At 35.3% G+C, this 72,089-nt stretch overlaps 1 protein-coding gene and 1 non-coding gene across 3 annotated transcripts; both read right to left on the bottom strand.

Annotated features, from left to right (window-relative positions):
- Positions 1-13,631: 13,631 nt before the first annotated feature.
- Positions 13,632-53,418, bottom strand: LOC148941577 (AP-3 complex subunit beta-2-like). Of its 2 annotated transcripts, none has more exons than XM_089104610.1 (3): positions 53,303-53,418; positions 29,714-29,852; positions 13,632-13,927 (listed from the first exon to the last, which is right to left on the bottom strand). In XM_089104610.1, exons 2-3 carry the CDS (start codon positions 29,836-29,838, stop codon positions 13,777-13,779), a joined length of 276 nt encoding a protein of 91 aa, XP_088960736.1. In that variant the 5' UTR covers positions 29,839-29,852; positions 53,303-53,418; the 3' UTR covers positions 13,632-13,776. The 2 variants fall into 2 exon arrangements, with proteins under 2 accessions (XP_088960736.1, XP_088960737.1); XM_089104611.1 differs by lacking the exon at positions 53,303-53,418 and adding an exon at positions 49,577-49,666.
- LOC148941578 (small nucleolar RNA U3) lies at positions 41,936-42,138 on the bottom strand. The gene has a single exon (XR_016143326.1). It is a non-coding gene; the product is annotated as a small nucleolar RNA U3 (small nucleolar RNA).
- Positions 53,419-72,089: the final 18,671 nt, after the last annotated feature.

Raw genomic sequence — 72,089 nt, 5'->3', positions numbered from 1 at the left:
GATATAATTTCAAAAAAGGCTCATTCAAATGGAAATTCAAAGGGCTAGTGCCCTTTTTAATAGTCGAAAGTGATTGGAGGGCAACTAGCCCCCCCCCATGCCCCTCATTCCCCCAAACACATCCAATCAAAATTTTTAGATAGTCATTTTGTTCAGAGTAGTTAATTTCCAAATAGAAAGTATTTTCTATTTGGAAGGGTTTTAAGTTATGCCCTGGGGGCATATAAGGTTTTTATAGAAGGCGTTGTCGTAGAAACTTTAAAACAGGCTCATTCAATTGGAAATTCGAAGGGCTAGTACCCTTTTAAATAGTCGAAAGTGACTGGAAGGCAACTAGCCCCCCTCCCCCTCCCACGCCCATCATTCCCTAAACACATCCAATCAAACTTTTGAGATAGCCATTTTTTTCAGCGTAGTTGATTTCCTGATAGAAAATATGTTTTTGAGGAGGAAACTCCCCCAAAACCCTCAGGGCAAGGGTTTTAAGTTATGCCCTAGGAGCATATAAGGTTTTTATAGAAGGCGTTGTCGTATAAACTTCAAAAAGGCTCAATCGATTGGAAATTTGTCGAACCGTGGCTCATCTCAATGTTTGACAGTGGCTCGAAGTCGAATAGCCCCCCCCCCACCCAAATCATTCCCTAAAGTACCTCCCATACAGATTGTGTGAACACTAGTTTGGTCAGCATAGGTGTTTTTCAGATATAAAATATATTTTTGAGGAGCACACTCCTCTACAACCCTCAGGGAAAGGGTTTTAAGTTATGCCCTGAGGGTATATAAGGACGATGTTCGCAGAATGTACTATTTATTATTTTTTTTCCCTTAGAGCTGGGCACTTCATATGGAAGGGGTCGTCGTAGGAACTTCAAAAGGGGCTCATTCGTTTGGAAATTGAGAGTTCTAGTGCCCTTTTCCATTGTTAAAACTTATTGCATTGCAACTAGCCCCCCTCCCCACGCCAATAATTCCCCCTCACAAACCTACTCAAAATTTTGAGACTGGCCTTTTGTTGAGAGTGTTTGAGTTCCACGCAGAAAAAATGTTTGTGCGAGTGGCAAGCACCCCCAGTATATATGACACGAGGGTCAAGTTGTACACCGTGGGCATCTATGATTTTTATAGAAGGCGTTGTCGTAAAAACTTCAAAATCAAAACAGGGTCATTCGATTGGAAATTCGAAGGGCTAGTACCCTTTTTAATAGTCAAAAGTGATTGGATTGCAACTAACCCCCCCCCCTACACCCATCATTTTCCCAAACACATCCAATCAAAATTTTGAGATAGCCATTTTGTTCAGCGTAGTTGATTTCCAGATAGAAAATATGTTTTTGAGGAGTACACTCCCCTACAACCCTCGGAGCAAGGGTTTTAAGTTATGCCCTGAGGGCATATAAGTACGATGTTGGCACAATGTCAATGCATTTTTGAGGAAGAAACTCCCCCACAACTCTCAGGGCAAGGGTTTTAAGTTATGCCCTGGAGGCATTTAAGGTTTTTATAGAAGGCGTTATAGTAGAATTTCAAAAAAGGCTCATTCAAGTGGAAATTCAAAGGGCCAGTGCCCTTTTTTGTAGTCGAAAGTGATTGGTGGGCAACTAGCCCCCCCTCCATGCCCATCGTTCCCCCAAACACATCCAATAAAAATTTTGAAATAGCCATTTTGTTCAGCGTAGTTAATTTCCAAGTAGAAAATATTTTTTGGAGGAGGATACTTCCCAACAACCCTCGGGGCAAGGGTTTTAAGTTATGCCCTGAGTGCATTTAAAAACGATGTTGGCACAATGTACTATTTAATTTTTTTTTTTCCTTTAAAGCTGGGCACTTCATATGGAAGGCGCCGTCGTAGAAACTTCAAAAGTGGCTCATTCGATTGGAAATTGAGAGTTCTAGTGCCCTTTTTAAGTGTCAAAAGTGATTGGAGGGCAACTAGCCCTCCCCCCATGACCATCATTCCCCCAAAAACATCCAATCAAAATTTTGAGATAGCCATTTTGTTCAGCGTAGTTGATTTCCAGATAGAAAATATATTTTTCAGAAGGACACTCCCCCACAACCCTCAGGGCAAGGGTTTTAAGTTATGCCCTGGAAGCATATAACGTTTTTATAGAAGACTTTGTCGTAGAAACTTCAAAATCAAAACCGGCTCATTCGATTGGAAATTCGAAGGGCTAGTACCCTTTTTAATAGTCGAAAGTGATTGGAGGGCAGATAGCCCCCACCACGCCCATCATTCCCCTAAACACATCCAATCAAAATTTTGAGATAGCCATTTTGTTCAGCGTAGTTGATTTCCTGATAGAAAATATATTTTTCAGGAGGACACTCCCCCACAACCCTCAAGGCCAGGGTTTTAAGTTATGCCCCTGGGGGCATATAAGGTTTTTATATAAGATGTTATCGTAGAATTTTCAAAAAAGGCTCAGTCGATTGGAAATTCAAAGGGCTAGTGCCCTTTTCATTAGTCGAAAGTGATTGGAGGGCAACTAGCCCCCCCATGCCCATCATTTGCTCAAACACATCCAATCAAAATTTTGAGATAGCCATTTTGTTCAGCGTGTTGATTTTCAGATAGAAAATATGCTTTTGAGGAAACTCACCCACAGCCCTCAGGGCAAGGGTTTTATGTTATGCCCTGGAGGCATATAAGGTTTTAAAAGATGGCGTTGTCGTAGAAACTTCAAAAAAGCTCATTCGATTGGAAATTCAAAGGACTAATGTCCTTTTTAATAATCGAGAGTTATTGGAGGGCAACTAGCCCCCCTCCCCATGCCCATCGTTCCCCCAAACACATCCAATAAAAATTTTGAGATAGCCATTTTGTTCAGCGTAGTTGATTTCAAGATGGAAAAGGTATTTTTGAGGAAGACACTCCCCCACAACCCTCAGGGCAAGGATTATAAGTTATGCCCTGGGGGCATATAAGATTTTTATTGAAATCTTTGTCGTAGAAACTTGAAGAAGGGCTCATTCGATTTGAAATTCAAAGGGATAGTACACTTTTTAATAGTCGAAAGTGATTTGAGGGCAACTGACCCCCCTGTCACGCCCATCTTTTCCCCAAACATATCCAATCAAAATTTTTAGATTGTCATTTTATTCAACGTAGTGGACGTTTTTGGAAATTAGGTCTTTAAAAATGACAACCCCTCCCTCCACATCCCTCAGGGCAAGGGTTGTAATTTATGCCCTGGGACATATAAAGTTTTTATTGAAAGCGTTGTCGTAGAAACTTCAAAAGGCCTCATTTAATTAGAAATTGAAAGGGCTAGTGCCTTTTTTAATTGTTGAAAGTGATTGGAAAGCGACTAACACCCCTCTCACGCCCATCATTTTCTAAAACACATCCAATCAAAATTTTGAGATATCCATTTTGTTCAACGTAGTTGAACATTCTGGAAATTAGGTCTTTTAGGATGATAACCCCCTCAGAGCCCTCAGTGCAATGGTTGTAAGTTATTTCCTGGGGGCATATAAGGTTTGTATAGAAAGTTGTCGTATAAATCATAGGCAGCACGATCGCGCTGCTCAAGTAAAGAACGGGGACACTCGAGAACGAGACAAGAAACGGGGACTAAGTAAAGAGTGTGGGGAGGAGACTCCCCCACAACCCTCAGGGCCAGGGTTTTAAGTTATGCCCTGGGAGCATATAAGAACGATGTTGGCACAATGTATTATTTATTTATTTTTTGCCTTTAGAGCAGGGCACTTCGTATCGAAGAAGTTGTCGTAGAAACTTCGAAAAGCGCTCATTCAATTGGAAATTGGAGTCGCTTGTGCCCTTTTTAATTTTAGAAATTTTTTTGTATGCCCCTAACACCCCTCTCACGCCCACCAAGTCCCCAAACACATCCAATCAAAATTTTGAGATAGCCATGTTGTTTAACGTAGTTGAAAGTTCTTGAAATTCGTTCTTCGATGATGACAACCACCCTAACAGACCTTAGGGTAAGGGTTGTTATTTATGCCCTGGGGGCATATAAGGTGTTTATAGAAAGCGTTTTCGTTTCCAAAAGGGCTCATTCGATTGGAAATCAAAAGGCCTAGTGCCCTTTTTAATAGTCGAAAGTGATGGGAAGGCTTGACATTTTTATAGTAAAAATCGAAGTGGGTATAATGTATTATTTTTTGTTGTTGTTGTTGTTTATACCAGGGCACTTTGTATCGAAGGAGTTGTCGTGGGAACTTCGAAAAGGGCTCATTCGTTTGAAAATAGAAAGGGTTGATGCCCTTTTTAATAGTCGAAAGTGATTTGAATTTGGAAATTAACACGAGCAGAAATTAACATAAGTTGGGCGCAAAACCCCTATGCCTTCCCAAGGCCAGAACGAAATTTGCACTTTACTGAAAAAAATATAAATGTTTTTACTTTTATAACTTTTATAAATCAAATAATTTTAACATTTCGATTGCTAAATATCAGAATATGTATATTAAACTGACAATGCACATTCATTTGTATTTTTTCAGTAAAGTGCAAATTTTGTTCTGGCCTTGGGAAGGCATAGGGGTTTTGCGCCCAACTTATGTTAATTTCTGCTCATTTTGAGTTTGACTCGGTTATTTATTGTAATTTCTGTTCGTTTTGGGTTTCATTTATTTATCGATGTTGATTTGTGGTAGTTTCACGCTTGGTAGATAATTTGATTTGATTTTTGCTAATTTTTTGTTTAATGGAGTTCTTTACTTTTTATTGAAAAACTTATTTTGTAGAAAAAGTTTTTTAAATCCATTTTCGTAAGCAGACATTCCACTTCCGGCGTCCAAAGGTCGACAAAATCCGTTGATTTTGAATTCATAGTTATCAAGTACTTTGCAGGTTGCATCAAGACATGGCTAATTGTAGACAAAGAAAAGCCAAGACAGATAGTCCAAGTAATTGAGAGGCAAATGTTTAAATGGCTGAGGCACGGGTAAATGGCGGGAATATGATTAGAGATCTAGGTACCATTTTGCATGCCTGTATAGGAATCTCCATGTTATTTGCATGCCTGTATAGGAATCTCCATGTTATTTGTCGAGACAATGGATTTGCTGGCCTTATGTTCCTTGGTGTCTTTCCAGAGCATGTACTTATGGATTTGGGTGGATTATGTTCCCTCCCATGCTATTATAAGGACTTATGTTCCCTTCCATGCTATTCTATAGCGCTATGTTCCTTCCATTGTTATTCTATGGGACCTCTACACGTGATTAGAAACGTTATGAAACTACATGCTATTTGCTTATGCCCCCTTGGTACCATTCCAAACGAGTGGGGATTCCCCGCCGGTTCCTAAACATTGCAAAAAAGATAGCAGTATGAACGGTACATAAAAGGGGACAAGAAAACCCATGCATTTAGACACGTGCATTTTAAAAGTTGGCTCGTCACAAAGTGGTCAAACATGTTATGAAACTAAAGTCATGGTTTTATTGTGCAAGAAATTCCACATTTTTTTTAAAGGTGATATGGTATAAAGCAGTCAATTATGTTTTGGGGAGTATGCCCGAAATTATGTAACTCAACCATAGTGTTTTTCGAGGCAACATCCGTTTTTATTCGTCCTTGAAATTCCGTATAAAATGTTCATGCATTAGAATTTAATTTTCATTATGTTTTAACATTTCGTATAATACACTGAAAACTTTGAAACAATGGATATTTGATTTGTCAATGTGAGTATAGTTTACTGAATTTCTTAATTTATTTCCAGATAAAAAATTGTTTCACCAGTAAATTCAAATTTCAGGGGCATAGGCCCCCCTCCCCTCCAACAATACAAATCTGAAAATATTATGAGTATACTCGCTAGAAAACGCATTTTACGCTTTTTTCCCATTATGTAAATAAAATCTCTCCTGTACTGCTTTGTTTACAAGTTAATTTAGACGAGGTTACGTGCGCACACGTAACCTCGTCTAAATTAAACTTAAAAAATGAAATAAAGCTATGTCAACTTTGCATATTTTATTCAACATATCCGACAATTGATGCAGAAAAAGCATAGAGTTTGTTACTTACTCACTTACAATTTTTTTCATAATTTCTTGAATTAAATTTCTGTATTGTGTATCCAAATGGGGAATTCAAGAAAGAGTTTGTTACTTACTTACAATTTTTCCATAATTTCTTGAATAAAGTATCTGTATTGTGTATTCAAGGGGTGACTTCAAGAAAGAGTGTGTTACTTACTTATAAATATTGTCATGTTTTCTTGAATGAAATTCCTTCTTTGTGCATCCAAGAGGTGAATTAAAGAAAGGGTTTGTTACTTACTTACTTTCTTACTTACCTACTTACAATTTTTTCATAATGACATAATGACATATCCAACAACGGATATTAATAAAGAATTTATTCATTCTGATGCCTAGATTTGGTCAATGTCACCTCATGTGTCAGACAATAGATATATGCAAATTCCTTTTCTCAAATCTCCGATGTTTTAATATACATTCTAAACTGTTGATATGCTAGCTTACTCTAAAAATAATGAAAACATAACAATGTAATGCATAATATATTTTTAATGAAATAGTACAGTGTAAAATATTAATAAGAAATTTTATTATGACACATAGTCTTACACACGTTGACTCTTAAAGATTCAGAAACGATGGTCCCATGATACAGAATAGTTTTTACCATGTCTAATGCATTTATTGCGATCAGGCGTGTCCTTAGGTATCCAGTGCGCGAAGAACCTGACCTCGTCTTCAGGACGATGATAACCCTCTTCAAATTTAGGACACTTAAATTCTTCTAGATTGAAAAGTTGAATCCTGGGGTCACACTTTTGAATCAAAAGTTTATCTGTAGGTACATTACCCTTCACATAGAGTGCTTCAACCCCGAAAAAGCTGCAAATTTCACTGACTTCCTCCTGGACATTTCTCAGTTCCTGACCACTATTGTTAAGTGGTGTAATCACTCTATCGTTGAATCCCAGTCTGTTTATACGATGTAATGTAGTACTCCACAAGCTTTTTTCATACTCATACATGTTATAATTCACTATCCAATGATAACAGTCGATTTCTTCGAGTTCCATTGACAATAATAAAAATGCACATTCAAATATAACACCACAAGATGATTTTTTCAAACCGATAAATTCTGTGTCATAGAGTCCTATCATCTTGGAAGCTATTAATATAGTTGTTAAGAGAGAAATACATCATCAAACTTTTATACCTCCGCTCATGGTCGAATGGAGTTATGGCTAGGGGGATGACTCCTAAAAGTATCTGAATTCATTTTGGGAGGAGCTAAACCCTTAGAAGTCATTGTGGGAGGAGTCATAGAACTCTCGGTATCTCTTGCATGCAAAAGAAGTCTGAAATTACATTTTTTTCTGTATTGTGTATCAAGAGGTGAATTCAGAAAGATTTTTGTCATTTCAAGATATGTACAAAAGAAAAAGAAAAAAAATAAATAAAGTTGAATAATTTCGAAGTTTAAAAAAAATAGTTTGTTTTATGAAAAAAAAAATTATTGAATTAGAACCATCAGTCCTCATGCTTATGAGTATCCAAAACTGGACTTAAGTTTCATATTTGAACTAGAGAACTGTATTTTCCATAATTTTCTTACAAGAAACTAGAGTTTACGGTCATAAAACCCTTATTAGCTCAGATTTTAAGGAAATAGTTTTATTTTTCGATCCAAAAATAGACTTAAGTTTCACATTTGAACCAGAGAATTGTATTTTCCATAATTTTCTTACAAAAAACTAGAGTTTACGGTCAAAAACCCTTAATAGCTCAGATTTTACGAAAATAGTGTGTCTGATAATAGATGTACGCAAATTCCTTTTCTTACATCTCTGATGTTTTAATGGACATTCTAAATACTTGATATGCTAGCTTACTCTAGAAAATAATGAACACATAACAATGTAATATTTTTAATGAAATAATGCTATGTAGAATATTAATACAAAAATATATTATGATACATTATTAATATCAATGATTAACTTTGGACATTTTGAATCTGTTCCATAAAATAGTTCACCATGTTCTCTCTTGATATTGTAGTTATTGTCTTCTATTAGTTCGTGATCAGTAGAATAATCATTATTCCATTTTGAATCATACACAATTTTTACTGGTGTCTCATGAACAGGCTCAATATGCTTTTCGTCTTTGGTATTATTTGATTCATTGACTGTTTGATCAATGCCAGTAACGTTTGCTGGTGCTTTGTTTTTCATCGTTTCTTCTTTATATTCCGTAGTGATATTTTTTGACAATGCCATTTTTATTTTTCTGGCAATTTCACTGTCTATTAACACATTATGTTTACACAGGTAACAGTTTCGGCACGTAAACAAGATATGGTTTACGATATTAGTAGCAGAGTAAGCCTTTCTTTTATTAGCCTTCCGTTGAATGCTAATACCCGAAAGCGGATGATTGGGTCTATCCGTAGGTAATGTGTTACCTGCAGCAGTAGCAAGGAGTTGTCCTTTATCATCAACAATTATTTTTATGTTAGCATTCTCTTTGAGTGCAATCATCTCTGGAGATCTTAATCTCGCATAACCACCATCATAAGAGTTGAATTTTTTCGGTATTCCAAAGAAATTTAATTCCTTACTGTCATGACAATGAATGCATACATTTCCAATAGTGCTACCACTTGTACTTCTTTCATAGTTTAAATACTTCTCCTTGCTGGCATTCATTGCTACAATAACCTTGTTATGTGAACACACTCTATTAAAATGTTCCATGTCCACTTTTTTTTTAAAGATATGACTTATGTATTTATCTTTCCACTGCGTAAAAACGACTGATTTAATACATGCAAATGACTAGATAGTGTCGATAACTGGTCATACAATATCAGTAGGATAGCCACATTGTGCCGCTGACCAATCATAAAACCCCATTGCTTGTACCGTAAGCATATTTTGACACTCAAACATAAGTACAAAAAGAAAAAAAAAGTTGAAAATGTTAATGAATCATAAATCTTTTGGAAACAGCCTCTATTTTCTGTCCGTTTTTTAAGTTTTGATGTTGCTCCTTACTTTCAGTTGAAGAAAGTTTTTTTTATAATTTAATTTGTGCTCGCGGGGGGACTGGGGCACGGTTGAAGTTTTTTTCACGTAAACATACTCTCCACCTCGTCTATGGAAAATGCCCCCCTACAGACAATCCCATTCCTGTCGACTTTTGGAGGGTGTTTCTTCATTTTTCGATAATCAGACAATATTCTCAAAATCATAGCTTTTGACTGGCACCACTAAAGTTAATGAATCTTAAATCTTTTGGAAACAGCCTCTATTTTTTGTCTGTTTTTAAGTTTTGATGTTGCTTCTTACTTTCAGTTAAATAAACTTTTTTTATAATTTAATTTATTATCGCGGGGGGCTTGGCACGGTTGAAGCTTTTTTCTCGTAGAAATAACTCCCACCTCTTCCATGGAGAATTCCCCCCCTCAAGACAATCCCATTCCTGTCGACTTTTGGAGGGTGTTTCTTCATTTTCCGATAATCAGGCAATTTTCTCAAACTCATAGCTTTTGACTGGCAACATTAAAGTTAATGGATTCTAAATCTTTTGGAAACAGACTCTATTTTTTGTCCGTTTTTCAGTTTTGATGTTGCTCCTTACTTTCAGTTGAAGAAATTTTTTTATAATTTAATTTCTGATCGCGGGGGGCTGGGCCCGGTTGAAGTTGTTTTCACGTAAAAATACTCTTCACCTCTTCCATGGAAATTTTTTTCCCTCAAGACTATCCCATTCCTGTCGACTTTTGGAGGGTGTTTCTTCATTTTTCGATAATCAGGCAATTTTCTCAAACTCATAGCTTTTGACTCGCAACACTAAAGTTAATGAATCCTAAATCTTTTGGAAACAGCCTCTATTTTCTGTCCGTTTTTAAGTTTTCATGTTGCTCCTTACTTTCAGTTGAAGGACTTTTTTTATAATTTAATTTCTGATCACAGGGGGCTGGGCACGGTTGAAGTTTTTTTCACGTAAAAATACTCTTCACCTCTTCCATGGAAAATTCCCCCCTCAAGACAATCCAATTCCTGTCGACTTTTGGAGGGTGTTTCTTCATTTTTCGATAATCAGGCAATTTTCTCAAACTCATAGCTTTTGACTGGCAACACTAAAGCTAATGAATCCTAAATCTTTTGGAAACAGCCTCTATTAAAAACTTTACCAGGATGGCTCTAGTTACGCATTAATCTCTAAGATAACACTAGCTTGCGATGCCCGTTTTTCCAAAAGGGAGCATTTCTCTAATTACAAAGAAAGATGCCTTTTAGTTACATCGGAAAAGATTTTTGAAATAAATAAGTATTTCTATCGTTTTTTTAATGGGCACCAAGTAAAGAAAAACCACACGGAATCAGGCAACAGAGTCTCTCACCCCGTAAAAATGACTCAAACCCCCGTGCAACTGAACCCCCTTTAACTGAACCCTCGTGCAACTCAACCCCCCTGTGCAACTCAACCACATTTAACTAAAACCCGTGTAACTGAACCCGCATGTAACTGAACCCCCGTGCAACTGAATCCCTCGTGCAACTCAACCCCCGTGCAACTCAACCCCCCATGCAACTCAACCACATTTAACTAAATCTCCATGCAACTGAACTCCCCATGTAACCGAAACCCCGTACAACTGAACCCCCGTTCTACTGAACCCTCGCGCTACTGAGCCCTCGTGCAACTCGACCCCATTTAACTAAACCCCCGTGTAACTGTACCCCCTTTAACTGAACCCTCGTGCAACTCAACCCTCCATGCAACTCAACTCCCGTGCAACTCAACCCCAGCCTGAGCGTGCGCATATTTCCTTTTGGTGAATTGACTTTCCCTTTAAGCACTTTCTGAAAGTTCCAACTTAATACACAAATCCCTTTTTGAGATATGCCATTTTGAAAATCTGCATGCACACAGTGTATTTTGATTTAGTTCAAGTCAACCATACGGGTTTTTCGCTAGCAAGTCGGCCCACAGTACAGCACTATAATTACTCTAAGAAATCCTTCTCCCATCATCCCATCCCTCCGAAAATATTTTATTCAGAGATTTCATGTTAAAAAATTATCCAATCACTAATTACCCCTTTTTTTTGCAAATCACCAATCAAGTTATCGTATATTGAGCAACCTCTGATTGGCTCCTAAAATAATTTGGCCAAAAAAGGAACTCCTGTCAACGAGTCTTGCATCGCGCATTTCCATGCTTTGTTATCTAAACCCCGATAAGACGCATGCCAATGTTATTTTGAAACCATCCCCTCTTGGTAACAGGATTATAAACACGAATAGTTTTATTCAAACCGGAAAAAGACGGCACATTTTAGATGCAAGATGGGAAAAGGATATTTTTGAACGAAAAGAACTATTTCTAGTGAATTAAAACTTGTAAACAAAGCAGTGGAGGAGAGATTTTATTTACATACTGGAAAAAAAAGCGTAGAATGCGTTTTCTAACGATTATACTCATAATATTTTAAGGTTTGTATTGTTGGAGGGGAGGGGGGCATATGCCCCTGAAATTTGAATTTACTGGTAAAACAATTTTTTATCTGGAAATAAATTAAGAAATTCAGTAAACTATACTCCCATTGACAAATGAAATATCCATTGTTTCAAAGTTTTCAGTGTTCTATACGAAATGTTAAAACATAATGAAAATTAAATTCTAATGCAATGAACATTTTATATGGAATTTCAAGGACGAATAAAAACGGATGTTGCCTCGAAAAACACTATGGTTGAGTTACATAATTTCGTGCATACTCCCCAAAACATGTCTGACTACTTTATACCATACCAGCTTTAAAAAAAATATGGAATTTCTTGCACAATAAAACCATGACTTTAGTTTCATAACATGCATGACCACTTTGTGACGAGCCAACTTTTAAAATGCACGTGTCTAGATGCATGGGTTTTCTTGTCTCATTTCTTGTACTGTTCATACTGCTATCTTTTTTGCAATGTTTAGGAACAGGCGGGGAATCCCCGCTCGTTTGGAATGGTACCAACGGGCCATAAGCATATAGCACGTAGTTTCATAACGTGTTTAATCGCGTGTAGAGGTCCCATAGAATAACAATGGAAGGAACATAGCGCTATAGAATAGCATGGAAGGGAACATAAGTCTTCATAATAGCATGGGAGGGAACATAATCCACCCAAATCCATAAGTACATGCTCTGAAAAGACACCAAGGAACATAAGGCCAGCAAATCCATCGTCTCGACAAATAACATGGAGATTCCTATACAGGCATGCAAATAACATGGAGATTCCTATACAGGCATGCAAAATGGTACCTAGATCTCTACTAGTATGCATGACTTGAAGTTATCATAAGTTGAAGTTTGAATTGTAGTTATCAAGTATTTTGCAGGTTGCATAGGTTGCGTCAAAACATTGCTAATTGTAGACAGAGAAAAGCCAAGACAGATAGTCCAAGTAATTGAGAGGCAAATGTATTAAATGGCTGAGGCACGGGTAAATGTTTAAAGCACGGTTAAAGAATAGCCTATATTAAATACTTAACCTTACCTAGGTACCTTCCCCCCAGTGATGCCAAACGTGGTACAATTGAAGCATTTTGGTACATTTCCCCTCTACTGGTACAATATAGTACATCCAACAAAATATGGTACATTTTACAAAATCATGGTACAATGTGGTACAATTCGGTATTTTTGTACCTATGTTTGTATTCTTTCATCTACAAATATTTTATTTCACCCTGATCTGTTCGGGATAGTCAAGATAATATACAGACAAGCAGTCACTTATTTTCCTTTTTTCGTAAACAGACACCACAAACGTTTTGTGTTTGAAAAAGTTTGCCAAAGTTTGCCAAGTTTATAAATGTTCGTAAATGGCCGAAAAACAACGACTTTTCTTGGCCTGTAGTAATATGTTTCTGTTGTAATCTATGTTACTCTGATAAATTTCTTCAAGTACTGTCAAGGGTAATGTACTGTATTAGGAGAGAAAGAAAAACAAAAGAATGGAGAAAGTGAATGAAATGTCTTATTCAAGATTTTCATAGATAGTACTTTACGTCACCGACGGTCCACGTGTTACGCAAAGCGTTACATACGGGAAAAAATTTGGGATATGGTACATTTTTTTGTCTTTGGTACATTTTTCATATAATTTGTGGTACATTTTGTTTTGAGGTGTTGGTAACACTGAAACTGTGTCCAAATTTTGTCTATAATATGTCCATCTTGAGATTCAGAAACTAATTTTTTTTTACGACTTGAAAACCTCTTTCAAAGTGGTCAGTTAACATCGAATATAATGAAAACGAAAAAGATTCATATAGTTCATCCATACAGATATGAACTAGTTCGAAAGCACAAAAGTCATAAAAACATGTAAACAGTAAAAAATTACTTGTGGGAGCTTTAGGCTCATCTTCCTACGAAACGAGATACATAAAAAAGCACTCTTTTATGCATCTTCTTACAAGATGCATAAAAAAGTAAATTTTAATGGACAAACTCCTTAGTTCTGTTGAACAATGCCAAAGTATTGGACAGATATTTTTTAACAATATCGAAGGCATTGAGTTTGGTTATCAAACACCTAAATATTTAATCCCTTTAGACTACTCAGTATTTATAAAAAGTAACGCATTATCACAATAGTTTGTTCAAAGTAAAAATATTAAAAGTAAGAACAAGCCCCAATGAGGTAAAAACATCTCATCTGGCAGAACTGTTACAATGAGAAACGTATTACTTAAAAATACCAAATACCGATATAAATGATGCAGTAATAACAACGAAATTTAGAGTTTGTCTAGAGCTTCTTTGACCTGATTGGCTAGCATTTGACCTATTATAATTTTTTCACAATTCACTATCACTGTTACTTTTGGAGCTTCAGCTTTTAGTGTTATCAAGACTAGAGTTTGCGAAGATAGTGTTTGACCCCCAAACCTGAAAATGAAAAAAAAGATTTATCAACACACTAGTAATACAGTCTATCAAAAATATATGCGTAGTAGTATAGGTAAGAGACTTTCTTACACCCTTATCCGATTTAGAACAGCTACAAAGGCCACTATTATAGCCTAGCATGTATAACTACCTCGAGTATATTGGCAGCATAAAAACCCTTATTCTTATTAATATTCAAAGTATTCCTTATTCCTAGGAAAATTACTACGAAGCCTAGGGTTCCCAGGTCCAGGTTAAACTAATCGATTCTAAGGCAAAATACCTCTCGTAATGTCTTAAAAACCTTACATGTATAAGGTGTAAGACAGGAGGGGCCAAAAGGGAAAATTGCCAATCAGAGAAATATAAAATGTTAATTGGATGAAGCATTGAATGGAATCTTTGATATCTAGTTAACCCAAAATTGCTGACACGCTGAAAAAGCGGCATGCTATTTTTACAAAAATATCTGCCAGTGATATTACTCACTGCAAAATGTCAATCAGGATCTGCCTTAATGGCACAATTTTCACCAGCTAAAATTTTAACAAATTAAAACTATTTTTTAATTTAACATTACAGGCCATTGTCCATATCCAGGCAATTGCTCGATAGTCTTAGAAATTATCGATCTTTCGAAACACAAATATTGCCCTTTGTATAAATCTAGGCAGGTTTACAGTTTTTTCTGCGAGAGCCTCAGTTTCTTCACATAAAAATATTTTTGGTATCTTCCTATATTTTCCATGAAAAAACATGAAATTGTGCGATATTTCAAGAAACGTCAACAAGCTGTTATATATTTTAAAGAACAAGGGAAATGTGTAAAATCAAAGTCACATACAAGGAAAGAGGGTATTTATTAGATATGAAATGGGCGTCCCATATCACCTATCATTACTTCTCAATTTTAGTTATATTGCCTTCCTACTGTTACTATTGAAATAGATAGAGGACAGTGACACACACCCCCCCCCCACATTTACACTCACACTAAAAGTATATACCAAGGTACTACTTTGCGTGCGCCCCCCTACAAACAGGTTCTTCTAGTAGTCCTATTCTACAGGTCATCACACTCTTTGCCAGGGGAATGACGCAATTTGTACAAACAGGTCTATAGGTCTTTACACTCTGGGAATGACGCAATTAATTAAACCTGTATTATAAAACCAGCGTGTCTTGTTTCGAGTTTTAACGGACAAGTTTTTTTTATAACTTGATAGGTGATTTGAATAAAAGGAATTCAAATATTTTGTCTAGCAGGTGATAACTTAATTTACTTAGAAAATGAACGAGAGAGAAAAAAGGGTAATTAGCGATTGAATATTTTAACAAGAAATGACTGAAAAGTGTTTTGGAGGAGATGGAATGAATGTGTATTGTATAATACACAAGTGATGATTTGCACAGTGTTGTCAATTTTAAATAGTTTAGAAATAAAAAATTAACAAGAAATGGCTGAAAAGTGTATTGAGGGAGTTGAGTTGCACGAGGGTTGACTTGCCCGAGGGCTCAGTTACATACGGATTCTGTTACACGGGGATTAGTTACATGGGGTCAAGTTGCATGGGGGGTTCAGTAGCACGAGGGGTTCAGTTGCATGGAGGAGTTCAGAAGCTTGGGATTCAGTTAAATGGGGTCGGTGGTCGTTATAATACACAAGTTCTATTTGAACATTGTTTTGAGTTGTATAATACAAAAGGGATGATTTGCACCGTGTTTTCAATTTTAAATAGTTTAGAAATAAAAAATTAACAAGAAATGGCTGAAAAGTGTTTTGAGGGAGTTGAGTTGCACGAGGGTTGACTTGCACGAGGGCTCAGTTACATACGGATTCAGTTACACGGGGATTAGTTACAAGGGGATTCAGTTGCACGGGGGCTATCCCTTTTTTTCGAAAATCGGGCCCCCTGATTTCAAAATCCCTTTTTCTTCTGAGGATTGGAGCATTTGTGTCAACAATACAAAGAATAAGCTCAGATACTTAATAGATTTGACGTTTACAAGAGACATTGCTAGAAAGTATTCAATAGCTTAATTGAAAAGTAACTATAGAATGACAGTGTGACTTGACCTAGCTTTACCTCGCCGATGGGATCTGTATAATACATAAGTAACGTTTGAAAAATATTGTCAATTTAAAAAGAAATGGCTGAAAAGTGTTTTGAGGGGGATGGGTTGCATAGAGGGGTGACTTGCACGAGGGTTCAGTTAAAGGGGATACAGTTGCACGGGGGTTTCGATTATACACGGGTTCAGTTACAAGGGGATTCAGTTGCACGGGGGGTATCCCTTTTTTCGAAAATCGGGCTCCCTGTTTTCAAAATCCCTTTTTCTTCTGAGGCTTGGAGCATTTGGTGGCTAGATATTAAACGTAATGAAATTTAGCACGGAGGTTCAGTTGTACAGGGTTTCAGTTATACAGGAGTTCAGTTACATGGGGGTTCTTTGTGTTAAATTAGTACTTTTTGTATCTTTTAAAAGAACTTTACGGGGATTGAGAGACTCAGATGCTTAATTCCGTATGATTTTTATTTACTTGATGGTAATTAAAAACTAAATTTTTTTGTTAAATAAGTAGTATTTGTATATTTTAAAAGATCTTTATGGGGATTGAGAGACTCAGTTGCATAATTCCGTGTGATTTTTATTTACTTTTTTTTAAATAAAAACTAAATTTTTGTGTTAATTAAGTATTTTTTGTATCTTTTAAAAAATCTTTACGGTGATTTAGAGACTCAGTTGAATAATTCCTTGTGATTTTTATTTACTTTATTGTCATTAAAAACGAAATTTTTTTTTTAAATAAGTAGTTTTTGTATCTTTTAAAATAGCTTTCCGGGGATTGAGAGAGTCAGTTGCATAAGTAATTGTGATTTTTCGTTAATTGATTTTCATTAACAAAGAAATTATAGTGTTATATAATTAGTTGTTGTATATTTTAATAGATATTTAAGGTGATTGAGAGACTCAGTAGCCTAATTCAGGGTGATTTTTATTTTCTTGATGCTCATTAAAATATACATTTTTGTTTTAAATAAGTAGTTTTTTTATCTTTTAAAAGAGCTTTACGGGGATTGAGAGACTCAGTTGCCTAATTCGGTTGTATTTTATTTAATTGATTGTCATTAAAAACAAAATTTTTGTTTTAAATAAGTAGTTTTTTTATCTCTTAAAAGAGCTTTACAGGGTTTGAGAGACTCAGTAGCCTAAGTCCATGTTATTTTTCTTTACTTGTTGGTCATTAAAAATGAAATTATTGTGTTAAATAATTAGTTTTTGTATCTTTTAAAAGAGCTTTACGGGGATTGAGAGACTCATTTGCCTAATTCCGTGTGATTTTTCTTTACTTGATGGTCATTAAAAACGAAATTTTTGTGTTAAATAAGTAGTTTTTGTATCTTTTAAAAGAGTTTTACGGGGATTGAGAGACTCAACTGCCTAAGTACGTGTGATTTTTCTTTACTTTGTAGTAATTAAAAAAGAAATGTTTTTTTTTAATTAGTAGTTTTTTGTATGTTTTACAAGAGCTTTACGGGGATTGAGAGACTCAGTTGCCTAACTCAGTGTGATTTTTCTTTAATTGTTCGTCAATAAAAAAACGAAATTTTTGTTTTCTATAATTATTTTTTGTATATTTTAAAAGAGCTTTACGGGGATTGAGAGACTCAGTTGCCAAATTCCGTGTGATTTTTCTTTACTTGGAGGTCATTAAAAACGAAATTTTAGTGTTAAATAAGTAGTTTTTTTATCTTTTATAATAGCTTTAAGGGAATTGAGAGACTCAGTTGCCTAATTCCTTGTGATTTTTATTTACTTGTTTGTCAATAAAAACGAACTTGTTTTGTTAAATAAGTAGTTAGTGTATCTTTTAAAAGATCTTTAAGGGGATTGAGAGACTCAGTTGCCTAATTCCATGTGATTTTTATTTACTTGTTTGTCATTAAAAAAGAAATTTATGTGTTAAATAAGTAGATTTTCTATATTTTAAAATAGCTTTACGGGGGATGAGAGACTCAGTTGCCTAATTCCGTGTGATCTTTCTTTACTTTCTAGTCATTAAAAATGAAATTTTTGTTTTACATAAGTAATATTCTTATCTTTTAAAAGAGCTTTACGTGGATTGAGAGACCCAGTTGCCGGATTCCGTATGATTTTTCTGCTTTTCAGTAAAGACATTCGATATCCTAAAATTGTTTAATTCAAACTTTTTTAAAACTTCGAAATTTTTCAACTTTATTTATTTTTTTTCTTTTTGCACATAACTTAAAATGTCAAAATATGCTTACAGTTCTAACAATTGCGCTCTTTGATTGGTCGGAGACACGATGTGACTTTCCCACTGGTATTCTATGATCGGTTATTGACACTACCTAATCTATTGCATGTATTAAATCAGTATTTTTTAAGCAGTGGAAAAATAAACAAATAAGTCATATCTATAAAAAAAAAGTGAAGATGGAGTATTTTAATAAAGTATGTTTACATAACAAGGTTATTTTAGAATTGAATGCTGACAAAGAGAAGTCTTTAAACTTTGAAACGAGTACAGGTGGTAGCACTATTGGAAATGTCTGCATGCATTGTCATGACAGTAAGGAATTAAATTTCTTTGGAATACCGAAAAAATGCAACTCTTATGTTGGTGGTTATGCGAGATTGAGATCTCCAGAGAAGATTGCACTCAAAGAGACTGCCAACATAAAAATAATCATTGATGATAGAGTACGACTCCTTGCTACTGTTGCAGGTAACACATTACCTACTGATACATCCAATCGTCACCTTTCGGGTATTAGCATTCAATGGAAGATCAATAAAAGAAAGGAATACTCTTCTACTAATATCGTAAACCATATCTTGTCTACGTGCCGAAACTGTTACCTGTGTAAAAATAAGGTGATAATAGACAGTGAAATTGCCAGAAAAATAAAAAGGGCATTTTCAGAAAATATCACGATGGAATATAAAGATGAATCGATGAAAAACAAAGCACCAGCAAACGTTACTGCCAGTGATCAAACAGTCATTGAACCAAATAATACCAAAGAAAAAAAGCATATTGAGCCTGTTGATGAGACACCAGTAAAAATTGTCTATGACTCAAAATGGAATAATGATTATTCAACTGATTACGAACTAATAGAAGACAATAGCTATAATATCAAGAGAGAACATGGTGAACTATTTTACGGAGCAGATTCAAAATGTCCAAAGTTAATCATTGATATTAATAATGTATCATGAAATATTTTTGTATTAATATTCTACATAGCATTATTTCATTAAAAATATATTATGCATTACATTGTTATGTGTTGGTTATTTTTAGAGTCAGCTAGCATATCAAACGTTTAGAATGTCTAATAAAACGTCGGAGATGTAAGAAAAGGAATTTGTATAAATATATTGTCAGACACATGAGAACAAATTCTTTCTTGAATTCGCCTCCTGGATAAATAAAAAAAAAGAAATTTCATTCAAGAAATTATGACGAAACTCTAAGTAAGCAACAAACTCTTTCTTGAAATTACCTCATGGATACACAATGCAGAAATTTCATTTAAGAAATTATCAAAAATTGTAAGTAAGTAGCAAATTCTTTCAAAAATATGTTAATACGTTTAAGCAATAAATATCTTTAAGCCTAACCCGTCTTTATTCTTTAGAATAGTTTTATTCATTTCATTAAATTAAGAAGAAATTGTAAGTAAGTAACAATAGCTTTCTTGAATTCGCTTCCTGGACACAATACAGATATTTAATTCAAGAAATCATAATAAAATCGACAGTCAGTAATAAAGTCTTTATTGTTTTCACCTATTTGATACACAATACTGAAATTTCATTCAAGAAAGTATGATGGAATTGTAAATAGGTAAAAAACTAATGTTACCTAATGGACACACAATGCAAATATTTAATTTAATGAATTATAAAAAATTTTAAGTAAGTAGCAAATTCTCTTGGATACAAAATATGGAAATTTCATTCAAGAAATTATGAAAATATTTGTAAGTAAGTAACAAACTCTTTATTGATTTCACCTCCAGGATATACAGTACAGATACTTCATTCAAGAAATTATGAAAAAATCGCAAGTAAGTAATTTTTTTTTCTCTTTATCACAAACAATTTTCACTTAGCTAAATGATGTAGAAATTTAATTCAATAAATTATTGAAAAAATTCTCAGTAAGTAACAATTTCTTTCTTGAAGTCAACTCTTGGATATGTAATACGGAAATTTCATTCAAGAAATTATGAAAAAATTTTTAACTAAGTACCAAATTCTTTCTTGAATTTACCTGTTGGACAAACAAAAAAAGACGTTTCGTTCAAAAAATTATGACAAAATTATAAGTAAGTAACAAGCTCTTTATTGTTTTCACAAGTTAGATATAAAACGTAGAAATAAAATTCCAAGAAATTATGAAAAAATTCTCAGTCTAAGTAGTAAATTCTTTCTTGAATTCACCTGTTGGATAAACAAAAAAAAAAACATTTCTTTCAAGAAATTATGAGAAAATTCTAAGTAAGTAACAAACTTTATTGTTTTCACGAGTTAGATATAAGACTTAGAAATTAAATTCAATAAATTGTGAAAAATTCTCAGTATAAGTAGCAAATTACTTCTTGAATTCACCTGTTTGATAAACAAAAAAGACATTTTGTTCAAGAAATTATGACAAAATTCTTAGTAAGTAAAAAACTTTATTGTTTTCACAAGTTAGATATACGATGTAGAAATTAAATTCATGAAATTATTAAAAAATTCTCACTAAGTAAGGATTTTTTTCTTGAAGTCAACTCTTGGATACACAACACGGAAATTTCATTCAAGAAATTATGAAAATATTTGTATGTAAGTAACAAACTCTTTATTAATTTCACCTCTTTAAGCTACAGTACAGATACTTCATTCAAGAAATTATGAAAAAATAGCAAGTAAGTACCTTTTTGTCTCTTTATCACAAACAATTTTCACTTAGCTCCGAGATATAGACATTTAATTCAAGAAATTATGAAAAAATTATCAGTAAGTAAACATTTCTTTCTTGAAGTCAACTCATGGATACACACAATAAGGAAATTTCATTCAAGAAATTACAAAAAATATTTGTAAGTAAGTAAAAAGTTCGTTAATGAATTCACCTCTTGAATACAAAGTACAGATACTTCATTCAAGAGACGTGATTAAAAATGTATTGAAACTGCATGCTATTTGTATGTCTTTCCTTGGCACCTTTCCAAACGAACGGGGATTCCCCCCTGGTTCCTACACATTGCAAAAAAGTGAGTAGTACGAAAACTCCCCGTTTTCAACCAGACTGGTTTTTTAGGGCCCAATCAGGAGAGATCTGCACAGTCAACATAGCTTTATTTCATTTTTTGTAAGGTTCATGAAGACGAGGTTACGGGCGCGCCCGTAACTGCGTCTAAATGAACCTTAAAAAAAAAGAAAAAAAGCTCTGTAGACTTTGAATATCTCTCCTGATTGGTCCCTAAAAAATCAGTCTGGTTGAAAACATAGAATTTTAGTACTGCTCACTTTTTGCAATGTGTAGGAACCAGTGGGGAATCCCCGATCGTTTGGAAAGGTGCCAAGGAAAGGCATACAAATAGCATGCAGTTTCAAAACGTGTTTAATCACGTTTCTTGAATAAAGTATCTGCACTGTATATTCAAGAGTTGAAATCAATAAATAGCTTGTTACTTACTTACAAATATTTTTTGTTATTTCTTGAATAAAATTTCCATATTGTTTGTATCCATGAGTTGACTTCAATAAATAAATTTTTAATTACTGTCAATTTTTTAATAATTTCTTTTATTTAATTTATATATCTCTTATCTAATTAAAAATTGTTTTTGATAAAGAGAAAAAAAAAGATACTTAATAGAGTTTTTTTAAAAATTTATTGAATTAATTATCTGTAATGTATATTAAAGAGGTAAAACTAATAATGAGGTTTTTACTTACATACAAATATTTTCATAATTTCTCGAATGAAATTTATGTATTGTGTATCCAAGAGTTGACTTCAAGAAAGAAATGCTTACTCAATGAGAATTTTTTCATAATTTCATGAATTTATATTCTACATCGTATATATAACTTGAGAAAACAATAAAGTTTTTTACTTACTAAGAATTTTGTCATAATTTATTGAACGAAATGTATTTTTTTTTTATACAACAGGTGAATTCAAGAAGTAATTTGCTACTTAGACTGATAATTTTTCATAATTTCTTGAATTTAATTTCTACGTCGTATATCTAACTAGTGAAAACAATAAAGTTTTTTACTTACTTATAATTTTATCATAATTTATTGAACGAAATTTTTTTTTTTGTTTATCCAACAGGTGAATTCAAGAAAGAATTTGCTACTTAGACTGAGAATTTTTTCATAATTTCTTGAATTTAATTTCCATGTCGTATATCTAACTTTTGAGAAAAATAAAGAGTTTGTTACTTACTTAGAATTTTGTCATAATTTCTTGAACGAAATGTATTTTTTGTTTGTCCAACATGTAAATTCAAGAAAGAATTTGGTACTTAGTTACAATTTTTTTCATAATTTCTTGTATTAAATTTCCGTAGTGCGTATAAAAGGTTTGACTACAATAAAGAAATAGTTGATTAAAGTGAATTTTTCAATAATGCCATTAACTTTTAGTATCCGTCATTTTGCTAGTTTTAAAGTGTTCGTGATAAAGAGAAAAAAAAAGTTACTTTATTGCAATTTTTTATCAGATAATTGTATTTATCATAATCCCTCCCTATAATATGGTTGAAATCAATAGAGTTTGTTACTTACTTACAAATATTTTCATAATTTCTTGAATTAAATTTCCATATTGTTTATCCAAGATAATTTGCTAATTACTAAATATTTTTGATAATTCCTTAAATGAAATATCTGCATTGTGTATCCATGAGGTAACATTAGTGTTTTACCTATTTACAATTCCATCATAATTTCTTGAATGAAATTTCAGTATTGTGTATCCAATAGGTGAAAACAATAAAGACCTCATTACTTACTTGTGATTTTATTATTGGGTATTTAATTAAATATCTGTATTGTGTCCAGGAAGCAAATTCAAGACAGCTATTGTTACTTAATTACAATTTCTTCATAATTTAATGAAATGCATAAAACTATTCTGAAGAATAAAGACATGTTAAGCTTAAAGATATTTATCGCTTAAACGTTTTAACATATTTTTGAAAGAATTTGCTACTTACTTACAATTTTTGATAATTTCTTAAATGAAATTTCTGCATTGTGTATCCATGAGGTAACTTCAGGAAAGAGTTTGTTGCTTACTTAGAGTTTCGTCATAACTTCTTGAATGAAATGTCTTTTTTTTTTATTTATCCAGGAGGCGAATTCAAGAAAGAATTTTTTCTCATGTGTCTGACAATAGATTTATACAAATTCCTTTTCTTACATCTCCGACAATTTATTAGACATTCTAAACGTTTCATATGCTAGCTTACTCTAAAAATAATGAACACATAACAATGTAATGCATAATATATTTTTAATGAAATAATGCTATGTAGAATATTAATACAAAAATATATTATGATACATTATTAATATCAATGATTAACTTTGGACATTTTGAATCTGCTCCATAAAATAGTTCACCATGTTCTCTCTTGATATTATAGCTAATGTCTTCTCTTAGTTCGTAATCAGTAGAATAATTATTATTCAATTTTGAGTCATAGACAAGTATTACTGGTGTCTCATCAACAGGCTCAATAAGCTTTCTGTCTTTGTTATTATTTTGTTCAATGACTGTTTGATCAATGTCAGTAACGTTTGATGCTGCTTTGTTTTTCATCGATTCATCTTTATAGTCCATCGTGATATTTTCTGACAATGCCCCTTTTTATTTTTCTGGCAGTTTAACTGTCTATTATCACCTTATTTTTACACAGGTAACAGTTTCGGCACGTAGACAAGATATGGTTTACGATATTAGTAGAAGAGTATGCCTTTCTTTTATTGATCTTCCATTGAATGCTAATACCCGAAAGGTGACGATTGGATGTATCAGTAGGTAATGTGTTACCTGCAACAGTAGCAAGGAGTCGTCCTCTATCATCAACGATTATTTTTATGTTGGCATTCTCTTTGAGTGCAATCATCTCTGGAGATCTCAATCTCGCATAACCACCAACATAAGAGTTGCATTTTTTCGGTATTCCAAAGAAATTTAATTCCTTACTGTCATGACAATGCATGTATACATTTCCAATAGTGCTACCACTTGTACTTGTTTCAAATTTTAAATACTTCTCTTTGTCAGCATTCAATGCTACAAAAACCTTGTTATGTAAACATACTTTATTAAAATTCCCCATCTTCACTTTTTTTTTATAGATATGACTTATGTGTTTATCGTTCCACTGCGTAAAAAATACTGATTTAATACATGCAATAGATTAGGTAGTGTCAATAACCGTTCATATAATACCAGTGGGAAAGTCACATCGCGTCTCCGACCAATCACAGACCTAACTTGTTAGAAGTGTAATTATATTTTTACATTTTAAGTTATGTACAAAAAGAAAAAAAAATAAATATATTTGAAAAATTTCGAAGTTTTAAAAAAGTTTGAATTAAACACTTTTAGGATATCGAATGTCTTTACTGAAAAGAAGAAAAATCACACGGAATCCGGCAACTGAGTCTCTCAATCCCCGTAAAGCTCTTTTAAAAGATACAAAAACTACATATTTAACAAAAAAATTTCATTTTTAATGACCACCAAGTAAAGAAAAATCGCACGGAATTAGGCAACTGAGTCTCTCAATCCCCCGTAAAGCTCTTTTAAAAGATACAAAAACTACTTATTTAACACAAAAATTTCGTTTTTAATGACCAAAAAGAAAAGAAAAATCACCTGGAATTAGGCAACTGACTCTATCAATCTCCGAAAATAACTTTTAAAAGATAAAAAAAATACTTAATTAACACAAAACTTTCGTTTTTAATGACCACCAAGTAAAGAAAAATCACACAGAATTAGGCAACTGAGTCTCTCAATCCCCGTTAAGCTCTTTTAAAAGATAAAAAAACTACTTATTTAACGCAATAATTTCTTTTTTAATTACACTCAATTAAATAAAAATCACACGCAATTATGCATCTGAGTCTCTCAATCACCGTAAAGCTCTTTTAAAATATAAAAAAAATAATTATTTAAAACAAAAATTTATATTTTTTAATGACAACCAATTAACTAAAAATCACACGTAGTTAGGCAACTGAGTCTCTCAATCCCCGTAAAGCTCTTTTAAAAGATACAAAAAGCTACTTATTTAACACAAAAATTTCGTTTTTAATGACCAAAAAGTAAAGAAAAATCACACGGAATTAGGAAGTTGAGTCTCTCAATCCCCGTAAAACTCTTTTAAAAGACACAAAAACTACTTATTTAACACAAAAATTTCGTTTTTAATGACCATCAAGTAAGGAAAAATCACAAGGAATTAGGCAACTGAGTCTCTCAATCCCCGTAAAGCTCTTTTAAAAGATACAAAAACTAATTATTTAACACAAAAATTTCTTTTTTAATGACCATCAATTAAAGAAAAAACACATAGAATTAGTCGACTGAGTCTCTAAAACCCTGTAAAGCTCTTTTAAGAGATAAAAAAACTACTTATTTAACAAAAAAATTTTTTTTTTAATTACCATCAATTAAAGAAAATAACAAGGAATTAGGCCACTGAGTCTCTTAATCCCCGTAAAGATATTTTAAAAGATAAAAAAACTACTTATTTAACAAAAAAATTTAGTTTTTAATTACCATCAAGCAAACAAAAATCACAAGGAATTAGGTTACTGAGTCTCTCAATCCCTGGAAAGATATTTTAAAAGATACAACAACTACTTATATAACACAAAAATTTCGTTTTTAATGACCATCAATTAAATAAAAATCACACTGAATTAGTAAACTGATTATCTCAATCCCCGTAAAGCTATTTTAAAATATAAAAAAACTACTTATTTAACATAAAAATTTCGTTTTTAATTACCATCAAGTAAAGAAAAATCACACGGAATTATGCAACTGAGTCTCTCAATCACCGTAAAGATCTTTTAAAATATACAAAAACTTATAATTTAAAAAAAAAATTTCTTTTTTAATTACAATCAAGTAAATAAAAATCACACTGAATTAGGCAACTGAGTCTCTCACTCACCGTAAATCTATTTTAAAATATAGAAAAACTACTTATTTAACACAAAAATTTCGTTTTTAATGACCATCAAATAAAGAAACATCACACGGAATTAGGCAACTGAGTCTCTCAATCCCCGTAAAGTTCTTTTAAAAGATACAAAAACTACTTTTTTAACACAAAGAACCCCCATTTAACTGAACCCCTGTATAACTGAAACCCTGTACAACCGAACTGCCCTAATAAATGTCCTGACGATTAAGATCTAGCAAACTACGGCGCACATCAACAGTATAAAAGTGGAGTTTTAAATCAGGGGGCCAAAATTTGGAAAAAAAGTGGTACCCCCCGGTAACCTGTCTCCCCGGGTCCCTGACCCCGGGGCTAACCGACACCCCTCGGGACCCGGGCGCCTCGGGAAATGACCCCGCGGGCCCCGCCCCCCTCTCTGACCAAACTACCGTGCCACAAAATTTTACGCCGTTTCTGTTTAAATTGACAATATTTTTCAAACGTTACTTATGTATTATACAGATCACATCGGCGAGGTAAAGCTAGGTCAAGTCACAATGTTATTCTATCGTTACTTTTCAATTAATCTATTGAATACTTTCTCGCAATGTCTCTTTTAAACTTAAAATCTATGAAGTATATGAGATTATTCTTTGTATTGTTGACACACATTCTACAAGCCTCAGAATAAAAATGGATTTTTAAAACAGGGGGGCCCGATGTTCGAAAAAAAAGGGAGACACCTCGTGCCCCCGACTCACCGGGTAACTGAACCCCGTGTAACTGAATCCGTATGTAACTGAGCCCTCGTGCAAGTCAACCCTCGTGCAACTCAACTCCCTCAAAACACTTTTCAGCCATTTCTTGTTAATTTTTTATTTCTAAACTATTTAAAATTGACAACACTGTGCAAATCATCCCTTGTGTATTATACAACTCAAAACACTGATCAAATAGAACTTGTGTATTATAACGACCATCGACCCCATGTAACTGAATCCCAAGCTTCTGAACTCCTCCATGCAACTGAACCCCTCGTGCTACTGAACCCCCCATGCAACTTGACCCCATTTAACTAATCCCCGTGTAACTGAATCCGTATGTAACTGAGCCCTCGTGCAAGTCAACCCTCGTGCAACTCAACTCCCTCAAAACACTTTTCAGCCATTTCTTGTTAATTTTTTATTTCTAAACTATTTAAAATTGACAACACTGTGCAAATCGTCACTTGTGTATTATACAATACACATTCATTCCATCTCCTCCAAAACAATTTTCAGTCATTTCTTGTTAAAATATTCAATCGCTAATTACCCCTTTTTTTCTCTCGTTCATTGTCTAAGTAAATTAAGTTATCTCCTGCTAGACAAAATATTTGAATTCCTTTTATTCAAATCACCTATCAAGTTATCAAAAAAACTTGTCCGTTAAAACTCGAAACAAGACACGCTGGTTTTATAATACAGGTTTAATTAATTGCGTCATTCCCAGAGTGTAAAGACCTATAGACCTGTTTGTACAAATTGCGTCATTCCCCTGGCAAAGAGTGTGATGACCTGTAGAATAGGACTACTAGAAAAACCTGTTTGGTACGGGGGCGCACGCAAAGTAGTACCTTGGTATATACTACTAAACGAAATATAAGGAAAAACCTAAATTATTGAACTATTTGGAAAAACATGATATTTAACTGAATAAAAATCTTATTCTGAAACCTTTATCCAAATCCCTCACATTTTGTACATTGGTTTTCAGCCCATCGTTTTTAGCGTTACTAACACAAGAGTGGATAATGTTTATATAAAACACTAAATGGCGTTCTACTGAGCTTACCCCTCTATTGTAAATATTATCCTTCTATTGAAGTTATTCAAATTCACAGGGCTATATATCGCCCCACGCGCCCCCTCAATACCAAAGATGTAAATAAAATCCAGACTTATTACGATATTCCAAAAATTTAATATTTGACCGAAAAAAAAAACACTTTACAAACCTTTATCTTTATCCCTATTTTTTAACATGCTTTACTTCAACACAACGTTTTGAACGACATCAGCCCAATAATTAATTGTGCTCGACCAAAAAAATAAATTACTTACTCTTCTATTGAAATTACTGCCCTTTTATTGTAAACATTGAATAAATAGGAGAGTCCAGACCTTGAAAGGGGAAAGCTCCTCCCCCAACCCATTCATACAAGGCAAAAGAACTAAAAAAGTAAAACTTAGTGCAATAATAAAACATACATCACATTCACGAAAAGACTCTTTTGTTAACATTTGTCCCAATCTCGGGAATCTTTTTTTTGAACGCTTGTTATCAACACAAATTTACGCAATAAACACGAGGGTAAACAGATAAACAGCCAAAGGTAAATATAAAAATAAAAGCCCTAATCTTACTTTTTCAAACACTACATTTCAAAACACAGTATTTCAAACACTAAATAAACACCACAGTTTATATAATTAGCAGTATGATCTTTCCCTATCTCACCCATTATAAAAACCCGGACCGAGGTGCGAGTGCTCCAGAGAACCTATAAACATAAGCGGCATTAGATCTTTTCACGGGTAGACAAAGAATAATCACCTACGGAACAAGTACTGACAAAACCACTTGGCCGGCTCACCAATAAGTGGACAATAAGTGCACAAATAAGTGGGAGGAGCTTTTTGTTCGCACCGAGAATGAAGAACCAAAAATCATCTGCGGTAAACTTACTGGATAATTATATAAACTGTGATAAACACTAAAGAAACACTGAAAAATTATTAATATTTTTTCTAAGGTTTCTCTTTTATAGTTCCTAGTGGACTTTTATTGGATTTTTTTCCTTATACCAAAATATTTGTATTTTTATCTCGTTTCATTGGCTCATATTATGCTTCCGTTTCTTTGCGTTTTCCCTGTTTCAACAAAACAGATTCTCGTGTCTAGCCAGTTTGAACTCAAATTATTTCCGATTACAAAGGAGAACTAAGAGAAAAAACAATACAAAAATGAAGCTGCCCCAACTTCTTTTTAAGGAATGGCTTGTCTGTTTCTTAAAACTGGCACTTTTTGTTGGGGAACAAAGTGAAACAGTTTTTTTTTTCGCTTGAGAAGTGAGCAAAACTACAAACTATAAAGATAGCCGTTCATAGTTTTAGAAGAAATAGTTTAAAATTGTTCAACTGAAATTATCCTATTCCACAGTAAACGAATCAAAATTTCACCTTTTGATCTTTTTTGGGGTTATTTAGGAAAGCTAAAGCCAAATCTCCAGGCGATTCTAGGTAAAATAGTTAACACATGATCATTGTTACCAAAAATAGCTTAAACTTATATCCCCCAACTTCAGAGAGTGTAATCAATCCTAAGGTAAATTAGGTAGTAAAAAGAATTAAATTATGTTATTATTAAAAATTAATGCATTTCAAGCTATTGGTCATTCAACTAACCTCAGACAAAAAATATTTAAGAGCCAAAATTGGTTGTAATTGGCTTAATTAGGAATTATTATCCCTTTATTTTGAAAAAGAAAGACTTAATTTTAATTATTATCCCATACCTGAATATTAAATGATCCGAAGAAGGAATAGAAGAGACATTTGCAGCTTCATACACTCTTCGACAAATAGCGTGGCCATTGACTACAAAAGGTGGAAGAGTGGCCACAGTTGTCGACTCCTGCATACCACGCAGCTTACCTGCACAAATGATTGAAAATTAAATAATGATACATAAACCAGCATGACTTTAACAACTAAATGATTATACGTCCTTTTTTCCCTTCTGCTAACGCTTGCCACGGCAACATCTCGCACTGATTGATCGAAGGCTTCTTCGAATAGGCAAGAACACTCAAGGAACAACTCTGTATGATCTTAAAAATCAATCCGTGAGGATACATCCTATGAAAGCATTTGATAATTCTTTCAAGCTGCTGTCCAACTGATTAACCCAATGATTAAACCAGTGCCTTTTCGGAAACTCAATGCGATCCACAAAATATGTAAAAAAAACAGAGCACAGCACCCCCTCCCCTAATGGAAACGGTATTAGTAAAATCAGATGTTAGGTTACACCAAACAGCGGGGGTAATCTACAAGAATAGAAACTAGAACTAACGTGAACAGAAATAACTCTCAAGGCCATCTTGCATACTGCAACACTTGTTGCGGCATTATTTATAGCTCCGTAACAATTTTTCTGTCAGGAACTGAGATCATACACTTATTAATACTCTATTTTTAACAATTAACTAAATTTTTCTTATTATGGTAAAATTCTAGAGAAGCTACTTTTTCCTATCTCGAAAAGAGGGTCGGATATGAAACTTTCAGTAATAAATCCTTTAAGCAGAAGATCTATTTTGCAAGGTTTCACTTTTATAAGAAAGTTTTAAAGATCGGTGCCCTCAAAAGGGAGAAGTTTAAAATACTTTTTTGTAACACACTTTAGCCTGTGGATGCATTCTTGTTACTTTCTTTTCCTTTCCTAACCTCTGTCAAAAGCACTGTATATATAATAGGTCTAATTTTATATACAATGGTCAAAAATGTCTCTCCTATAAACTATGCTTATCATTCATTTTACCATACTTATTGTTTCACAGAATTACACCCAAGAAAGATTTAAAAACAAGCGACCTTCTAAATGTAACTAACATTAGCCTGTGGTTAAATCATTTCCAACAATTTAAACAACAAATATCTGCATTATAACCTAACAGCCACTCGGATTACATCTCTGTGTTGCCACAGTCACAGGTTTCCTGTGAAACTTCACAGTTTTTTTTGATGGTCACAGGTTCATAGGTTTTTGCCGCTGAATGGTAGAAAGTCAACGGTTTTTGTGCTAAAAGCTCCTAATATGACCTAATATTCTGCTAAAAGTTGAATTTTGTAGGGCTCACATTTTCAAATTATTTTTAGTGATTTTGAGATGACATCTATGTATCATAAATTTAAAGCTTCATCAGATTAATCACAAATAACAGCCATGGCCATTTTGAAATAACCATTTTGAATTGAATTGATAAATACGATAGGTCGGAATGAAAGTGCTTTTATATTATTGAATTTTTTCCCTGTATAAACCAATTCGCACAAATTATCTGTATGTTATTAGATTGTACAAAAGTGTCTTTTAAGCTTCTTGTATAAGTCTTTTAAGCTGCTGCTTCAGTAGCCTCTAAAACATTGCTAGACTGGTTAGAGTCTTTTGTGCATGATACCATACACTACATTACCCATAGTCCTAAGAGGATTGGAGAATTTCATGACCACCAGAAGTTTGCTAAAATTGAAGTGAAACAGTTGTATCGGTGGTTTCTACAAGATGGATCAGCTTTGAAGCACCCATCAGACTGCTAGTAGAAACCTGGAATGCCTTGTTATTGTTTTACGGTGGTCACGCGTTAGGCGAGGGCACTGCAGACGAAGCGAGCAAGGAGAAGGCACTCAAAATATACCCGCTTTAAACAATCCTGTCACGAAGGCCTCTCTCTATTTTCTTGCACACGTTCTTGGGATTACCAACTCCCTAAACACTGACTTTCAGAGCAGTGACACAAGAATCCGTAGGCTGGTGAGCAGCTTCAGTACGACGTACGCAATATTACTCCAAATGTTCATAAGAAAACACCTGATACTGGTAGCGAAATCACCTTTCTCCATAGATCTGGTTCCCGCGAACTATCTTGAACTTGATGACATGAAATTAGGCACCAATACCGAATGTTATCTGGAGGAACACGAATCAAAGATTGCTGAGGACTCACTCAATGCCTTTAAGGTCAACTGTCTGAGGTTCCGCAAGCAGATGAGACAAAGAATAATCTGGGAAGATCGAATTTTGTCCGAGCTTAAGATTTTGGATCCCTGCGTTGCACTCGGATCTGAAGAGGTGTTCATTATTCGCATTATCGTGCAATTTTCTACACTTCTGGGAAGCAATGCAACGATTGTAGAACGCAAGAGAGAAAGCATTGACCGTCAGCTGCAAGAGCTGAGGTTGAGCCAAGCTGATCTTGGTCAAGATCTGGTCGACCTACCATCTGGTTTCTTGAAGAGTATTTTGCGTCAAAAGAACGGTATTGGCGAAAAACAGTTTGCTGATCTGTCGACCTTTATGTTGCACCTCTGTTGTCTACCCCATACAAGCACTACTGCAAAGCGACAGTTCTCTTTCCTGTCGCATATGAAAACGAGACTGCGTAACAAGCTGAACACACGGACAGTTAGTGCATTGATGATGACCAAACAGTTGGTTGGTCAAGCAGCTTCCTGGACTGTCCCAAGTGATCTACTGGATAAGACTATCAAATGGAGAGAGGCGGTTTGTAATAAAGAAGATCCTCGTTGTGCTGAACCTGAAAGCTCACACTCCGACACTGAATAGACTACAGACTTTGATGGGGTGAGTATTTCGTTGCTTCTATGTATTCCAGCTCTAATGCAAAAGTTCAGATCGTAATTTTTCCTCGTACCAACGATACTTCATCCTTTTTTCTTTTCGAAGAGAATAATTATCTTTTCTCATTAAATCGTAAAGATATGAGAGGGAATTGTTACTGATTGATGAAAATAAACCAATGACTTATCTTACGGTAGATACTAGGCCAAAACTTTGGAATGAGCTTCAAGAACAGATTAAATAAAGATAACTTTGATCAGAAGTGAGGTTGAAAGATGTACTTTAAGAAGTTAAAGGATTCCAATAAGCTTTTCTTTAAAGCGCGAGAGGATTTAGAGGTTTTTTTTTTTTAAATCGATCTTATAAGGTGATAGAATTTTCAATATTACGAAAGAAAAAACTTAATGTTTCTTCAAGAAAAATCAGATTGTAAAGATATTATTAAAAAATTATTAGATTATTAAGATTTCAGAAAGTTTCCCGTTTATTTTCTAAAATTGGTATTTTTTTTAATGTTGAGAATTGTGAATTTCTAGTTTTTAATGGTTCAACTTCCTCTAATGTTCCGTTAGTTCGTCGTGGTTTTTCTATACCCTCTGTTCCTGTTTTTCGATGGTTGGGTATCACTGTTACTAAATCAATTTCTAGCCTTCGCGAGTACACTGTTCGTGATGTTAGAAAGGAAATTCAAATTGGTTTTTCTAAGATTGCTGCCAATCGAGGGAAGTATAACAGACGAGAACTGGGTAGGCTATATTCTACTTTTTGTGATCATTCTGTCCTTTTCCTTTCTGGTCTTTCCTCTTTTAAAGAAGAAAGACGTTAAACATATCCGGTCTTTTTATTTCAGATTTTGCAAATTCTACTTTATCTCCCCCCCCCGTGGCATAGTAGTGGTAAAATAATTCGTAAGTTTGAAGTTCTCGATGTAACAGCAAAGTTGGCTGTGCTGCAAGGAAGGCTTTCGGATTCATCTTTTTGTCATTTTTCGCCTCATCATCCTTTGGTCGGTCTGTTCGGTAAATTTCATTGTAGTATATTTTACTTCATTTTTTCTCTTTTTTTTCCTTGTCTTACTCACAACTATGTGTATGACATGGGTTATAAGTACATTATTATTAATATTAGGGAAATAACTGAGAAAAGCCAGGTAACTAGAACAGACCTAAAAAATGCAGCGTAAGTTGATTTAATTGTTTTGGTCCAGAATCCGCATTGCCTAAGGACATGTTTTAGTTTTTCAAAATTCTTGCTTTAGGATTTGCAATAGGAATTAGAGAAAAATATCTCTTTACATTCTTCCTTTCAACCTTCAAGGAAAATTTTATACATCTGAACCTAGCATTAGGTAAATGTTGAGAGTATCTGTCTCTTTTGCAGAGTTTAAGCTACAGGCGGAATTTATAATACCATGACTCAGATCAGTTGTGACTTATCAACCAATATCATTATATCAACCAATCAAATCAACCAATTATGACTTGGATCAGTTGTGATTTATCAATGAGTATCATTATATCAACCAACCAAATTTTTGTGTTTTTATGCCAATCTTGTTTGCCAAGACCTGAAGAACCGTAGTAGTGATAATTGTTTTTTTCTTCATTCGAAAACGTCGCAGCATTTATTTGAGAATCATATGCAAGCGGTCTAGTTTAAACCTTGTATGCAAGACGAACGTGGCTGGCTTATTTTTCAGTACCTATTGCTTTAGATTAGAAGTTGCCAGAAATTGAACTCGGATCATCAAAATTTAGCGTGGTTTCTAAGAAAACAGGTGAAGTGCTTTGAAAATATGATTTGTGAGAACGTGAAATTCATTCCCCTGTTGCCCTTTTGAAAACTGAAATATCATAACCTAAGTTGTATAGAGATGTATGTGGGTGACCAAGTTTGATGTCTAGTGATTGCTTTAGACCTCGGCAAAATTAAGGTGCGAATGCCCCTTTTCTTTTTTTATGATCTACCAACTTATTTTACTTCTGCAAGAAGTTTTGCTTTGTGTTAGATAAATACAATTCTTTAAAACAGATTTCTGGTCCATTATGTTTGGAAATGCTCAAAATTTAGGAACACTGCATGATTTTAACTTAAATTAAACAAATTGCAGTGAAGACTTTTTCGCTAGATAATTCAGCCCTACAATTGCCTTAAGTAGCTCAGGGTATCTTCTAAATGTTCAGAAAACGGCAAGATATAGTAGTTGTTAAACAATTTTAACAACTTGACTAACCAGTTGGCTGAGTGGTTAATGTGATCGACGTCTTTTGTTCTAGATCCCGGAATCTGGTGGAGGAATCTGTTAATGAAGACTGAACTTTACATAGTTGTTTTGCAACAAACTACATCTTTTTATTTTACCTTCCATTATTTTGCGAACCTCTATCTAAGCAACGTAATTTGCCATTCTATCTCCTTACATCATAAGTTGCGCTCTGGGGCGAAACATACAGAATTTGAAAGAAAATGCACGAACCAAAAAATTGATAGTTCCTGCCTGGTATTGGGAATAGATTTCAAGTCTGGGAATTGGGATTTCTGTCAGGTTTGCACATGGTCTTTAAGGAAAATCCTATGTGTCTGAACTTAAGGTGCAATTTCATGATGCGGAAAACCGTGCAGAGGTGATGATACGTTTTTCCATGTAGATTGAACAATTTAATTTTCAAGTTTAAGACCATGTAGGTCATCTTAGGTCAAGATTATTTGAAAAAAACTACGTTTTCTAAAGATTTAAAGAGGCTGAGTAACAAGGTCTAACCTTAAAACGTACAAGGATTAGGAGGCACAGTTGCGGGGCTGCCGCCCCCCCCCCAACCCCCCGCTTTCGCCGCCTTTAAATAAAAAAAAAAATTCTTTAAACTGAAAGTAAGGAGCGACATTAAAACTTAAAACGAACAGAAATTATTCCGTATATAAAAGGGGTTGTGCCCTCCTCAACGCCTAGCTCTTTACGCTAAAGTTTGACTTTCTCACAACTTTTTTTTTTAAACAATAAAAACTTTAGCGTAAATAGCGAGGCGTTGAGGAGGGCACAGCCCCTTTCATATACGGAATAATTTCTGTTCGTTTTAAGTTTTAATGTCGCTCCTTACTTTCAGTTTAAAGAAATTTTTTTTTATATTTAAAGGCTGCGAAAGCGGGGTGTTTGGGGGCGGCAGCCCCCCAACTGTGCCTCCTAATCCCTGTATGGTTTAAGGTTCGACCTTGTAACTCAGCCTCTTTAACTCTTTAGAAAACGTAGTTTTTTCAAATAATTTCTGCACATTTTTGTACAGTTTATTACTTATTATTGCTTGACTAACTGTTAGCTGATCGTGTCAGCAGTTAAAGTTGGGGGGCTGCCGCCCCCCAAACCCCCGCTCTTGAACATTCTTGTGTTAAGGCTTTTAATTCCTGAATACTCAAATCACGTCGTACAGGGTGCCTCCTAATCCCTGTACGTTTTAAGGTTCGAACTTGTGGCTCAGCCTCTTTAACAGCCCCCCAACTGTGCCTCGTAATCCCTGTACGTTTTAAGGGTCGACCTTGTAACTCAGCCTCTTTAACTCTTTAGAAAACGTAATTTTTTTCAAATAATTTAAAAAAGAAACTGAGTTTCTTTTTTAAAGTTTAAATTCAGTATTTAAAGAATTTGCTCTGACGGTGAATCGAACCCAGGTTTTCCGCCTGTCAGTCTGGAGTATCAACCGCTGGACTAAACAGACACAATTGTAATTGTTTTTTAGTAAATGGAAGCTATTTTCGACGCAAGCAAATTCCCACGAAACTTGATATTTGGTTTTTGGAAAACAGGGAAGGAGTAATCAGATTGAGCTGAAATTTCGAGGATAAGCTCCCAGGCTCCAGGAAAACTTATCCTCTAAATTTCAGCCCGATCAGACAACGTTAAAGGGGGGTTGTGGTGGGAAAAATTAACATGGGCTATTATAGGAAAACGAGGTTTTTCGTAAATATAAATTCGGGGGATAATTTTTTCGGTCTGAAAATATCAAAAGGCCCTATCAGGTTGAATTCTGCTTCGAATGAGTCCTCATTCACCCGGATCAGTTGCCAACTGTGGCCTGTAGGCGTGGCTAAGAAAAAAAAGAAATGATGAATTTTAAGTGGCTATATTTGGTTTTTTGAAAACAGGGAAGGAGTGATCGGTTTGAGCTGAAATTTCGAGGATAAGCTCCCGGGCCCTAGGAAAGCTTAACCTCTAAGTTTCAGCCCAATCGGACAACGTTAAAGGGGAGCTGTGGTGGGAGGGTCCAAACTTCCGGCCCAGTTTACCCCATGAAGATAAAGTCAGAGGAGGATGAAATTTTGCAAGTTTCTTAGTTTGAGCTTGGGCTACAAAATGCGATTGCCGCCGTCTCTCTGTGACCTATAGGACCTGAAATCGCTTAACATTGTGGTGGGTCGCCTCTTTATAGAGGCACAAGTGTGCCTCCTTGATAGACATTTCGTTACTGCAGCCGTTCGGACCTTGTCACACCAAAACTTTTAAGGACAAAAGTGTCCAAATCAGCCAAAAATGGACACTTTTAGTGTCCTTCTAGAAAACTAGCCAATATACAGGGTTGCCACTATGAATTTTCAAAGACTGTGAAAAAAGTGTCAAAAAGTCTGTGAAATTCGTCCTTCTTTGTTCCGCTACCTCGCGGTCTGTTACCTGCATGAGTTCTGCAAGTATTTCCATATTTGTCATTAACGCTACCAATAAATTAAGTTTAGTACTAGTTCAATTTGAAGATATGGCATAAAAAAAATCGTGATTAGAATGTCAACAGAGTGAAATTTTATATCGATTATCAATACCGCTACCTATCTTATTCGAAAAGTAAAGAACCAATCATAGAGATTCATTTTCGCTTCGGCATTTTCATAAGTTATGCGAAAAAGATGCGAGTCATTGTTATTCGGGAGCTATTAAGGATCTTCGGGTGTGACAACGTCCAAACGGCTGTAGCAACGAAATGTCTATTTTGACCTACACGATTTTAAAGTTCAACAAAATACGTCAATCTCCTTAACCACTCAGTCAACTGGTTGGTCAAGGAGTTAAAATCATTTAACAACTCCTCTATCTTGTCGTTTTCGGAACATTTAGAAGTAGCCCGGAGAAAAAATGACATTTTTGAGAACTAAAAAAGTGAGAAGAAAAGGCCGACTGAACTAATTTCGCTTGAGTAATACTCGGTAGAAACTGGCGACAAGTGTTAGACAAAAAATCATAGCTAAAGTATAGAATATAAAACAGAAACATTCGCTAGCGGCTATAAATAAAATTGAGCCGCAACACAGCTTTTCTGCGAAACTCCTTTCTTTCTATGACAGCAGTATAATAACAACCTTGTGCTTACTTGTACTTGTTGCACGTTCAAGCCGTATCCAGACTCATCGTGGCGCCCTGCAGATGACGATATGCCTCCTTCCATAGGTTTCACTTGAGAGTGGCAGGCCTGACCATTTCAAGCCACTGGCGATCCTAGTGACAGCCGTATTTTCGGAATCCTCCAAATGACTCCAAATCAAACTTAACTGTTGCTAGCCACGTCTTCTTTAGGCCTCCTTCCCTCTTCTTCCATGCCGGTGGTGGTAGACATTTGAGACATATTTTGCTCATATGGTCATCTGGTCTTTGCACTGTGTGGCCAAACCATCTCAATCTCCTGTGCTTAACAATGTCAGAGACAAGTGGGCGATCCCCACATTTTCTCCTTACTTCTTCATTCGAGATTCTATCTGTGAGGCAGATACCCAGGACATAGCGCAGGCACTTGTGGCTGAATATATTCAAGCTCAACGCGTCGGCTACTTTAAGTGACCATGTTTCACATCCATAGAGGAGGACAGAGAACCATAGCTTCATACACTCGGAGCTTTGTGCGTGGCGATATTTTGATCTGCTTCCATGCTTCCGTTGTTGAAGGAAGACACTCCAGTCTGACGGTTTGCAGCTCTGGATTTCTTCTGAAGATTTGCCGGCAAGGTTTACCATCAATCCGATGTATTTGAACGACTGGACGTCCTCTATCTGATTAACATTTAGGACAACAGGGGTTTCATCCAACCCATCTGTTCGCATGGTTTTTGTTTTTGGTAGGCTTATTTGGAGACCAGTCGAGAGTTCCGTGACTGTCATGTCATTTATCATAGCCTGGGCTTCTGCAACAGATTCAGCAAGCATATCCACATCGTCAGCATAGTCAAGATCTGTGATGGAGAAGGACGGGCTCACTGCAACGCCTTTATAATTGCCCAGGACCCTGAGGATCCAATCGATGACGAAGTTGAATAAAGATGGTGAAAGGACACATCCTTGACGTACACCTTCCTCGATCAGGACCATATCTGAAAGATGGCCATCGACTCTTACCTAGGCCTTTGTTCCAGCATAGTAAGCCTTGAGCAGATTGATGATGTTCTCAAGCACACCGTCCTCTCTTATTGCTTCCCATAATGCATCACGATGGAGTGAATCAAGCGCGGTAATGAAGTCTATGAAGATTTGGATTGTTTCCTGCTGGTGTTTAAACCGGTGTTCAAGGAGTTGTCACAGGCTACAAATCTGGTCACATCAACCCATGCCCGGTCTGAATCCTGCTTGGTTGAGTCCCGTTCGTCTGTTTCGGGTGTCTCTGAATCTATTTAAAGGTATCACTGCGAACAGCTTGGCAGCAATGGGGATAGGGGATATACCTTGGTAGTTTTTGCAGTCCATTAGGTCTCCTTTTTTGAAGATAGGGACAATTATTGAGGTCTTCCAGTCATCTGGGATGTATTAATCGTCTCAGCCTTCAGTTATCACGCTATGAAGTTTATCCATCACCACCTCAGGGAGAGCTTTCAGTGGCTCGGCAGGAATCCCAGCTATTCCTGGGCTTTCATGGTTTTTAAAAACTTGGATCGCCTTAATTACTTCATCCCTGGAGGGTGGGTCCGTACATACATTTCATAAGCCTGGTTGTGTGGGGGGTTCTGTGGTGCAGCAAGTGGTTGCTTTCGAATACTATTGTCTTCTGGTCTCGATAGCTCTTGGAAGTGAGCACGCCATCTTTCGATATGCTCCTCGCTGCTTTTGAGTATTTTCCCATCCTTCACCTTAAGCGAGAGGATGGTAGTTTGCTTCTTCTTCCCAGTGCATTCTCCAAGTATCTGATAGAGTTTTCGTGTATCGCTCCGTTATGCTGCTCTTTCCATATCACTGGGAACATTAAACCAGTAGGCTTTTTTGTCAGCTCTTCCCGATTTGTGACATTCTTGTCGTAGCATTTTGTATGTGGGGGATTTTTTGTTGGTCATTTCTTTTTTCTTGGCAGAGTTTGAGTGTCTCTTCTGAGATCCATTTCTTGGTTTTACGCTTGACAAACCCAAGTATGTTTGAGGCAGCTTCATTGTTTTGGTCCTTGAGTTTGCTCCATTTCTTCTCAATCTTTATCTTGGGGCAGTTGGGGCACTGATCAGTCGGGGTTGCCTCCTCGGTGTCATCTTGAAGGACAACGAATCGGTTTGAGCGTTCAAGAACAAGTGCTCCTCGGTACTCATCTACTTTCATCCTCAACACGTCTATTTTCTGGTTCGGCATAGTAGTCTTCCTTGAGCTAAGTCTGTACTTTAGCCTTGTCTTCAGCAAGAAGTGGTCAGATCCATTTTGTGATTCCGTGTCAGCACCTCTGCGCCCTCTCGAGTCCGACACCATGGATATCCATCATCGGGATACAAGGAGATAATCTATTTGGGCCTTTACTATTCCATCACAAAAATTCCATGTATACGTATGAAACGACTTGTGCCTAAACCAGGTGTTAGCCACAGCGAGATTGTTCTGCATTGCGAACAGCAGAAGCCTGTTTGCATTTGTGCACCGGTCTCCGAGGCCAAGCTTGCCAATCGCCTGTTCCAAGTTATTCAGCTTTCTGCCGATTCTGGCATTGAATTCGCCTCCAGTTAGAAGGATATTTTTCCGTGGAATCTTATCAATGACTGTCTGCAGGTCACTGAAAAACTGATCTTTTTGCTGTTCAGTGGCATCTCTTATTGGGGCGTAAACGCTAAGGATAGTCAGATTGTTCACGCGACCTTTAATTCTTGCCCTTACGATTCTCTCAGACACAGGCTCATATTCGTTGAGCCCAGTGACTGCTTTGGGGGACAACAGGATACCTACTCCTGCTCGGCCAGATCCATCTAATGGTCCTGAGTTAAAAAAGAGACCGCCTTCCCAGCCGAGAATTCAAGGGCCAAGATGTTATGTCCATTTAGTCTCGTGTCAGAAACACACAGATTATCAAAGTTATAAAGATAATATTCATCAGCTACAAAAGATTGTGTCAATAAACATTTAATCGAGCACAGGATCCAGCAGCCGATATTCAGGCCTTTTCTTCTTGATAAGACGGTAGCTAGCCTACTTTTTGACGAGAACGCCATTCTCGTCGCATTGCATAATACCGGGGATGCCGTAGCCAAACTTTTAATCATCATATTTGTCATCAATATTGAGCGTTTCTTGGGGATAAGGTACATCACAAGGTCCCCAGTCTTGCGGTCACCCAAAGCGCGTTGGCCATCACCTTGCTCGGCGTGGAGCTCGGTGATGTTGACACCCCTTCACCACTGTGAGGTGCGCTAGTGGACTTCCTATGCAGCCTTGGGACGGAGAGTCAAGCCTCATTGCCTGGATGCCCACCACCGCCATGGAAATTTCCAGCCTTAACTATCCCTTTGCTCCCACTTAGAATCAGTAATAGGCTTCAGAAGGCTTATAATATCAGCCATATCCACACGGCTACACGCCAAAAGGATTTACCCAGAACGTGCCAGCAGGGAATGGCCATTCACTTCTTCTTTCCAGCCTTCTCAGTGGCCTTGGTGACTTTGCCACCTACAGTAGGTAGGTCTTTGAAGTTGACCGACTTGATGACAAACGTCAACCGTAGGATAGAAGAAAAGGATGGATTTGATAGTTCTAGCATACCACATTGGTTAAGACTTTAGGTCCTATTCGGTTGATAAATGGTGCTTGCGCAGGGCACAAAAACATCTAAGAAAAATCCCAAAGCCGTTACCAAAGCTTAAAAGTAAAGTACAAATTAAAAAAATTAAAAAAAAGAAGAAATGAAAGACATTTGATTTGGAAAAATGTCCAAAAAGTGTCCTTTATTTCAAAAAGCTGCCTTTTTTGATCCAATAGTGTCCCGGTGTCCTTCAGAGTGAAAAAGTGTCCAAAAGGCACTAAAAGTGTCCATTTGGCATCCCAGCCTGAATCTAGTGCTGCTACTTCAGAGTAACAAATGTTAACTTTAGAAAGAATGCCTGAACACGCTTTAAAGGTGGTCACAGGTTTTTTAGCCTATTGTTCACAGGTTTTAAAATTCGTAGTGGCATCACTGCATCCACCTCCTCCCAGCCATAATCACAACAGCTACGAACGATACTCAAAACCAGGTTCCAGCTTAAGCCAAATCCGACCTGCTTCCCGCTCAGAGGTAGACGTTTCCACCCATCATCATGGTTTGTGGAATCATCAGTTTCCCCGCAAAGCCTAGGCAATCATACTACAGAAATGATTCAGCGAAGTATGATCCTAATTCAATAAGGTTTCCAGCTTTAACTTATACAAAAATTATCAAAACCCATTGTTACTATTTTATGAATATACAATAGCTGTATCAAAAGGAATTCGAGTCGCAAAAATTTTCATAATATACTTCCATTGTTCTGAAATTTCAATTTAAAGCTTAAAATAGGTTTTGCATTGAGACTTAATAGAAATATTACTAAATATGATTTTTTACCCAAAAATTGATTCCTTTGCAAGGGACTTGCCAGAGTAGAATTGCAAACTAAATAATCAATTATTCTACCTACTGACACATACATATTGTTAATGAATGCAATATGAATAGCGCTAGTGTCAGTATGCCTTAGTAAAAATAGTCTTAATTGCTGGATGTATCTATTAATTTCGAACGCAAAAGTGGGGATGACACTAAATTAAAAAAAAAGAATAAGAAAAAATCCGCCACATTTCAATTAATCTTTTATGGGTATGAAGTCGCAACAAGGATTTTTGTTTGGGAGGGGGGTTACAATAAAAAGCATCAAAATTTTTCTTTGTATGCAGTTTTACGACACAGACAAAATTTTGGAGGGGGGTTCAGACCTGGTACCCCCCCCCCTGCGGATACGGACTTGAAGGCGATAAGTAGAAAGGAAAGCCAAATCATCCACGTCTTTTAGTGTAGAGATAAAAACAGATAATTGTTATACTTTGCTAAAACCCGCAGGTAACATCATCCAACAAGAAAATGACGAAATTGTAAAATCTGATCAAGGATCGAACCCAGTTAGGTCTTTCAGTAGGGGCGTCTATTCACGAAAACGTAAGGGGGACAGGGACGTTTCCTTCGGTTATAAATAAAGATACAAAATATATGTTTTTCGAATTCTATTATTTTTTAAAATTACTTCTCCAAAAGTTAGCTGTTTTTATACTTCTTTCTTTTTAGTTAGAGCTAGAAATTGAAACTAGCGGTAGACAACGATTATTTTTGGACGTTCGGCTAGCGACCTTTTACTTACCCGGCACCAAAAGGATTATAGAGATAAAACGGTACTTTCGCATTATCAGTGCCCCTCTAAAGAAGTCCAACAAGAGATGCTACAGTCCAACGGGAAAGACACAATGAAAAACCCGTCTTTACAAGATGATTCGATACACCACAGTAGAGAAATACGTTGTATAGCGTGGTTTTAAGATATTTAAAGTGTTGTTCTTTTGTGTTTTTTTAGGGGGGGGGGGAAGGTACCTAGTTTAGGTTAGGTATTTATTATATGCTATGCTTTGCCCCCCACTCCCCCAAATATGCAAATATATAGCCCGAATTTGTTTCTAAACTATTATATAGTCATCCTATTTTATTTTATTTCATTAGCATTAAACCAAACTTGACTTTTTAGAGAGGCCCTGATAATGCGAAAGTACCGATAAAACTAAGCAATCTCTAACTATTTTCTTCCGTCTTTTCTTTGTGGACATGTGATAACCTATCCAATTAAGCAGAAATAATTTAATATAAAATGAAATATTTATAACGCAAAATACGAATTGTTAAGTTTCGAAATATCACTTTGTTTTACTGAGATAAAACAAAACATCCTTTATGTGAGGCTTAGAATTTGAGAAATGACCACTTTCCTGGCTAAGTACGTCAATTGGCCGGATTGACGTGGTTGATTTTTAGTATAAAAGATTCAATTTTTCGAACCGAGGGTCGTACTAACCAATTTTTCGGGCTAACCTCTGTCCGTTTATTTTTGGGAATACCTTGGAAGATAGTAAGTGTTTAAGTATCTTATTGTATTGTACTCGATGATAATATTATTATAATTGTTGATTCTGTGGGACAACTAGTTCCCGTGGCTTATATATATATATATATATATATATATATATATATATATATATATATATATATATATATATATATATATATATATATATATATATATATATATATATATATATATATATATATATATATATATATATATATATATATATATATATATATATATATATAAATATATATATATATATATATATATATATATATATATATATATATATATATATATATATATATATATATATATATATATATATATATATATATATATATATATATAGTCAGGACTTGTATCGTGTGTTGCATCAATAGAAGTATTCTATTATAACCCACCTCTCTACAACGTTATTTAAGCTTCTCATTAACTCCCAGTAAGTACGCTCAAGTTAATTAGTTAGGTCGAATCTAAGGACACGCTACCCGAGATTTAATCACCTAAGGACCGTAACTATGCCCCCTAAAAATAGCAAAATAACACCCTACCTAAACTTACTTTACTACAGCTGCTTATAGAGATAAATCAAAGAAGGATGAGGATTAAAGGGTTCGTTCCAGGTTGTAAACTGTAGTAACTTTTACATTTACTACAGAAATTACTTAAAATTGACATCCACCAGGAGTGGTTGTGAAGTAACTAAGGGCTGATTTCGCCTATAAGAATATAATGTTCATACACTCAACAATATTACTCTCTCTTTGGCTCCAATAATTATTTCAACATGTTTAGTCTGATAATAATACCAATGATGATAATGACGCCAATTTGCTTGACTAAACAGTTCCGTTAACTATCATTGGCAATATTGCAACAAAAGTAAATTCAAAGATACTTTTCTGTCATACCAGCAATGGTAGCAATTACCATGATGTCAACTGAAGCAAATAAGTGAGTTTTTCCGAGCCTGGAATGCACCCAAAGACTGAAAACGGAATCTCAATGAGGACAACCTATATATTCTGTCTAAGGCTTTATCCAGGGGGCAGCGTGTTTCACCCCCCCCCCCGCACGAAATTTTAGTCCAACTCGTAAAAACGTGAAAAAATGATTAAAAATTTCTTTTGATGTGTTCTTTAAAGTTTTTTTTTGTAAGCCCCCCCCCCGAAAAAATCCTTTTATAACCACCCCCCTCACAAAATAAAATCCTGAATACGACCCTGATTTTTTCCAATAGAAACTGGATCACCAAAATGTTGTATAGTCAAATATATGGAACAAAAGTTAAAAAACTCAAAATGTCTGAATCATGTGGGTTTTCCCCTGATTTTAACGTCACACTTCTAAGCAAAGCCGAATATAGGGGGTGGCGTGAGGATTACCGGGTTTGAACCACCGAGGGTTTTAAGTTATGCCCTGAGGGCATATAAGAACGATGTTGGCACAATGTATCATTTATTTTTTTTTTCCTTTAGAGCAGGGCACTTCGTATCGAAGTAGATGTCGTAGAAACTTCGAAAAGGGCTCATTCAATTGGAAATTGGAGTGGCTTGTGCCCTTTTTAATAGTCGAAAGTGATTGGAGGGCAACTAGCCCCCCCGCCCACCAATCCCCCAAACACATCCAAAAAACATTTTGAGATAGCCATTTTGTTCAGCGTAGTTGATTTCCAGATAGAAAATATGTTATTGAGGAGGACACTCCCCCACAACCTCCGGGGCAAGGGTTTTAAGTTATGCCCTGAGGGCATATAAGAACGATGTTGGCACAAGGTATCATTTATTATTTTTTTCCTTAGAGTAAGGCACATCGTATCGAAGAAGTTGTCGTAGAAACTTTGAAAAGGGCTCATTCAATTGGAAATTGGAGTGGCTTGTGCCCTTTTTAATAGTCGAAAGTGATTGGAGGGCAACTAGCCCCCCCCCCACGCCCCTCATTCCCCAACACACATCCACTCAAAATGTTGAAATAGCCATTTTGTTCAGCGTAGTTGATTTCCAGATAGAAAATATGTTTTTGAGGAGGACACTCCCCCACAACCGTCGGGGCAAGGGTTTTAAGTTATGCCCTGGGGGCTTATAAGGTTTATATAGAAAGAGTTGTCGTAGAAACTTCAAAACAGGCTCATTCGATTGGAAATTCAAAGGGCTAGGGCCCTTTTTAATAGCCGAAAGTGATTGGAGGGCAACTACCCCCCCCAGGCCCATCATTCCCCCAAACACATCAAATCAAAATTTTGAGATAACCATTTTGTTCAGCGTAGGCTAGTGGATTTCCAGATAGAAAATATGCTTTTGAAGAGGACACTCCCCCACATCCCTCAGGGCAAGGGTTTTATATTATGCCATGGGGGCATATAAGGTTTTTATAGAAAAATTGTCGTAGAAACTTCAAACAGGCTCAATCGATTGGAAATTCAAAGGGCTAGTGCCCTTTTTAATAGTCGAAAGTGATTGGGGGGCAACAAGCCCCCCCCCCCACGCGCATCAGTTCCCCAAACACATCCAATCAAAATTTTGAGATAGCCATTTTATTCAGCCTAGTTGATTTCAAGATAGAAAATATGTTTATGAGGTGGACATTCCCCCACAACCCTCAGGGCAATGGTTTTAAGTTATGCCCTGGGGGCATATAAGGTTTTTATAGAAGGCGTTGTCGTAAAAACTTCAAAAAGGCTCATTCGATTGGAAATTCAAAGGGCTACTGCCGTTTTTAATATTCGAAAGTGATTGGAGGGCAACTAGCCCCCCCCCCCCACACCCATCATTCCCCCAAACACATCCAATAAAAAATTTTAATAGCCATTTTGTTCAGAGTTGTTGATTTCCAGATAGAAAATATGTTTTGAGGAGGACACTCCCTCACAACCCTCAGGGCAAGGGTTATAAGTTATGCTTTGGGGGCATATAAGGTTTTTATTGAAATCTTTGTCATAGAAACTTGAAAAAGGGCTCATTCGATTTGAAATTCAAAGGGTTAGCACCCTTTTTAATAGTCGAAAGGGATTAGTGACAATTTACAATTTTTGCTTGTCTGTTTTACAATTTACAATTTTGCTTGTCTGTCTCAGAGACAGACAAGCAGTCGCCTATTTTCATAATCAAACACTTCACTTCCGGCGTCTAAAGGTCTACAAAATCAGCTTTCTGTGTATCAAATCTTATCAACTAAGAATGAAGCTATACTGACACTTGGATTTGTGATGATTGGGAATCTATTGGAATCAAAACAAATGCCAACCACCCAAGGTGATTAGGTGAATCTCCTCAGTTTGAAAATTTTTATTGAGTAAAAAGAAGCCTGCCGAGAGAAATTAAAAGTAAGTAGAAATGTAACATTATATATATATATATATATATATATATATATATATATATATATATATATATATACACACACACACACACACACACACACACACACACACACACACACACACACACACACACACATATATATATATATATATATATATATATATATATATATATATATATATATATATAATATATATATATATATATATATATATATATATATATATATATATATATATATATATATATATATATATATATATATATATATATATATATATATACATATATATATATATACATATATATATATATATATATATATATATATATATATATATATATATATATATATATATATATATATATATATATATATATATATATATATATATATATATATATATATATATATATATATATATATATATATATATATATATATATATATATATATATATATATATATATATATATATATATATATATATATATATATATATATATATATATATATAAAGGATTTTTGAACTTGTAGGTTTCCGGAATTTTCAATCATACTATGAAAACGAAAGAAAAAGAGAAAAAAAAGGAAAAAATATTGTGAAAATCGTATTGATTATCCTCCTATAGTAAAAATCGATGCATGACGGTGCGCGTGCGGCCGCACGCTCAAAAATGTTTTTTGAGCATTTAGTAAAAACAGATGCGATCTAGTAAATTTTTCCTCTCCGATTTAGTAAATTCCTCCAGGTCAGGGTGTCAACCCTGCTCGTTAATTTCGCTTTGTTAATAAGAAGCATGGATTAAATTGATCATGTCAGAGCTCTCAGTTCATAGAGGGCAAACTTACGACTACACCTAAAGATAAGAGCTCTTCAAAAATTGTACAGACCAGAAAAATATCACCATGAATATTCATTGAAATGTCTATATATTTAATTCTTTCTTTTCAAAGTCTTTTTAGTTACTCAAAAAACTCTAAATAAAACATTACTTGAGTTTTAATCATCATACATACTATATATAAAGTTTTGTTAATTCATAAAATCTTTATTAAAAACAATAACATACTTTAAAACCCATAATACTTTTTAAATTAATAGTTAAAACAATTTGTCAAAACTTTAACTATAAATTTATCCTTTTTCAGGAGGCTAGTTATCGAGTAATAGCCGTACCAGGGGCTACTCACTTGCTTACTTGTCTTGTGCAAAACGAGCAATTTATAGTTTAAGTTTTGACAAGTTGTTTTTATTATATTAATAAAAAGTATTATTGGTTTTAAAGTATGTTATTGTTTGTAACAAAGATTTCATGAATTTACAAAATTTCATATATAGTATATCTAATAATTAAAATTCAAAAGGATGTTTTATTTAGGGTTTTTTGGATAGCTAAAGAGATTTTGAAAAGGAATAAATATATTCGTATTTACTTAACGATAGACAAAGACAAAGTAATTAAAATTAGAATTTCTGATTTTCTAAGTAGTAAAAATCGTTAAAGTGTTAGAATAATGTTACTACACTGGGTTAAATTCCAGGCAGGGTTGCCACCGTCAGTAGGATTTTACTAGATCTAGAAAAAAGAATCTAATAAATTTAGTGGATCTAGTAAATTTCCCGAAATCTAGTAAAAAGTTTTGATTTATAGTAAACAGAACATTTTTTTATTTTCCATGAATTAAGGGAAAAAAATTATCGTAAACATATGACAATTTACAATTTTGCTTGTCTGTTTCAGAGACAGACAAGCAGTCATCTATTTTCATAAACAGACACTTCACTTCCGGCGTCTAAAGGTCGACAAAAACAGGCTTTCTGTGTATCAAATCTTACCAACTAAAAATGAAGCTATAAGGAAAAAGATTGTGAAAATCGTATTGATTATCCTCCTATAGTAAAAATCGATGCTTGATGGTGCGTTTTTTTTTTTTAGCATTTAGTAAAAACAGATGCGATCTAGTAAATTTTTCCTCTCCGATTTAGTAAATTCTTCCAGGTCAGGGTGGCAACCCTGTTGACTCGGTTATTTATTGTAATTTCTATTCGTTTTTGGTTTTCATTTATTTATCGATGCTGATTTGTGGTAGTTTCACGCTTGGTAGATTATTTGATTTTATTTTTGCTCATTTTTGTTTAATCGAGCTCTTTACTTTTCTTTGAAAAACTTATTTTTTGGAAATAGTTTTTTTAAATTAATATTATAAAAAGAGTAGTACCATCTGATTCCCCATTAAATACTCTTTCTAAATATGATGGTCACTAGCCGGACAATAGGCCCATTCCCCTTAATGGGCTAACTAAAACCCTAGGCTATATACAAATTACAAGAAAATACCATAATTATAAAATTCTTACTTTATAATATGAACAAGTTTTCTATAAATCAAATTTAGTATCACCTATCCACAAAACTGGCACAAATCACTATCAATAAAAAAAAAGGTTTCTTTCTAAATATGTGTTTGATTTGTCATACCCACAAAAAAAAACGAACAATCACCATCGAAAAAATATTACTAAAAAGACATAATGAATGCAGGGTGGCCGTTTAAAAAATAGATATTTAAATGGTGGGAATCTTAGTAATTTTGGATGTTGTAACGTTATAATAGAGAAAACGTTTCAAACGTATTTTGTTTTCTCCAAGACACAAATGACGTTCTGGTGTTCAGACTGCGTAAAGGGCGTTTAGTCCAACTTATATTTATAGCAATTTATGTTTGTTTTCAGTTTGACTACCCCATTCATTGTAATTTGACAAGTTTTTGACAAGTTTGACAAGTTTAAACTTAATACACTTAGTTGTTCCTGAGATTTAGCAAATATGCCCCTTTGAGAAGCCAGATGTACAAGCATCGTTTGAATTAGTCCAGCATCTCTCTCAACTTTTCTGAAAGTTTCAATTTAATACCCTTACCTGCTTCTGAGCTATCAAATGTATACTATTTTGACGATCATGACACAGTTAGTGTCTTTTAATTTATTTCACTATTCCCTTCGACTTTCCTTGAAAATTTAAACTTGATAAGTAATGCATTTTTGAGATATTGCAGATACACTCTTGTGACAGCCCAGATGCATATATTGTCTTGTAGATCTTTAATTTAGCTTGACCCTCGACTTTCACTGAAAATTCAAAATTAATACCATTAGCTGCTCCTGAGGTACGGTCAATATGTCATTTTACAGCCTTTCCTGCACTTAATGTCTTGTGATTTAATTCAATATCCCCATCCATATTTCCAAAAAATTTCCACTAAATACCCTTAGTAATTCCATAGGTAGGACATATGCACCATTTTGATGACCCTGAAACACATGCTGTCTTTTGATTTTTTTTTTCCGCAGCATCATCTCTATTCCCCATGTTTCAACTGACTACTTTTAGAAGGACGGGTATTGCAGATATACCCTTTTGACAACCTGGATGAAAATAGCTTCTTCCGATCCGACATCACCTAAATGTAAACTGAAAATTTCAACTAAACACCCTTAGCCATTCCTGATATATTACACGTCCTCCTTTTCGACTACTTGATGCATACTCTGTCTTTTGATTTAGTTCAACATCTCACAGCATTACCTAAGAATTCAACCTGAAATCCTCAGCCATTGCTTGGGTTACTGCGAGTAGGCTCTTTTGACAATCAGGATACACATAGTGCCTTTTCTCAAGTTCAAAATCCTTCCTAACTATTTCCTTGAAATTTCAACTTAATAACCTAAGCCGTTCCTGAGATATTGTACTCAAGCAATTTTGACTGCCTGGATACACATAGTGTCTTTTGATTTGACACAACACTCCCATCAGTATTCCCAGACAGCTTCAAGTAACTTTTCTTAGCTACTCACGAGATACTGCAGGTTCGTCTTTTAGACCACCCCGACGCACATATTACATTCTTCTTTAGTTAAACACTCCCTTCCATGTTCCCTAAAAGTTCTAACATAATATCCTTAACCCCTCCTATAATGCTGACGATACTTCTTTTTGACAACCTGGATGGATATAGAGTCTTTTGATTTAGTTCAACATCTCCAACAGCTTAAACTGAAAGCTCCAACATAATACCCATAGCTTTTACTGTGATGTTAAATAGCTGCCCTTTTTACAATCTGGATAAAAATAAAGTTCTTTGAATTATTTTCCATTCACATCAACTTTCCGTGTAAGTTTCAACTTAACACCTCATGTTTTTCCTGAGATAATGCATCTATGCCATTTAAAAAAAAAAAATGATGCACTTAAACTCTTTCGATTTAGCTGAGTAATCTCCTTAGCATTCCCTATATACATAAAATTCATAACCTTGGCCATTCCAGAGATATTATGAAGCTAAGTGAGGAAAGAAAATAATAAATGAAAAATAAAACCAAAAAAGGGTGAGAAAACGAGGATTTTGTCAGCCAGTGGCAAAATATGAAGACGAAAAACAATCAATTATTTCGACAAGGACCTCCGTCAAGTCGTCCTCAGTGCTAAACAAAAAAAAAAAAAATCTAACCTTTTGGAGTTTACTACAAAAGATACGAACAGACACTGAATGAAAGACCAAGCCGAAACCAATGAAAAAAGGATTTACCAAAGAGATTGGGCAAGAATGTTTTGCCTCGCAATACTTTTTGCTCGTCTGCAATTTTAGTTTTCATTAGATATGCAAATAGGTTCTCTTAAATTTGACTGGGTGCAAATATTAATTGCGTCTTTTAGTATTAAATTGTTAAAAATTGGGCTTAATGAAATATCTCCGGTGTCTCTATTTATAGCCAAATTCCTGTTTATATATTTTTTTATCTCAGTTGCCTCCTTAAAAGATTGCCGTAGGCCATTTACAGTAGATATTAAAGTTGCCTCCTCAAAAAGAACAAGATGTGTAGGATTTTCGAAAATATGCTTGGCCAAGGCGGAATCAAAGTTGTCATTTTTATTTCCCGATCTTAGGGACTTATCTGTTGGAATTTGGCGTTCATGCAAACGTTCACCAAGTTTTTGATGGGTCCTACCAATATAAAACTTCCCAAATGAACACAGGACTCTGTAGACACCACTACCCAGTACATGGTCAGTTTTGTCTTTTCCTGTGTTGAAAAAATTGTTCGACTTTTTGTTCACTTTTGAAAGAAACAGAGAGATTGTGTTTATTTAAAAATTTTCTAAGTTTATCATTAAGTTTTGAAATGTATGGTAGAGTGGTGAAAGTATTTTTCTCAATTGCTGGAACAACTGAATCAAGGGGGACGGGTTCCCTATATTCTTGTTTTATCTTATTTTAATCGTCAATCTATGATATTTTCAATAAGGTTTATTGGGTAGCCATTGCAGAATAGAATATCTTTGATATAATTTAATTCAGAATTTACATGATTAAGTGAGCAGATTTTTAAAACTCTGTCGACTAAAGAGATTATGACCCCTCTTTTAATAGAAGGAGGGTGATTTGACGAGAAGTGTAGATACCGATCATCATGGGTCGGCTTTCTGTATATAGAAAATTCAAGGCTAGGAGTATTTTTCATAATCAAAACATCCAAGAAAGGCAGCTTTCCTGAATCTTCTAGTTCCATTGTGAACTGGAGATTCGAATCAAAAGAGTTTAAATGTACCAACAAATCCCCAAGAGAGTCCTGTCCATGTTCCCAAAAAGAAAGGGAACATTAAGTTTTATTCGTTTTTAAATTTATCTATCCATTTATATTCGTAAATGTTGTATGTTTGTTTGCTATGATTGTTTATTTATTTTCTGTTCGTTTTGGGTTTCGTTTATTCTTTAATATTCATTACTGGTCGTCTTGAATTTGAATTATTGTAGAAATTTATTTCTGCTGATCTTAACTTTTATATGGCCTTTAAATTAATTTGAAAAACATCTTTTCCGGGATTTTTTTTTATTATTTACATAAAAAAAAAGAAATTCCAACTTTACCTTATAGATTCTTTAATATCGCCAGAAAGTGGGATTCAATTGGTGCCATTGTGGCCCAATATAAACTTAATTATCTTTTACTTTAACCAAAATTAAATATCTTTTATTTCCATTTCAATATTGATCATTTTAAGTAAAAAAGAAGTTTCAACAATACCTTATTGGCTACTTTAATTTTGTCCAAATCTTTCGCTGTTGCATTAGTAAAATGGAGTTCAATCGATACCATTGTGGACGAATATAAATGTGGGGAGCGAGTAAAGCTAATGCCAACCTGAATACCATTGCTTGTAGTTCTCGATGTGAGCTCTTTAGGATTATTGGCCACACATGATGGACTTGACATCTGTGAAGTGTAAAGAAAATAAACCAAATGAAAAGATGAAAAACGAATTGTTTCTAAAATTTTCAAAATAGAACAAAAATCTACAAGTTTAAAAATTGTCAACTAAACTTTGTAGCTACACTAAAACGACTAGTCATAGAATTGTATGTGATAAAATACAACATCTGAATTTAATTCGGATGACGCTCTTTGTATAATGAGTGTCCGAGTAAATTCCAAAATTTGTGAAACCTCAAAGTCTGTACTTTCATTTTTTCCCCAAAATCTTTTTCTTTTGGATAAATTACTACTGTCGTATTGATGATTTTCGGATTAAATATGAATTTTGCCAGTACATCCTATTAGCCACTGATAGTAAGGATGCCTTACAACTGCTAACAGCAGATCTTCCATTTGAATTCCATCGACGATAGTTTCTCCATATTGTATTTCAAATATCCAAATTTGAAAGATGAAGAATAAATAAATGGTTGATAGCATATAAGGGTTAGACATAATAAATTCATGGGAAATTTATGACATTTAATTTGAAACCAATATTACATCGTCATTTAAATCTTATGTTCATTCCAAACCACAAACTGCACCTGAACTCTTTAACTGCGTTATGGATCCTACTCTCAACAAAAGACTACTGGCGCATCCTTCGGGATCGATTTTGTTGGAAGAGCTCTATTGGATGTCAACTTTGCTGGTGATGTGGCACTAATATGTGAAAGTCTCAGTCAGCTCAAAACTTCGCTGGAGGTACTGGCGTCTAGTGCAGAAACACTTGGTACATAAAAACTGGTCTAAGACTAGAATTATGCCCATGGGCAAGAAACCATCCAACCCCCTGACATCTATAGAAATGTACAGTCAAAATGTTGAGATAACCAGGCAGTTCACTTATTTTGATTCAATTGTCTGCTCAAACAGAAATCCCGACGCAAAGATATCAACAATAACTTAAAATACTTTTGCCATTTTTAACCGTCTTCTGACAACAGTAACTCTGCCTTGTAAGCTAGCGTTATCAGTTATCGTTATCGTAATCACTCGTCAGTGACTTGGTTCACAATGCTGACGCAGACGATGAAGGCAGATGGAGTCCAGACAAAACATTTTCGAAAAATGGAACGCCTTAGATGGTTTGACAGAGTACAGAACTCGGAGAAATACCAATCCTTTAAATTGCCACTCCTGTCTGAGTAGCTTGAGTCTTGATAGATGGGTTGTTATTGATATATATTCCGCCTGCCCACCCCAACTTCCTTTATATTAATTTTAAACTTTGAACCAAGTGCAAACGACTGGTAGTACCCAAAGGGTAGACAACGCACAAGATGGAAGACGTCACCGGTGGTCGACTTACTTCTCAGAGCATTGACCCCAACGAAGTTTCAATCATCGACCAAGATACACCACTCTGGAGATGACTAATGGCACTAACGTCTGGTCCCCTCTACAGTGATGACGCTGCCAAGTATAGGCTTTAAATCAATTAGTAAGTAAACCACAAAAGCAAATTAAATTGACACTAACAAGAAAGTAAAATTAATTTTGAATCATAAAACGAAATAAATAAAATATCACTACAATACTGTCAACACTATTATTCATCAAAGAAGGTGAAGTTGTCACAGTAGAGACTAATTGTGTTAAAAATCCTCCAATTGTTGGAGTTATTATCAGCGTACGAATATCTGGAACTGCTAAAAGAGAACAAAAAGAAACAAAAACGATGAAGGGAAAGAAGTTGCTTTATATTGACAAGTATTTGAAGGGGCACTAAACAAATGTACCTCTTTTCGGGTATTTTCAATAACAAATTGAAAAAACACCTTAGGTTTTGAGAAACACCATCTTTGCATCTTAGCAAAAACATATTTAACCCCCCCCACCTAATGAATTTTCTCGAATTGGTACCCCTCTGTATACGTGCATATTCTAGTGCACTCTATGTACCTACTCTATTAAGCCCGCGTGAGCCCTCATTTGTGAGTTAAGCTGTTTAACTGGACTGAATCTAGGACTTTTATTTAGGGGGGGGACGCAACAAAAATTTATTTGTATACATTTTGTTTATTTTATTACGAGTCATAGGAACATATCAGGGGGGGGGCAAAGCGGATAAACCCCTCCCCTGGATACGGTCCTGATGCTGAACTAGATCCTTAGATTATATTGAGCTTTTAAAAAGAATCTCACAGACTTTTAAGCTTACTTCTACAGCCCATATTCTATCCTCACGCTGTGGGAGCAGATTAGAAGACAAGATTCAAAGTAAATGGGAAAAACAGGGGACCGAGTACAGATTGAAGCTCCAAGCAGAGTGAGTGGAGTGGGCTTTACGATGTTGGTCTTTGGTGGTTTGATGTTGAGAATAATAGTCGGTAGTGGCGGTAGTTCAGCGCTTACACTATCCCAGAATTTTCGGGATTTTCCCAAAAGAAAATTGGGCTCTCCCATGTCTCCTCAGAAATTAACGTAGCAAATACTCAAAAGTAAACACCCGTCAAAAACCTTCAACTTTCATTTACGCTGATTTCTGAGGATACTTCGGACAAATGAATTTACTGCTATTTTGCCTAGATTTCCTATCCAACACCAAAATTTTCAGTAAAACCAGAAAGGTATTAAGCTTACCCCAGGAATACGCTTACGTTCACACGGGAGTTGTAACTGCTTTAGAAACTTAGTGGCCGACTTTTGCAATTCTTGTTATGAAATTTGTTTAGTTAAGAAAATAGTACTTTATCGGGCAGCTCCTTTACGCAGTAGCAACAGTCATGAAAAATGTAGTTTAGAGTTTTAGGAACACAGCAACAGCCATGAAAGAAACAAGTGTTGATAGCCAAATATTCAGAAAATGAGTATACTGGCAATTAAAATTGCTTAATGGTGCAACTGTCATGTAATCTAAATACAGAGAGTCTTAAAGTTCAAATTTTGGTGAAATTTAGGCAATTTGGATTTTTATTTTTTGAAATGAATATAAAAAAGAGCTAAAAAAAGTTAATCTTCTAGAACAAAATTTTTTTCTAGCATCCAATATCTTACAGTACTAATTTTTAGATTTTATATTACTTTTGGTTCATCTTCTCTAATAGATCCCGATGCCATACCAATTTATCGGCAGCTGGTCGCCAATGAAAGACGTACCTGCGTGCCCTCAGTACCATCAGTGCAGAAGTCAGACCGCTGCCGTTCTGACTTCATTCAGTTTTAAGTTTCCGCAGGGATTGTTTGATTTCGGTGTGTTATGTAAGCTAGCATGCTAAGTAGCTTTATAGAAGTCTATCAATATTAATTTCTAACCATAAAATGGGAATAAGAGCTTACATACAGAGTAGGCGCTGCTGTATTTAAGGAGGAGCAGGGAGTCTAGGCCCTTAAGAAATTTCACAAGGTTTCACTAAAGAGCTTATTCTCTCACTTGCAGTAGTCATCTTGATTTTTAGCTGCATATTTGGATAATTTATTTGATGTACCTCACATCAATAAAAATTTTCCCCTTTTAGTAAAGGAAAACTAGAATTTAACCCCAAACAAATTGCAACAGAAAAGATTTTTACACCATGTTGAAGAGAACAAAAGCTGAGCAACATATCCAAAGTTGCACATTATAGGTCGACACAAAATTAGTTTTTTTTTTGCTTTTCATGTCAATTTTTTCAGTTTTTTTTCTAAAAAAAATGAACTGTCGGTAAATGTTCATTTTTCTGTATATGAAGTACCATCCTGATGTAAAATGAAGAGCTGAACCAGAAAATGAAAGCAAATTTATGTACAATGTACCAGAAATGTTTCTTTTGACATTTTACAAAACGCAACAGAAATGATTTTTACACCATGTCGTAGAGAAAAAAAAAGTTGAACAACATATCCAAAGTTGCACATTCTAGGTCGACCCAAAAGCAGTTTTTTTTTGCGTACTTGAATTAAAATAAAGTATTTTGCGGGCATCAGGACATTGCTAATTGAAGAAAAAGCAAAAAGAGACAGTCCGAGTGATTGTGAGGCAACTCCGGGATAAGCGCTTTCTAGGATTATTTGAAAAAAACTACATTTTCTAAAGAGTTAAAGAGGCTGAGTTACACGGTCGAACCTTAAAACGTACAGGGATTAGGAGGCACAGTTGGGGGGCTGCCGCCCCCCAAAACCCCGCGTTCGCAGCCTTTAAATAAAAAAAAAATTTTAAACTAAAAGTAAGGAGCGACATTAAATCTTAGAACGAACAGAAATTATTCCGTATATGAAAGGGGCTGTGCCCTCCTCAATGCCTCGCTCTTTACGCTAAAGTTTTTATTGTTTAAAAAAAGAGTTGTGAGAAAGTCAAACTTTAGCGTAAAGAGCGAGGCGATGAGGAGGGCACAGCCCCTTTCATATACGGAATAATTTCTGTTCGTTCTAAGATTTAATGTCGCTCCTTACTTTCAGTTTAAAAAACTTTTTTTTATTTAAAGGCTGCGAAAGCGGGGGTTTGGGGGGCGGCTGCCCCCCATCTGTGCCTCCTAATCCCTTTACGTTTTAAGGTTCGACCTTGTGACTCAGCCTCTTTAACTCTTTAGAAAACGTAGTTTTTTTTCAAATAATTTCTGCACGTTTTTGTACAGTTTATTACTTATTATTGCTTGACTAACTGTTTGCTGATCGTGTCAGGAGTTATTTAAAAAAGAAACTGAGTTTCTTTTTAAAACTATAAATTCAGTATATAAAAAATTTTCTCTGACGGTGAATCGAACCCGAGTTTTCCGCCTGACAGTCAGGAGTCTTGACCGCTGAACTAAAGAGACATGATTATAATAGTTTTTTAGTAAAGTGAATCTATTTTTTAAAGCAAGCAAATCCCCATAAAACTTGATATTTGGTTTATGGAAAACAGGGAAGGAGTGATCAGATTGAGCTGAAATTTCGAGGATAAGCTCCCAGGCCCCAGGAAAAGTTATCCTCTAAATTTCATCCCGATCAGACAACGTTACAGGGGGGTTGTGGTGGCAAAAATTAACATGGGCTATTATAGGAAAACGAGGTTTTTCGTAAATGTAAATTCGGGGGATAATTTTTTCGGTCTGAAAATATCAAAAGAACTTAAATGAACTGAAATGAACTGAACTGAGATGAACTGAAATTTCGAAAATAAGCTCCCGGGCCCTAGGAAAGCTTAACCTCTAAATTCAGCCCAATTGGACAACGTTAAAGGGGGGCTGTGGTGGGAGGGTCGAAACTTCCGGCCCAGTTTACCCCATGAAGATAAAGTCGGAGGAGGATGAAATTTTGCAAGTTTCTTAGTTTGAGCTTGAGCTACAAAATGCAATTACCGCCGTCTCTCTGCGACCTCTAGGACCTGAAATCGCTTAACATTGTGGTGGGTCACCTCTTTATAGAGGCACAAGTGTGCCTCCTTGATTGTATAAAAATGATGTTATTTCATTTGTTGATAGATAAGTCTATCTATCATCCATCCATATGTCATTCCTACGGCAGAACTAAGGTAGATAGTCATATAATTAAGGGATGAAAGATTGGATTGATCTTGGCTTGACGCGCGATGGACAATGTCCACTGGACTTGTATGCAAAATCTGGGAGTGAATTTGTTTTGACTCTCAGGCGGTGAACAAGTGAAACCTAAACCTATTAGGCTTGTCCGCTTATAGTCTAAAGGTGGAATACCGTATCGTAGGATTGCCACATGCCCAACAAGTCCCCTGAGCTAAATTGTCGGTTTTGAAATCTGATAATTAGTTAGTCTGAACCTGATCGTCGCTGGCTCCATCACCTGATGGGTCGGCCTAAAAAAAGTGATTGCAAGATGTTTATTAAAACATGAAAAATATTAGAAAAGAAAAACCATCCATGAAGCTAGTTTTCGGCCGCCGACGTTTACAATCCTTATTAGAATAAACTATTATCAACACACTGACTAGTCTTCACAACTGATAAAATTATCGAATCAACTTCATGAACATTTGAAAGACAGAACCAAATTCCGACTAGTATACACAACTTATTCTTTGATTCAGATATCTAAGCTTTGTCATTCTCCTCATCGTTATAGCTTTCAATTCTTGGAGAAGTTATTACATGCTGTCCCTTTGCACGTTTTACACGCTGCAATGCAAGATAAGCCGCTTTTAAAGTAGCTACATCTCGTTGAGCTACATTCCAGTTTACAGGAGCACTTCGCGATTTTCAGAAGCAGACGAGGGGCTGGTGGGACGTCAGTAGTCAATGGATACAAGAAGTCATTTTTATTCTTCCAGTCCTATACCTCGTCTTTAAGTTCAGAATTAGGATCTCCACTCCATACCTAAACTTGGTAGAAAACTCTTTAACTGTTGAATTTAGCCGCATCAGAAGTTGATGGTAACTGTTCTGGGTGGACGAACATGCTAGCAGTAGTCACCTCTTTTTAAAAATTCTCTGCGGAGTTCATTCAGATTTTTCCCTTTTGATGAGCCATATATCACGAGCAGAGTGTCTTCTCCAGCAACCCTTACTTCCTCCTCCGAAGCTGACTTCACCATGAAAACTGCAGCTGATGTACGTCAATCTGCATCTGCCATTAGCTTCTTCAGAGCAAGGCCTTTTCCCACACTGTGGATCCATGGACTAGAGTCATAGTCTAAGATGGCGTGAGCAAAAAGACTCAGATGGCATGCATATTGGCCCAGCGTCTCTTTCTATTTGTGAATATCCCATATTGGGGGAGCTTTTTTTCGACTTTGGCATAGGTGCAAAGAATAGTTTCTCACTTGATAGGTCACCATGATAACACAATAGAACCAAAAGGTCAGTATCATCTCCAATGACGGCAGTGTCGTAATACCGTCAAAAATCAATAGCAGCTTGCACAATTGGGACATCTGCATCATCTGGTGCCTCGACTACGAGGAAGCCCTTTGATCGGAGATAAACAGCTAACGCGCAGATAAACCTGGCCTTGTTTTTCTTGCAGGACAAGAACTCATCCTTTTTTACCTTCAGATGCATATCTGCTGTGAAGAAGATCTCATGGCCGATTATACGACTTCCCTTCGACTGGACCATATCCTTTATCGTAGCTCCGCATCGTAGCCGTCGAACACAATAGTGGAGATGGATACTATTGGGTCACGTAAGTAGTAAAATGGTCAAGAATTTCGGAGTATCGTTCGTTTTAGGCCCATAAGATTCTCTGAAGAAGAGCTCCACCGTCAATTCTACATCAAATACCTTTGGGAAAAGGAGTAGAGCGCTTCTCAAGATTACAAGCCTGTGCTATAGTCTTGGCAAACTTTGGCTTGTTCAGAGACCGGAGCATGCAAGAACTGTCAAAATAATGATGCCGGGTAGGAACACAGTTCGTGTTGAAACTACTCAGATTCTGTGGGATTGATCCTCTTTGCTAGCGTGATAAAACTCTGAAAAAGGACGGTTGGGTCCAGTCTTTTGCAATCTCCACCTGGATTCTGCTTTGTAGTAATTTGAACTGCCTGTTGTGTTCGTCGAAACACAAAATCAGCGACTAGCTTTCCAGACACGGAGTAAATGATTTTTAGGCCCAAATCTGTAGCAGAATCGACTTTGGCAGATTAGTAGGCTGTCTGATCGTTGGTGATATTTCTTAGTTGAAGATCCCCATTAAATGGTGATCCTTTTTCTTAGAAATCGATAGCGATCTGGGTGTCTTTACAGTCTCTTAGCTGCCTCGGCTAGGACGTTTCCTTATGTTGTTCACAAGTTCCATAGAAAAACTGTGACAAACTCTCCATCAGAACAGACTGGTCGACACAGAACCCATAACAACCTTTGAACCTCTTTAATACCACCTCCATCGGTAAAACCACCAGCCGTTTTCAGACAATGCATGAATTCTTGCTCAATGACAAGATCCGTGGAGAGCCCAGACCAGAATCTATCAGAACGTCTGGTAGCATGCATCTCATTCTGGAAGGCTTGATAAACGGTGAAGTGAAACTTGATGAACATTCGCAGTGTAACTTTTTTGTATATATAGATGACAAAATATCAAACACGGGCATTAACATGACTTAATAAATGATTACTAGGGGTAATTTTCAATTGTGACTTTTTAGTTTACGGCTTTATCCTAGAAATCACTTTGCAAAGCGTGGGACGAAACATTGATACAATTTATTGCATACAAAGGTAATGAAAGTGGTGTAGCTGCCTTCTTTACGTTAAATGGTCTTCCAAACCAGCCAACCATAATTTATCAGCCCACTTATTTTTTTTTATACCAAATTGATGAATTGGTGGACAATAAGTGCTAAAAGAAACATGTCAAATGAAAATAAAAAAGTGCATATTGATGAATATAAAACGGGTTTTCTAGAAGACACTACATCATGTTAATTTGATTTTTGGGCTCAACTTATGATTTTATATCAGAATAATTGCCTTCTGATAGCATGGTGAAAAAGAGGTCACAACGAGAAGGGTAAAATCACATATTGATGATTATGAAACTTTTTCCGGTACATTTTACATCAAATTAGCTTTCATTTTCGAGCTCGGATCTTCATTTTACATCGGGACGGTATTTCATATACAGAAAAACGAACATTTACCGACAGTTAATTTTTTTAGAAAAAACTGATAAAATTGACACGAAAAGAAAAAAAAACTAGTTGTACGTCGACATAGAACGTGGAACTTTGGATATGTTGTTGAGCTTTTTTTCTCTACAACAAAGTATAAAAATCATTTCTGTTGCGATTTGTTTGGGGTCGACCCGTATTTTTGGCTAGTTTGCCTGTACTGTTTACAGATTTTATTTTGTTTCTATTCATTAAGATTATTCACTTTTAAGATCTATCTCACATCATGAGCCTTAATTTGGCATTCCCCTGGTCATTCCACTCCTGCGCTCTAGTTTCCCCTGTATTTCATTGCAAAGTTTTCTTTTTTTTAGATTTTAATCTTGAATTAAGGATCATAAGTTTCCATTTTGAAAGTGACTCAGTATGAAAGAGAAGCGGCAAAACATTTAGAATTGAGAGAATTGCAAAGGGGATGTTCTTTTCTGTAAAAAAATTCTTCCTTCACAAAACGACCTCCCATGTCATTTATTAACAAAATTTTTTTAACTGGTTGGATATATGTTGATAGTTGGGTTGGATATATGGTTGATAGTATGGGAAGAGCCAAAACAGTTTTAATTTGTTTCGAATTTTGCATTCTAAAAACTGGGAAAATATGTTCAATCGTTAATTATTTTTTTACGCATATAAAACTTTGGCTCAGATCAGCGATTTTAAGTTCAGAATATTTCTAAAAAGCCGTTAGTTGAAAGTAAATTCTTGAACTCTATTTTATTGTTCAATACAGTCTTACTCATCCCTTCTATATGCATGCCAACCTTTTCTTAAATTCCAAAATGACTCTCCAAGATACATAATAAGGTGAGGAACCTTATTCTTGAGACACATCTTTCTGCTGCTAAGCCACTACGTCGTTTGATGTGGGTTTTTATTTTCTCCTGTCTATTTCACTTTCTTTCGACTATAGGGTGGTGTTCCTGTGAATCTCTGAATTGTTCCATCTCTTGTCTCTGATCCATCTTCATATCATCCTCATAATTCAGGGAACAAGTCTATCCCATTCACCCGTCACCCATTCACCACAGTCAGTCAGATCATGCTGTCATGCTGACTGGAATATTTTACCTGAGTCAGCTAGAGATTGCAACTCCTATGGTGTTTTATAACCATATTAGAAATGTGACTTCTAAGCAATTTTCTTCTTTTTATGCCGTTCTTTTTATTCGTCATTGCTTTTCAGCATTATTTTTTATTCTCCTTCAAGGGTATATGTCTCTAAGCCATTTTGAAAACATATGTTGTTAATGTCTCTAAATCGTCGCACCTCACTCTGGCTTGGTTTATGACGGGTAATAAGAGGTGGAAGAGGTGGTAATAAGGCCTCCATCCCTTTTTGATTTAGTGTGTGTTTCCAATTTGTTGCATTTTTTTCTCCCTTTCTCCCTTCATTCCCAGCCATACAGCTTTGCTGGGGAAATATGACGGTGACTTTTTTCTTTTCTGTTCAAATTTATGTTGAATAAAAGTGCTCTAAACTATACTTAGACTTAGGTCCTCCTACGCCTGGGGGTGCATAAGGCAGCAACAGTGTTTCGCCACGACGACCTGTCCTAAGCCTTCAACAATAGCTCCTCCAACGAGGACCTCGCCAGCTTCGCCTCCTTCATTAGCGACCTGCCAAGGGTCATTTTTGGTCTCCCCGATTTTCGAAGACCGGGGGGTGTCCAACACCATGCATCGTGCGGCAGCCTTCCTTCCCCCATTCGCACCATATGCCCCCAATACATCCATCACCGCTTTCTAATAAGATCAAGGAAGATGGTATGATTTGTCATACGATAGATTTTATTATTTCGTATTCTTTCTGTCCAACGTATATTTACGATAGACCTTAGGCAATTATTGTCGAATGCCTGGAGTCGTCGTTCTAGGTGAGCAGTGATCCTCCAACTTTCGCAGCCGTACATAAGGACAGAGACCACATTGCTATTATAAATTTTAAGCTTTAACTTCTGGGAATATTTATTATTTCTCCAAACATTTCTAAGGTAGCTGAAAGCAGACCCAGCCAATGTTATTCGGCACAGTATTTCTCTTTCGGAATTGGCATCTTGCGCAAGAATGCTGCCGAGATACTTGAACTCTCTCACTTCCTCAATTTCCTCGTTGTTAACCAAAAGTCCTTCGGCTAAGTCAGGTATGACTGCATTCGACATTGATTTGGCCTTTTTAGCATTTATGGAGAGTCCGACAGCATTTGCCATACGACCGAGTTCATTAATGTTGCGTTGCATATCTTCTGGGTCGTGGGTAATAAGTACAACATCGTCAGCAAAATCACCATCATTGAGTTCTCTCAGTGGATTTAATTGTAGACCACCACTAAAACTGCATCCACGGAGAACAAAATCAATCACTATTGCAAACAGTAATGGTGATAAAATTCAGCCCTGCCTTACACCTGACTGAACAGAAAACCACTCCGTTAGGCCACCCTCTGTCTGTACTGCGCACATGATATCATGATATTATATTATTGTATAATGTAATGTACATCTTATTCATATACATTTTGAACATGTTATATGTTTACACAAAGCTTCGAGTTGAGGGCAGACACGCTAAGAATTTTTTCAGAGGATCTGTAATGAACAAAGTGGTTCGACCACTCAAATAGCTTGAATGACAGTAGAATGGAAAGGGACTAGAGAAAAAGTCAGTTAATTTGTGATCATTATAAGTCACAATATAAACCCTTTACCTTTCCAAAAATAATATATATGATACAATTATGTATTTCATAAAATAAGAGATACAGCTAAGACAAAGGAAGAGAGGGGAGAGAAGAGAGGAGTGACAAAGTTTAGTCTAAATGTGACTTCTACACCCAAATGTTGCCAGTATTGTATTTATCGAAAGAAAATTTAATACAATACAAAAAAGGAAAAATAAAATCGAGACGGAAAAACACAAAACATATATAAAACGTAATTGGACACAATACGAAAGTTTAGTGGCCAACAACAATATGCTAAAAGCATATAATAAAACAAGACAAAAAAGATATACTGAACTTCCAAATGTTAGTAAATAAAATTAAAAATAAAAGATCAAGGAGGATCGAAAAAAAAGACGAAAAAAAAAGCATTCGAAAAAAAAAGAAGATAAATAACTTACTTTAAAATGTTCACTAGGTTGAGATGTGGTCAAGGTCATATCTAGCGAGGGGTTAGGGGATTTGAAGCCCCACCCCCAAAATGTTTGTTCGACTTGTAATAACGCAACAAAAATGAATGCAAAAAATATTTGGTACATTCTTGCCCAGCCCCCTCCCTTCAAATAAAAATTACCCTCCACGAACAAAAATACCGGATACGATCCTGGATGTAGCCAATTAAATAATACCTTTGAATGTTTTCCAAAAACGTAAGAGGGAGTGAGACACTTTAAAGGGAGTGAGAGGCAGAGGAGCATTTATCAGCGTTTCAAAACCACAAACTGGTATCAGTAGTAGCTCTTTATTTGGACAGTTTTTATATAGAAACATTTACAGCCAAATCAACTTGGTGATATGTCACCAATCTTGGGACTAGAAAAACATCAACCACCTATGTGATTGGCCACTCAACTTGCAATAATTTAAAAGCCCAGTTTTAAGAACAAAAGAAAATGGAGGCCTGATTATATTCTATCAACAAAAGAGGTGGTGGTGACCTCAAAAGTGGTATATATAGACCAAAATGGACTTAAGATCAATATTATAATCACCCACCTTCTTCGTCAGAGGAGCTGGAGTCAAATGTCGGTTTTCTTTTTGAACTTTCTTGTTGAGCATATGATACAGAAACTCGTCCCGCATTGACACTAATTGGTCGGGATGGAGGTTCTACATTTCGTACTGTTGAATCAGGTGCAACTTTTGGAAAGTCGAGAAGATCTCTATACCCATTCGCCCTGATATTCAAAAAATAAGACAGCGACCCCACAGCTGGAAAGTATCTCGATCTATAAATACCAAAACAATAATGTAAAAATACACAAACATATAAGGAAATAGGAGGGCAGAGGAAAATATGCAAATTTTTTTTTTTTAAGATACAAACATATTGAAAACATGTGAAAAACAAAACATCTTTTCGAAACATATAGAAACTGTTGAAAGCCTATATTTTCGAAGCCAAACACCATACCTGTGTTTCTATTCCCCCCACCAGAATTTTTTTTTCGGAGGCCCTTTCCCTGCGAGTCTAGACTGTGTGCACCTATAAATCTCTATCTAAATGCAAAACTTGACTGGTATAACACCCCAATAAGAGACTGATACTCTCGGGCCCAGTATTGACTTCCTTTTATACAAACTGTGGCAATAATATGCTTCCGTGGAGCATCCACAGAGAAAGGGACAACGTTGGCACCCCTCATAGTGCATTTGCAGGATAGACCTGTTTCAAACTTATGGGTCAAGTACCGCGGAAAAAAGAGGAATAGACCATCCCATCGCTATAATATTTGTCCAACTCGTAAAATCGTGACGAAAATGCATACAAACAAATTTTCAACGTTTTTTGTTTAAGTTTTTTTTAACCCCCCCCCCCCCCCCCCCAAACAAAAATAGTGGATATGAACCTACCTTGTATGTGGGATTTGCCACTCATCAACCCCCCGCTCTTTGCACAAAATTGTATGTTTCTTTAAAAACGTCTTGTTGCAAATCAATTGACCTTGTGTCTGAGAAGAAGTTTTTAGAATTGGGACAAAAGGCTACACTTTAGCGTAAAGAGTGGGGGTCTGAGAAATTAAGAGTCTTCCTCATATGCGGAATAATTCTGTTCCTTTTAAGTAACAATATCCTTCTTACTTTCATTTGAAAATGCTCGTTTTTAATATCTAATTTCCGTTCGTTACTAATAGCCTACCCAGGGCTACCGTATATGCAAGCTCCCCCTATATTAAACTCGACTTTCCAACTTGACTTTCGTAGAGCGGCGTTTGCATAAAAAGACGTTATTTAGCATATTTGAATTTATACGTAAAGCATACTTATTAAAAATAAAAAATCGCCTCCCAAGTGCAAGTTTTTTATGTGTTACTAGTAATGCTAACCAACTTTGACATTAACATGTTTTCAAATAGTTCGTGATAACGAACGGAAACTGTAAGTAAGGAGCGACCCGGCTCAATGGTAACCGAAACTCTAGAAAACGGTATTTTGATGCAAATAGATACATCAAAAGAATTAGATTTTAATGCTGATTTCAAATATATAAGTTTCATCGAGTTTAGTCTTACCCATCAAAAGTTACGCCCCTGAAAAAATTTGGCGGATTTTTGAAAAAAGGGGGAAAGACCCCCTAAAAGCTATAGAACCTTAATGAAAATCACACCCACATATTCAGCGTATCAGAGAAGCCTACTTTGGAGGTTTCAAGCTCCTATCTACAAAAATGTGGAATTTTGCATTTTTTGCCAGAAGAAAGATCACGGATGCGTGTATATATTTTTTTTTTTTTTCTTTCTTTTCCCGGGGTGATCGTATCGACCCAGTTGTCCTAAAATATCGCGGGAGGGCTTATTGGAATGAAAATTAAAAGTTCTAGTGCCCTTTTTAAGTGACCAACAAAATGGTGGGCAACTAGGCCCCCTCCCACGCTCATTTTTTCCCCAAAATCATCCGATCAAAATTTTGGGATAGCCATTTTGTTCAGCATGTTCGAAAATATTATAAGTATGTCCTTTAGGATGACTTAATACCCCGAAGTTCCCGGGGGGAGAGCTGAAAGTTATGAACTAGTAGAGATGACCCTATAACTCCCACGCGACACCCCTGCTGCCACCTACAACTTTTTTTTACATAATTTATGTCTGTTCGTTGTCAGTGAGAATGAAAAAACAGGAATTTTCTCACATTGATGGTTGTTTCATGGACGGTTATGTGTGTTGGTCAATTTATTTGATGTTTTTCATGGATGTCAACAGTAATTTATGTCTGTTTTATGTTTTTTGTCAGTGAGAATTTGAAAAATAGTATTTTTCTCACTTGAAAAAACAGGAATTTTATCAAATTGATGTATGTTTTATTGGACGGTTATGTGTGTTGGTCAATTTATTTGGTGTTTTTCATGGTTGTCAACATCGAATTATGTCTGTTTTATGGTTTTTGTCAGTGAGAATGAAAAAACAGGAACTTTCTCACTTTAATGGATGTCAACAGTAATTTATGTCTGTTTTATGGTTTTTGTCAGTGAGAATGGAAAAACAGGAACTTTCTCACTTTGATGGTTGTTTTCTTGGATGGTTATCTGTGTTGGCCAATTTATTTGATGTTTTCATGGATGTCAACAGCAATTCATGTCTGTTTTATAGTTTTTGTCACTGAGAATGAAAAAACAGAAGTTTTCTCACTTTAATGGATGTCAACAGCAATTTATGTATGTTTTATGGTTTTTGTCAGTGAGAATGAAAAAACAGAATTTTTCTCACTTGAAAATTTTTAATGCTGACGGGACTCCTAATATGGGCATAGAGTCCCTAGGGAGAACACGTGGTTAATCAAAGTGGAACACCTGTGCTGTCAGTCAATAATCAAATTGTTTCCGGGGAAGTTAATTAATGTCTGACAGATGACGTCAAGTTAATTAATGTCTTTGGAGTTCGACCAGAATTGTTTCCGGGAAGTTAATTAATGTCTGATAGATGATGTCATGATTGATTGATTTGTCACGAAAGGGGAATTAATTGTTGTTTCTAAGGAGAATTATTGATTCACGAAAGGAGAATTAATTTGTTGTTTCCAAAGAGCATTGTTCTCAAGCGAATGTTTATTAATATCTTTGGATTTCTTTCAAGAGAATTGTTTCCGGGCGAATGTTTCGATCTTAGAAATTAAGAGAGTGATTCACAAAAGGGTTCCCTAGTAATTTGAAATGTGACAGCACAGAGATGTCAAACACAAAGAAGAACACGCAAAAATTACGTTTAGGGATTATTTGGGCGAAACAATTTTAGACATTATAGGGAATTATTTCGGCGAAACAGTTAGAGACTTTTTAAAAGATGATTTTAAAAGATGATTTTAGAAGAGGATTTGAGAGTGAAACTCTGTGGTCGTTATAATACACAAGTTCCATTTGGACAGTGTCATGAGGTCCTCTACCCCAACCCCAATGGGTCCTCATACCCCACGGGTCCTCATACCCCACCCGGCCCTCAAAGGCCCCCCCCAGACCCTCAAAGGTCCCCCAGGCTCCCAAAGGGCCCCCGGACGCCCCCTGTTATGTTATGTTATGTTACGTTATGCTCTGTTATGTTATGTTATGCTATATTATGTTATGTTATGTTATGTTATGTTATGTTATGCTATGTTATGTTATGCTATGTTATGTTATGTTATGCTATGTTATGTTATGTTATGCTATATTATGTTATGTTATGTTTTGTTATGCTATGTTATGCTATGTTATGTTATGTTATGCTATGCTATGTTATGTTATGTTATACTATGTTATGATATGTTATGTTATGTTATGCTATGTTATGTTATGCTATCTCATGTTATGTTATTTTATGTTATGTTATGTTATGTTATACCTTTCAAAAGACATTTCAGAGCAAGTTCCTTTCTTAATGTCCCTTCTAAACATGGTTTACTTTGTCACAGTTACATTCTCTTAATTTTTTAAAGTTCATTTTGAATTTCTTTGATTGAAATACAAGAGTTAGATTATTTCACTAATGTTTTGTCGTGGTTTACCTTGTCACAATTACATTCTATTGATTTTTCAAAGTTCATTTTGAATTTCTTTCGTTGAAATGCATGAGTTGGAATATTTCAGTAGTGTTTTGTCGTAGTTTACCGTGTCACATTTATATTTTTTTGATTTTTGAAAGTTCATTTGGAACTTCTTTCTTTGAATTGCTAGGTTTTTATCATTTCCGACGCGTTATGTAGTTGTATTACTTGTGACACTTACATTCTTTTGATTTTTAAAAGTTCATTTGGGATTTATGTCGTTTGAATGAAAGAATTGAATCATATCACTAGTATTATGTCGTGGTTTACTTTGTCACAGTGACATTATCTTGATTTTTCAAAATTCATTTTTGTTTTCTTTCATTGAAATGCAAGAGTTGGAATATTTCAGTAGTGTTTTGTTGTGGTTTACCTTGTCACAGCTACATTCTCTTGATTTTTCAAAGTTCATTTTGGTTTTCTTTCATTGAATTGCAAGAGTTGGAATATTTCAGTAGTGTTTTGTTGCGGTTTACCTTGTCACAGTTACATTCTCTTGATTTTTTAAAGTTTATTTTGGTTTTCTTTCATTGAATTGCAAGAGTTCGAATATTTCAGTAGTGTTCTTTCGTGGTTAACCATGTCACAGATACATTCTCTTGATTTTTCAAAGTTCATTTGAATTTCTTTCGTTGAAATGTGAGAGTTGGATTATTTCAGTAGTGTCTTTTTATGGTTTACCTTGTCACAGTTACATTCTCTTAATTTTTCAAAGTTCATTTTGAATTTCTTTCATTGAAATGCAAGAGTTGGAATATTTCAGTAGTGTTTTGTTGCGGTTTACCTTGTTACAGTTACATTCTCTTAATTTTTCAAAGTTCATTTTTAATTTCTATCATTGAAATGCAAGAGTTGGAATATTTCAGTAGTGTTTTGTCGTGGTTTACTTTGTCACAATTACATTCTCTTGATTTTTCAAAGTTCATTGTGGATTTTTTTCGTTGAAATGCAAGAGTTGGATTATTTCAGTAGTGTTTTGATGTGCTTTACCTTGTCACAGCTACATTCTATTGATTTTCAAAGTTCATTTTAATTTCTTTCATTGAAATGCAGAGTTGAATATTTCAGTAGTGTTTGTCGTGCTTTACCTTGTCACAGTTACATTCTCTTGATTTTCAGAGTTCATTTTGAATTTCTTACGTTGAAATGCAAGAGTTGAAATATTTCAGGAGTTCTTTGTCATGGTTTACCTGGTAACAGATACATTCTTTTAATTTTTCAAAGTTCATTACTAATATCTGTAACTTAAATGAACGAGTTGGAATATTTCAGTTGTGCTTTGCCATGGTTTACCTTGTCAGAGATACATTATCTTGATTTTTCAATGTTCATTTGAATTTATTTCTCTTAAATACAATAGTAAGAATATTTCAGTAGTTTTTTTTAGTGGTTTACCATGTCAAAGTTACATTTTTTTAATTTTTAAAAGTTAGTTTTTAATTTATTTAGTTTAAATGGAAGAGTTGGAATTTTTCAGTAGTGTTTTGCCGTGGTTTAACTTGTCACAGTTACATTCTCTTAATTTTTCAAAGTTCATTTTGAATTTCTTTCATTGAAATGCAAGAGTTGGAATATTTCACTAGTGATTCATCTTGGTTTACCTTGTCACAGTTACATTCTCTTAATTTTTCAAAGTTCATTTTGAATTTATTTCGTTGAAATGCAAGAGTTGGAATATTTCAGTAGTGTTTTGTCATAGTTTACTTTGTCACAGATACATTTTATTGATATTTCAAAGTTCATTTAGAATTTCTTTCATTGAAAAGCAAGAGTTGGAATATTTAAGTTGTGTTTTGTTATGATTTACCTTATCACAGTTACATTTTCTTAATTTTTAAAAGTTTATTTTGAATTTCTTTCATTGAAATGCAAGAGTTGGAATATTTCACTAGTGTTTTATCGTGGTTTCCCTTGTCACAGTTACATTCTCTTAATTTTTCAAAGTTCATTTGAATTTCTTTCGTTGAAATGTAAGAGTTGGAATATTTCAGTAGTGTTTTGTCATGGTTTACCTTGTCACAGATACATTCTCTTGATTTTTCAAAGTTCATTTTGAATTTCTTTCATTGAAACGCAAGAGTTGGAATATTTCAGTAGTGTTTTGTCGTGGTTTACCTTGTCACAGTTACATTCTCTTTATTTTTCACAGTTCATTTGATTTTCTTAACGTTAACTGCAATAGGTGTATTATTTCCGCATTTTCTTGTTGTTCTTTACCTCGTCAAACTTATGGTTTTTTGATTATTCAAAGTTCAGTTTGGTTCTTTACCAATGAACGT

This window comes from Artemia sp. Qi Xiang Cuo, chromosome 18, assembly GCF_049724085.1.
Source record: "Artemia sp. Qi Xiang Cuo chromosome 18, ASM4972408v1, whole genome shotgun sequence".
Lineage (NCBI taxonomy): Eukaryota > Metazoa > Arthropoda > Branchiopoda > Anostraca > Artemiidae > Artemia > Artemia sp. Qi Xiang Cuo.
Note: the sequence above shows the minus strand (reverse complement) of the source record. Positions and strands in the feature narration are given on the sequence as shown.

Bases quoted from the DNA above. Each gene is read 5' to 3' on its own strand.
- LOC148941577 (XM_089104610.1), bottom strand. From the start codon at position 29,838: ATGCAGGAGTCGACAACTGTGGCCACTCTTCCACCTTTTGTAGTCAAT. The intron at 13,928-29,713 runs GTATGGGATAAT...TTTCATTTTCAG, and splicing joins TCGGATCATTTAATATTCAG to GTTTGGGGGTCAAACACTAT.